The following is a 72,089-nucleotide window of genomic DNA, read 5'->3' on the forward strand; positions in this document are numbered from 1 at the left end:
CACTAAACTTACATGTCTGACAAGACTGGAACTTGCCTGAGGTCGATGTACCAAATAAATTGTAAGTAAATACATTGGCAGCCCTTCATGAACTGAACAAAATGACAATACAGGTGAAATAGGCACAAGTACACAACAGTTCACTGCGGCAGCTACTTTTTGTTTTTTTGTTGGTTTTTTTTGTAGTGTATTGTGTCGAATTCGATAACGCTCCAACTGGAAATTGAACGACATAAACTTCTGGAGAAAATTATGCAGTCCTTAATTATCAACTTCGACATTGTGTTTCTCAATCCTATTTTGAAATATTAGAAAATATAATTTTTTTTATAAAACCTTATCGGACTTTTCCTGAGAGAAACTCTTTCATGTGCAAAATAAAAATGGGGCCAATTAATTCCAGGTTTTGTTGATTTTTTTTTATAGTTTTCTAAGAAATGAAATCACAAACACAAAACAGAACATAGTTTCTTCAATGCAGGAGTGTAAAATGAAATGTTTCCAATGTCAATACATACATAAATAAAGGAACCTAGTAGTCAAAGTATTAGGGCATCATTTTACAAATGGTTGTTAATGTCCTCATCTAGGATATGTTTATGGGTTAAGAGTTGAACAGACATGCTGATTCCATTTTTACAGAAGGCAAAAGAAAAAAATAATCATAATGCTAATGTTGTTGGTAGGCAAGTTGGCAAATTTGAAATGGAACGCAAAGCCTCAGATATGCATCTGTTTATCCGTCAAATATACTATGTTTGTTACCATACAAATACGTTTTTTAGTGTTTTTTAATGAAATAGTAATAACGTCAAATCTTCTTCACTATTGACATGTAATTACTTAGTAAGATATGTCAATGATTGAAAAAATCCCAACAGCACTCACTTTTTATCGAAGGTTATTGGAAAGAATGAAATTCAACAATACGTATTATATTAGTGAAGAGCAGATCAGTTAAGAAGATTTTTAGAAGAACAAAACAGCTTAAAGATGTAGCTTAATTCATTATTTGGCTCTACTGTATCTGATTCTAAAAACATATTAATGCCATTCACTTGGGTGTCTTTTGTATAATATGTTGCAAAGGTTATAAAGATAACTGATCTTTAATACTATCTTCTACTTGCTGGAAAATGATTTAAACAATGGTCAATTCAATTTCAGACTTGAAAAAGATTAAGGGTGAGTTCTGTGAACGAAATTCGTTTAGGTCTATCACAAAGCCTAAATGTCTCATAATTAGTTTCATAATGAAAGCAGCGATGATGGGGAATTAAAACATGAAGAGGGACACAAATATCAAGACTGTTTGATCTTATGATTGATTACCATGTAATATGACAAGGTATTGCCGGGATATATGGCCACGGAGTTTCATTGAAGACTAAAGGGAGAAAAAATCGTTTTCTGAAAACAATTAACAACAAGATAGATGTTTATGAAGACGTAATACATAAATATTAAAGATGTACTTCTCTGATGTTTTGACCAGACCGGAACATAATTTAATACAAAATGATTTTCAACTTAATATTTTGGATTTTTTTTATATACTTTGTAATCTCCAGTTGTCATAATTAGTTGAACAGGAGATATTTATATGACGTTTTGAAAAAAAAATCTCTCACGGACAACACTTTCTGACGGCGTAGTTGACAGAGTGCTTCGGTTAAGAGCATCAACAATTTCAGTGTTTTCTGGTTAATATGGTATTTCTCTTAATAACTTTGTAAGTCTTGGGTAGATTTCAACTAACTTTTGAATCAATTATCAACAGATCACATGTTTCAAATTAGTCAATTCCGATTTGTTGGTCATTTTCTCGGATTTTTAGGAAAATAAATATTTCAGTCAATGTTTGGGTGAAAATTGCAAAAAAAAAAAAAAAAAAAAAAATGTTTTGTTGCAATGCAATTTAAAACGCAATAAATCCAAATGGAACAGTATGAACAGTGACTTACGTGATAACAAAATTGGATAACGCTGTTAATGTATAAAGGGGAATGATCCTTATGGAAAATGAAAATCAAGTCTTGTTATACTGTACACAGACCTACAATACGCCCTGGATTATATCACACTATTATTGAATCAATCAGCATAACTTTATGTACGTTTTGTTAGTAATCTTATGTGATCACTACCCGCTTAGAGTTAGTCTGAATTCCAATCTGTAAAAAAACGTGCTTAAAGAAAATGATTTTGTATTACTATTTTTGGTTAGTATTAGATTGTATAAATACTATAATGACCAATATACCTGCCTACAGGATCTTTGATTATTTATATTGACGCCTAAGTTTTGAAACCTATGACAAAAAAATATCAAATACAAAAATACTCCAATAGTTATGGCTACATAAAACAAGTCTCGTTGGATCAGAAATACGACTTTTCGAAATCAAGTAAGTAATTCAATCCTAAATTCTACAGAAAAAGAATGCTGAAAATGTCAGACTTTGTCAAATCCATCCCATGAGAAATACTCGCATACTTCTAAATTCTGATTTGCAGATTACTCTGTAATTCTTACATATCTGTTAGTCTAACTTTAAACCATATCTATTAGTCTAACTTTAGACCTGTATCTTTCGGTCTATCGTTAGACCTATATCTGGTAGTCTCTTTAGAACCACATTTCATAGGCTGTCTTTTCACCCATATATTTAAGTCTAACTTTAGATATATTTCTGTTGGTCTATATTTAGACCCTTATGTATTTTAGAACCATATCTGTTAAGCTACCTTTATACACACGTCTGTAAGTTGTTACGTTACGTAATTAACGTACAGCAAATGAAACCCAATAGCTAGGTTAAACTTCAACAATTTAATAACAACAAATAAATTATATGCAGTAAAGTTACAAATATTGATGGTGATGGTGTACAGAGCTAGCTACTAATTATCAAAAGTCAGAACTTATCTTTACGTGGAAATTCTCCAACTCCAGAAGAATTCACAATAGATTGTCCATAAAACAGGGTAACGGAAGAATAATCCAAGAATGGTTTCCTCACTGGGTATATATAAGTGCAAGTCCACAAGGCACTATCACTAGATCACTGTAAAAGTCCACACTTCACAGACTGTAGTCTCAAAGTAAAATCACTCAAGGCGTTAATACTTCAAAGAGGCTGCTCAGACTCAGTTCCATCATCTTTATATACACAAAAGGTTTCTAGAAGGTTTCTTCTGTAGATGATTCTAGACTAGCAGGTACCTAGCTTGTTTACATTGGTCTCTAGAAACTTCTGGAAACACCCAGGTAACTCTAATAACCGAGCTTCCTAGATTTAGAAACTTCCGGAAACACACAGGTCATTCTAGTAACCAAGCTTTCTAGAAAAATCTGCCTAGCACTATCTACACATATTGTGCGAAATAATTATAAACAGGTTTTTATGTCAACAATCAATATGATACAATGCATGTAAACACAGCACATCTGAATTTAGATTGATACACAACATTTATACATAACAAAGTAATGTTTTCATTAAAATGATTGAAATTTTTTTTTCAATATATGTTTAACCGCTTTTTACGCCGTTAAATAATTTTAGATAATTGTGTTTTACCTAACAACGCCGTTGTTAATTGTTAATTATCTACAGTGAAATCGTTGAGCACATGGATAAAGGAAATGAAAGCAACTAATACAATATACTCATATGTCAATTCTGTTCTTGACTTTGTTAGTCATGATGGTCTGATAGTTAAGAAATATGATGGTATATGCAAATATATAAGAAAATTGTTTTCTTCGTAACAAATAGACTGGAGCTAAAGGTTGGTTTTAATTAGATGCTCATACAATTGGAAGATTTTTCCCAAAAGAAGCACCATAGGGTTCAGTTTTAGGTCCATGTTCTAGTTCGCAAAGCTATGTAAAAAAAATACCGACGTGTTGAATGAATTTATTTCAAACACAACTTCGATCAAGCAAGGGCAGAATTACAACAAAAGAAAGATTCAAACAAAGATGACTTGAAAAATACAAAAAAAGAGAGAAAAAGACAGGGTGTTCCGAAGGGTGTTTTCTGCCTCAACCATGACACCTGTCATGTAAATCTTGATCAACTCATGTAAAACACTTTCAATTTGTTTTTATTTGTTTTATAACGATATTGTTTCATGAAATCGTAGCACTGTTTCTCTTGGACTGAAAAGTTTATAAGCGATACTAATAAGAATAAGTTTTAACTAACTAACCAAGCAATTATGTATTAATATGACATTTCGGTAATGTGTACATGTCTTGAACATAAACCACTTCATATCTATCTCCTTCAAGTTCTATATATATTCAGCACTTACATTATTATATTGTACAGGTAGCAGGAAACAGCTAATTTGCATTTTTCTTGAAATTACTAGACATGTTTGAAATAAACAGGTATAGCAGTTTGGTAATGAAAAACACATCCTTACATCTATATATACATATATATGTATAAACTACATTAATACTAGAGAAATAAAATTTGTGTAAATCAAAATTTCCTCTGATTTCTGACATGTAATTGCGATTGTTACCAACTCAAAAAAAACTAAAAAAGGAAAAAAAATACTGCTAATTCTAACCTAACACTGCAACTTCATAGAACAAAAATTATCTCTGAACAACTATCTTAAAATCAACAACACTGTCATGGTAACAAACTACTTATATTTCAGCGAATTCCAACTCGGAGCGCCTTCACAACATGATCCTGTGTAAACACTATGGAAATGTCACTGCCTGTAAAGCCAGTTTTTTATGTTCGGACACAGATGCCAGATTGCCCAAATAGTAATTTCCAACAGAATGCAAAAATATTCTTCTGAAAAAACATGAAAAAACCTCACATTGTCCAGTTCACAATAACAATACCAACTTTAGCAACGATTTAAGGAAAACCAACAGGTATTCCGAATGGATCAATATGCCCACCGCGAAAGTTTCCAATCATTTTCATCAACCTGCATATCGTGAAATCTAATGTTGTGACCAAGTTGACATCTCGCACGAAGAAGCCTATGATTTCAACGTGATTAAAACAAAACATAGTTTATAATATATTACGCATATGTAAGAAAGACCGGCCTGTCCTTGATTACTAAATCATATGGATATACATATGCTGGGAAAAGTCAATACATCTCGTATTATTTAGAAACAAGAAATAATGAATACGTTCTAAGAGTGAAGTTGGAGACCTCCCTGGAGCTTTGTCATTTTATATTTTTCCAGTAAATTCAGCTTCGTATGAGAACAAAAGAGAGTCAGACAATGAGTGACACAATTTGTTCTCATAGGTATTCCAATCGCCACTTGGAAAATCGAAGTAGATCCTTCAACCAGAATTTTGATGATTTTGACAATATCTTCTGTATTTTTTATTAGTTGGACGTGTTTTTTCACAACAAACTACTGCGAATACGGAAGTTTCTAATATAGTATAAATTGATTTAATCAAGTTATGAAATGGACTTATATCATTATATAAGTTTGTTTTCAAGTAGTATGAATTAAACATCTGATACAACATGTATCTTCAAAGTTCCAGATCAACTATGAGGAAAGTCCCCAAATATGGTTTAACACTGATCACGTGAACCATGATAAACAACATAACAAATAAAGTCGGACTTATTACCATAAATGCCCTTACAATTAGCATATAACACACCTGTCGCATCTGAAACAAAGATATTCTGAATATTAACATGATACGAAAACATTCAATATTGATAAGTATTAACAGCAGTTGTGAAAACAATATCAAATACAGAAAGCTGAGTGCAAGTTGCCGACGTATGGGTAAGAAGGAAAACACCAATTTTCTGAAATATCTGTTTAGAAGTCAGGGTATGGAAGCCGAAAACAGCTCTATTTCCGGTAATACGGTTCAACAGCAGGATGAAACAATTGATATTGTTACAGATGCCCAAACTGATCATGATCAATCAACGCTGATATATGGGATCACAGATAATCCTCCACTGGGTCTCACTTTCGTATTGGCTTTTCAGGTAAGTCGAATATGCATTCCTATTGAATGGAATAAATTAAGGTGATAATGAATAAAGCATGGGGCAGATATCACTGAATTTGATTAAGTCTTTCCCTATTTTCTTTCAGCATATAGATGGGACAAAGGTCAATTATCAATTGTTTTTTAATTGTACATAACATTTTCCTGTCTTTTTTTATTTTCATACTGTAACTCTCATGATTGTGTTATGCCAGAGAATGGTAGAAACAAGAATATGCTGCGTTGGATTCATTTTCGGAGTGGGTTAAATCCATTCGATCCATCTTTTAAAAAGATGCAGCTTGAAATCTCAAATGAAAACAAAAGCCAAAGCCAGCGTTCCTTCAGACTGATATTAAAACCACACTTTAAGATTCACACAAACAATCTCGTCTTATTAGTATGTTGATAACACAAAATATATACGTTAACCCCAACATGGAAGTCTGACAGCTTTTATTGACACCAAACTAGCATGTACGAAACTTTTATGAAAATTTGCTTTTATTTCAGCAAACTATTTCGTCTATTCCAAAATGCCTCTTCGTTGTTTCACTTCTAGCCGAGGTTGTATGTGCTTCAAACATTGAGAATATTAAGACACAAATGTTTTCGTCAACGATCCTACTGACTGGGTTGTGTACATTCTGTCAGAATACTTTTGGTGTGAGGTAAGCTTTATGAAAGTTAATTATTTAATCAATGTCAGGAAAATCTGTCACAAGGTAGAAACCATATCAGATACAGGGATTGATGAATGGATTAAATGGGATGGATAGATAACACTATCTGATTGTTTAAACTGAATTTTATGTATCATTTTTTGATCATCAAAATGATTTATGATAAGGTGTTTCCAATGAAATGTTCAAACATTTGATGAATTATTTGTTTAAAATAGTTAATTCGATTTTAGATTACCTGTCTATCAGGGACCGATCGCATATTACATCCTACCGCTGCTGGCTCTCTCTGCAATACCAGAATGGCAATGTCCTATTGGTAAGCTTGTAGATACTTTTGTTTGAATTGAAATGAAGATACATATATCTAAACATATCGTAATATACAGGACAGACAGTTGGTGAAATAAGAACACTCAAATACGAAATTAGTGTATCGAATTTGTGAATAATTAAATATCTGCTTAGTCCTAAATTACCTAAATCAATCAACTGTAGCGTAAAATCCCCCCGCTGCACCTGACTTTGGTGTGGAACGTGACAATTGCCAAGATCAGCAGCACCCTCACTCTCTCCAATATATGGTAAAATCCGGCTCTTACAAACACACTCGTGAACCAAAATTCTCACGATCTTTTAATTGGGCAAGCGGATCCTTTTATGAACCCTTGTTATATATATATATATATGTGTGTGTGTGTGTGTGTGTGTGTGTGTGTGTGTGTGTGACTTAAAAATGCTTTGTGTATATTTGAAAAGAATGAAATCAACACATGTTGACCTTCTAATGGGATACCTTGAGCAAAAACTGTGCGATAAATTGGGATCTAGTTACAGCGCATAATTTGTCGAATATGTACGCAAGTGCTGGAAACAATATCTCGACGACTGCTTCATGATATGGACAAAGTCAAGAGAGGAACTATCAGTATTCTATGACACTCTAAACAGTTTGAATATGTCTATTTAATTCACAATGGACACAATGGAATAAAGTGATACGGAACTCGCGTTTCTAGATGTACTAGTAAGGAAAACGGGAAAACGTATCATAACCGATATCTTTTGCAAATCCACAGGCACACACGGTATCTGGATTTTCACTCATGTCATCCGACACATACTAAAAGAAATATACCATTCTGCCTCGCTAGACGAATATCTGCAATTGTAAGTGATGAGAGACGCATACAGAGACTCAGTGAATTACAATAGTTTTTGGCTAAACAGCACTACCCGGACAAGTTAATAACCAACAGCGTAAATCGAGCAAAGACTATCCCAAAAGAAGATTTAAGGAAAACAAAAGTAACATCGGAAAACAGCAACAACATACCATTTGTTATAACACACAATCGTTGCCACAACAAAATAATCCATGCAGCAAAGGACGCTATCCATACAACATAAAAGTGAAAAAATGCGGAATTTGGTACAAGCATCAGAAATTCTACAAAGTAAACGGCAACCAACCAGTCTCAAAAGAATTCTAACTAGGGCCAAATTCGATTATTCTGAAACACTATAACCAAATGTGGAGACTCTAGATGTGGAACATGCGAGTACATACATGTCGGCGATCATCTGACTCTAAAGAATGGAACAACAAAAAAAAACAAACTATACTCTGAACTGCAAAAAAGTAAGAATTTAATATATGTGATAGTCTGTCCAACCTGCCAGGTGCACATAGTGAGAGAGTTCAGGTCCACAAGCAGCAAATACGCACACGTGGGACACGTAAAATATCACTTAGTGAACACCTGGATATATGTGGGAAAGGAACTTTTTAATTTTTTCCTTTTACAAAGTGGTTGATTTGGATGCGACAAAAAGACTGTGTAAAGAGGAAAAGTTTGTCAAAATATTTAAACCAGCTCTCAATATTAATTAATGTTTTGAAAAATCTTTCACACATATTTGATTAATAATAAACGCACATAAATGTAATGTCGATATACTGCGAACGATAACGTTATCTCCCCTTCTCTTATGTATTATGTATGACGTCACAATGTCGTTAGCAAGACGTTATAATAAATGTATCGCCTGAAAATGGCCGTTAGGTCTGAAAACGTTAGCGGAATACATTTCCCGTGTTGAGTTCATTCTTTTCAAATATATATATATATATATATACCTCATTACTTGCATAAGGATACACGTAAATATTTAGAAAACCATAAGTTATTATTTAATGATGACCGTTGGTGATACAGATGGGAAAACAGTAAATACCCCTAACAGTGGTGTAGCATGGAGTGACCGTGAGTTATGTAAGAGGCTAACCTCTTACGGGATAACAACCCCAAAAATTATCATACAAACCAACAGCAACCACGTATCAAAATTAAGATGATTAATACATCGTAAGATAATGGGTAAAACCGACACTCTATCGAATAAACCAGGACAACATGTACATAAGTCAAACATATATAACAACAATGTTGAAAATGAGACTATTACAAATAAAAAAAAGGCGTTTCCTTTATGTAAAGATTAACACATAATTACGGAGACACTCTAATTTGATACCTAAAGGGGACACTCTACATTGATACGTGAAGGGGACACTCTACCTTTATACATAGGGGTGGGCACTTTTCCTTCTTGATACCTAAGGAGTTCACTCCGCCTTTAGACTTAAGAGGGATACTTACCTTAATACTTAAGGGGTTCACTCCGCATAAAGACTTAAGAAGGGCACTTACCTTAATACTTAAGGGGTTCACTCCGCATAAAGACTTAAGAAGGACACTTACCTTAATACTTAAGGGAGATACACTACTTTAATATTTAAGGAGGACAATGTATCTTACTACTTAAGGGGGACACTCTACCTTCATACTTAAGGGGGACACTCTGCCTTCATACTTAAGGGGGGCAATGTATCTTTCTACTGAAGGGAGACACTCTGCCTTCATACTTAATGGGGACACTCTGCCTTCATACTTAAGGGGGGCAATGTATCTTACTACTGAAGGGGGACACTCTTCCTTCATACTTAAGGGGGCAATGTATCTTACTACTGAAGGGGGACACTCTGCCGTCATACTTAAGGGGGACACTCTGCCTTCATACTTAAGGGGGCAATGTATCTTACTACTGAAGGGGACACTGCCTTCATACTTAAGGGGGGCAATATATCTTACTACTGAAGGGGGATACTCTATCTTAACACTTAAGGGAAGCTTTTCCTTAATATTGAAGGGGTTCACTCTGCCTTCAGACTTAGGAGGGGGGCGAACACTTACCTTAATACGTAAGGGGCACTTTTCCTTGGTATTGAAGGGTTCATTCCGCCTTCAGACTTAGTGGGGACACTCTACCTTGATACGTAAGGGGTTCACTCTGTCTAAATACTTAAGGAGACATTCTACCTTACTACTTTATTTATCTTAAATATCATGGAAATAGTACTTCACAACACGACACCATTTTGATATATGTACATTGTATCTATCTTTACAGAAGAGTCAACTCTGATTAACAACACGGATCATTCGAATTTTTCAAGTCTTTTCGAACAGATACACGTATTTCCAAAACTGAAAGTAGTAGGTATTTTTCATATATATTTGTTGATTCATATCTAAGCCAATTTTTATCTGAATTAATTGTAATATCATAAAAAAAAATGTTTTTATTTACTATTGGGAAGAGATATTCGCTCTGAAGCTCGATAATTAATTGCTGCAACGCAAAACTACGAGTTATGGTAATTTTCTCTTATTGTTAAGTGTGTCTGTAGTCTCAGATCCTGGAATGTTATCATCCTATAGACTTGAGATTGATAATTTATATCTGATACCTCACAGTTAGAAGGGAGTCTAATGCTTGCTGGGGCGGTCCACATGTTTGTTGGAATGACAGGAGTTGTCGGTATTCTATTACGATATATCGGTCCACTTACCATCGTCCCCACATTGATACTGGTCACCATCCCTCAGGCATCCTTACTGGTGAAATTCTGCGAACCATCCTGGACAGTTGCGGCCGTGTGAGTGTACTTGGAAGTATATGCATTTATCGAGTTATTGTAAATCTATTTATAAATGATTCCACTATGAACAGCTACATGGCAAGCTAGTTAGACTTGTAAATAAACAACAAAGGCTCAATATGAATTGAAATTGGCCGTTTTTATTAACGACGTATATATATACATAAATGTACATATGTAAACTCTCATGAATGTACATCATATACCACCTAGGGAAAGTTATCTCTGTGGCGTTTTTTGATCCCCATCTTAGACTTGTTAAATAATTTTTCATAACATTGTTAACAGGAACATTTGGTATATGATGTACATTCATGAGAGTTTACATATGTACGTTTATGTATATATATACGTCGTTAATAAAAACGGCCAATTTCAATTCATATTGAGCCTTTGTTGTTTATTTACAAGTCTAACTAGCTTGCCATGCCTTTTCTTTGATTATGATTATTTGCATCTTGGCTTAGTGATGTAATTTGTTCCTCCAATATGACATATGTTGCAATAGTGGGACATAGTTTTGTAAAACGCCTTGACCGCGCGCTCGAGGGTTCATTGTCAAACCTAGGATTTGATAACAATCCAAAGGATATTGATGTGCAGTGTATTGGCAAAAGTGGAGGCAAACGCACAATATCTTATCAGTTACGACTCATACGGCCGGATTTGGTTTTGCTACAAATCGGAGGTAACGATTTAGACTGTGTGCGTTTTAACGATGTCAAGGTCTCCGTAGTTAACGACTTAATGTCGATTGTCGAGTGGCTTTTCAGCGGTCTATCTGTTACAAAAGTTGGTATTATGCAACTTTTCTATCGACGGCGTACTAGACATATACCAGTTCATGTATATAATGACATGGTCGCAATGTCAATAAACTTTGACAGCAAATCATTTAAATGAAAGATGCTACTGACCTTGTTCCTCCATAATGTCCGAAAGGTCTCTGACCAGTGGTGGTCAGTGCCCTTTACTTATATGGCATGCTAAAAATAGCATCAAATTACTGCATCCCTAGACCTATCACCTCCTTCCAAACGGTTAGCATCCGTTCATACATAACATAACCACAACCATGATATAATTCCATCTATAAACTTAGTCAACATAACAAAGAAATAAAATAAATGTGGAACATTCATAAATGACATTAAACCCATGATTTAATAAGTATATATAACATCTGGAATTCGTCAGTTTTATTTTATAGAATTTTTCCGTAGTGCTGATCTTAATTCATCGTTGTTGATACACAAATGTAATATAGTAGAATGCCGCCATGCACTGTCATGTTTTGTGTAACTAGACGGATAACATAAAAACCAAGATTCAAAATGTTAGAACACCATGAAGTATTGAAACATAACATTTCAATTTTCGAAATTATTGGCATGAAGATATACAACTTGAATTCCAACTTTTGATTTTCTACCATATTAACTCTATTTACAGAACAGTGCTGTCCACTTTAGTGTTTTCAATGTACCTAGGCGAAAAGACTATGCCTATACCAATTTGGAGAAAGAATGGTGGCTTTATATTATTGCGTTATCCTATACACAAGGTTCTTTCCGTACGTTTACACAAGTATTCGTTAATCACTTTTCATATATCTGAAATATATTAAATTTTCCATTTAATTGAGTAACCTGATTGGACAAAATTAGTGACAATTAATGAAATAGAAAGGAGACTGCTGAAATGTTACAGACAATATTGCTAATCATAAATGTTAATCAAATGACGTGATAGTATCAACATCATCACAAATGTTAATGCTATCAAAAATATAAATTTACAGTTTCCTGTGCTTATAATCACTTTAACTGTGGATGTATAAACGCCATAAGAAATTTAAGATCTGAGTCAGTTATGTTTTCTTTGTGTATAATAGATTATTTAATCAAGAAACTACATGTGTTAAGAACTGGAATCATGTGACTTTTTTCTTTATGAAAGAGTTGACTAATATACACAAATGTTTACTTGTCAGAATTATTTTTGTTAACTAGGTACTACTTGGTATCGTCGCTGGTTTGTTTATATCCACAATTTTAACACTAACGAATGTCTTCAGTAATGATGTAAATAGTCTAGATTTCCGTGCAAGGATTGATTCTGCCGGTAGTGATATAGTGACTTCTCCGTGGTTCTACCTCCCTTATCCAGGTAAAGTATCAACATGCCTTTCGGTCTAATCAGTGGCGGTATATCGAATTCATATAATTAATATATCTGATAGTAATTAACTTGCATATTATGGCATTTCATTTAAAGATGATATTGCGGCGAAGCATTTGTTGCATCACCTCTAACTTCTTATAACAATGGCAAAGTATATATATCCATTGTCTTTCAATACCCACATCGCTAATTTTATATATTTGTCTAGATAAAAAGATATTTACTCCATGCCTCTATGGTAACCAACTATTTTTTTATATATATATCAGGACAGTTTGGCTCCCCTACAATCAGCGTTGGTATATTCATCACATATTTGATACCGACATTAATTTCAATTTTGGACTCGATTGCGGATTATTATGCATGCGCCAAAGTAGTCAATGCGCCACCTCCACCTTTCCATGCTATTACCAGAGGTCTTGCCACAGAGGGTTTCTTCAGCTTTTTAGCGGGAAGTTTCGGTGTGGGCCATGCAACTACGACATACGGTGGAAACATTGGGATCATTGGAGTGACGAAGGTATATATTTATAGTTTCAGTGCAATAAATGCTTTGAGTATATTTAGATGAATAATATTCTTTCCGAATTTCCACTCTCTAGTAATGCGATATCATCATCAGCCTTTTCACGTTCTACAATTTAGATTTATTCATATTATATATCGTAAAATCATGCATATTATGGTATTTCCTGACTAAATAATTACAAAATCTAACTTTTCTGAAAGAGCAATTTTGACTGATTATCATTTCATTTATAAGTTTGTGGAAGAAGAGTACCACGAAAACAAATTTAACTGTCTCAATACAAATGTAACAAATAGTATTCATTGCTTAAAAATGATTTCTTGGATCCTTGCTGATGTCTTTAATCCAAAAATAAAAGTCAATGATTACAACCCAAAAAAATCACCAATTACGGGGATCAATAAAACTGATCATGATATATGACGACATGAACGTTGGTATGAAATAGTATATATAAACATCCATGTTCTAGTAATGGATTTTGATGAACATTATTAAAAGTAATATTCTTTAAGTAGAGGCTTACAGTGTTTTTTTCACTTTCAAAATAATATGTCGATATGGAATTCGAAATAGACATTTTTTTTTTATTTTTGAAAGACATCAGTGTGGATGAACAAATGGGTATATTTTTCTATGACGTGGGGGCGTAAAACAGGTAATATTACGTGCGTACAAAGTAAAGATAGCGAAATGTGTTCACGTTAAGTGGACATATAATAATGTCCAGTGTGTATATTTTTCTATCCTGTTAACACGTCATAAAAGCTAAATATTTTTACATACGTACGTAATAGAAAAAATATAAATGGATATCCCGTCTGTGTCTCCGTACAAAACTACCATCAGATTGCATTCAGTTTCTTCTGCAAATGATGAGGTGACTATTCAAATGAAATTGTTTTTGCAAGTTTATTTTCAGTATTGCAGATGTACTGTCACTGTCATGCTTCATACTGATCTAATACAATAACCTCCCCTCTATCCGTATATTACTCAGCCTTTTTTATAGCTTATTTTCCTAAAATAGTGTTTCAGGCGAACGATTTGTTTTTTGAAATTACGACATTGCTTATATATTTACTTTCAGTTAATAATGTACTTCTTAGTCACATATTTAAACTCATGGTTTAACGTCTACCACTGCTCAGTTTCTGTAGAAATTCTTATCTATATTACAAACGACCTAGTATAAACATTTTAAAACCTCTGGGCCCCGTTAATGCTGAATCTTGATAAAAACCTGGACCTCTAAGCTTTGTCATAACTATACATTACAGATTAGATATGTCGCCTTTATTGCTACCATGTGTTGTTAGTAGAGAAGATTCACACTTGAAATATACCCCCATAATGCTGGTTGTCGAATCCCTGCATACAAAAAGCATGCGTCCACAACAGCCTAGTCTGACAAACATGAAAGTATAATCCATGTACTGCAAATCTATCAGGTGCATAAAATGATAATGATAAGCATATTATCTTCAACTCATTGAATGAAGTTTTCCTGTATGACTTGAAGAACCTGAATGTATGACTTAATATAAAGAAAGCGAAACAGTGTCCGACTGACCACGTTTGGAAAACGTAGAAAAACAACCAATAATTCGACAGGATGATATATATCTGCTGAAAAGGCGTGGTGATCAAACAATCCCATTTCAAATCAGCGAGATAGGAGAGGTAAACATCAAATGATACACATATTTTATCGAATTGCCTTCAATTATAAGACAATGAATAGTAAGACTTTTTTCCAGGTTGGCAGCCTGCGAGTTTTTCAGATGTTTGGAGTGCAATTGGTGGTGGTGGCCATGATTGCGAAGTTGTCTGCTTGCTTTGTTGCTATTCCATATCCAGTAATTGGTGGCACCACCTTCATAATGACGGGGTCGTTCTTTGGTATCATCTTCTCAAACCTCAGCTTTGTAAATCTTAATTCAACGCGGAACCTTGTCGTTATTGGAATGTCCCTTCTCTGCGGTCTAATGATCCCACTTTGGTCGAAGCAAAACATGGACAAGTTGGAAACAGGTATGATTAAGATAGAATGCACCTCCATTAGTTAATTTAAGTAATGCAAACACTTTAAAATGGTAAACGTTGATATCAGTTGAAACTAGAGTTGAGATACTCTTGCGAGCGAGGGTCCCGCCAGTGGAGACTAGCCTCTCTCCTGCCTAGCCTCCAGGAACCGATACACACTGGCTAGAAAAGTGGTTGTATTTATACTAGCCATTATAATAAACTTATTAAGTACTATTACATATTAACTAACAGGTAACCAAGGATTGAGTAATATTTGAGTTATGGAGTTATGGTCTTACACACATAAATCGCAATAGATTCGGCTGTTTACTACAAGGTAAGGTTACACTGACCTTCCTACAAACTGCTTAGATAGGCTTTAGGTAATGACTTATATATTCAGGGAACGAATTAATACATGAACATGTGTAGTAGATCAACAGCGACAGAATGCCTCTGGCCACTGGTCAATACAAAATTGTTCACAGTAGATGTCAGTGATAAATTAACAAAGGCAGATACATTATGAAGAAATATCTTACTTATGTCTAGCACAATTATGGAATGATTAATCTTACATATTAATTTTTAATGGTTCATTTTATGGTCGACATAGTGATCTCATAGAGAAAAATACCATTTCTTTGTGTGACATGAAGCTGGACGTATTTGACGCTCGTTACTTTGCCAGTTGATTCCGTTGTTGTTTACCTTGTTCTCATTTGAGCTCGTGACATAACTTACTTGGATTGACCGATGAAGCAGAAGACGCGTACTCTTCCAGAACACCTGGTCTTAATTTCCTTGTACTTTTTTCAGGAGTCGCCGCGTAAATCGTTCTTTTGTTCATATCTTGCCCATGTTAAAGTTTGGATGATGATTATATTGACATATTGATATTTTCGTGTTTTTTTCATATGTATAAATGATGTTTCCTCGATATTATACGGGTGACGAAATAGTAAAAATGATCGACTTTCTAGTTGACAACATTTTCATCGAGTTTGGTTGTAAGATATTCAAATGGACGATTGGCATACATATGGGATCCAACTGTGCTCCTCTGTTGGCTGACTTGTTTTTGATCTCACACGAGGCTGAATTTATTGAAGAGCTTATGAAAACAGATTACAAAGACATTGTAAAGTCGTTTAATTTCACTTTTAGATATATTGATGACGTCTTGTCTGTACGTTACAAGAAATGTTTTGACCATGTCAATCGTATATACCCACCTGAAGTGGAAATAAAAAACACGGCAGACTCTTCTACGTCAGCCGCTTATCTCGATCTTTTCCTACAACGAAATCAACATGGACATCTTTCCACCAAGCTGCATAGTAAACATGATGATTTCAATCCCTTTATTATTTGTCCATCTCTGGATAACAACATCCATGCTTATGGTGTTAACAATATTGCAGTTGATTTTTAAATAATGCAGGTTGCTGCAAATTATAGGGACGTTCTATGGTCGTCATAGTTATCTCATGATATTTCTTAGTGCTGTATAAAGCTGTACATACTTAATTCTTGTTCTCATTTGAGAAAGCGACATTACTTACTTGAATTGACCAGGTTTACACGGCGCGTATCGTCGATGAAGCAGAAGACGCTTACTCTACCGAAAGACATGGTCTCCCTATTCTCCTTGTGCTTTCTCAAGAATATTTCTTTTGTTCATATTTTGCCCTAGTTTTATGGAATTGGAGTGTAGGTTTATGTTTTGGGTTGTTTTTTTGTTTTCGTATGGGGTAACAAGTTGGTTTTTATGCATTTACGTATCTAATCGTAAACTTTGGTTTTTAACACTCGACGAACTCGAGTGTACAAATGACGTGTATTCTCTAGAAGATGAATAGAAACTGAAAATCAGAAGTGCATTGGATTTTTAATATTAATAAACGTTTCTCTAATTTTATCACATCCTATCAAATCGTTCATTTCAATCAATAATGACGTTTCGAGGTAGGATTATTGAGTTGTAAGACTTTAAATGTGTCTGTGTGGTTACCTGTCAAAATGCTTATTCATATCAATTACAAGTGTTCATACCTGAAAAGATATAATTCTTCTTTACCGTAGATAAAAGAATTAAACATGATCGAGGAGATTCGGACTTCACAGCAGTTGACAGCACGGTTATTTGAAATGGGATTTATTCATCATTCTTTACAAAACTTTCAGTGAATGTAAGAGAAAATATCATGTGACAGTGTAGGACATTTTTTATGTTTTGGGAAAATTAAACCTCTCATATTTCTTGACATTCTCTCATTATATATGCTTATGTTTAACCTACCTCAAATAGGAGAAACGTGGGACGGATCACTAAGATCGACAGCAAGATTCGGCTATTCGATGTCAGATTATAATGCCATAGACAACGTCGATCATCTGATTAAACAGAGTGATAAGGTGGTTGCCATGTTTTGTTTAGCGTCAAAATAATTGTCATGGCAACCTATTGACGCTTCGTGCATATATCGATGATTTTATCATAAAGGTTTACCAATCAAAAATTAGTTTTATTAGCATCATTTTAGAATCATTAAACATACAGCGCCGAAATATGTACAAAAACTTTTAAGTAATAGACGCAACTCATAAAAAACGCATACTACAATCTTGTTTTGTGAAGGAGAGGAGACTTTTTATTGTTTCCAAACTTATGCCGTGATAATATGCGATGGAAGCGTTTGATTAATGTGCAAGTAAAATAGTTGGGAGTACATATGTATAATGATCGACAAAGTAAAGAAACAAGCAAATGAACAAAGGCAAATCTATATAGATTGCGTTTGATGAACGTAAATGTATTATATGTCATGGCATAAAGTATTTAGTATTATTTATTTAGAAAGTGATATTAAATATCGTTTTGCCTTGTACCCATTGATTACTGATAACTGATTACTGATGGTAACTTGTGTCCTCTTGCCTAGACACTGGTCGTTATAGACTATTACAGAAATAGGTCCTTGGTGGACAATTATAAGCTGAAGAAGTTTAAATTTATAGTTTTACGAAGTTCAAATGTCATTCATAGTGTCATAAATTTCAATGGGTAACAACAGTTTGCTTCTTTGTCATTGATGAATTCCTTAAGTTTAAAACAGTTTTACCGAAGCTTTTAGTCATCTTACTAATTTGCACTAAATTGTTGCTATTTTTGTCAACTTTTGTTTTAATTAGGTATACAACAGTTAACTTATCTAGTGAAAATTCTGATGACAAACGCCAGCTTTATGGGTGGATTGGCAGCATGCCTCCTCGATAACACCTTACCGGGTGAGAGTGTGATAAATATCAAATACATAGCCTATTCAGTCCAAAGTTCATGCTTTAGAAAGCGTATCGTATATATCAAATAAATTGAAATATCAATCTGATTTTATCATCGCAATTGATTTCATTGTATATATAATTATTATCCAACTGTCCCCAGAAACTATCAAGTTTATCGTTGCAACGACATCGGTGAAATTTTGCTGGGTTAACCGCTATACAAATTCCCAGTAATGCCTTATACTAATGACTTTTTATTTTTCAGGAACGCGCGAGGATCGAGGGATACTGGCTTGGAAGAATGATTTAAATGATGAAGAAACCGATACCCCAGACTACCAGGAAAACACAGATGTATATAACATACCAGTTATCACGAGACTGCTCAAAAGGTACAGACTGACAAAGTATATTCCAATCTCTCCAACATTCAAACATTAGATGGAAAATTCTCAGGGATTTATACCAAGATACAGTGATGGAAAATGCACCGATTTTTAGAAACATATCTTGGCTGCGGTCGCTGTTGATTACTGAATACGTTTTAAGCAGTTAAGTTCAGAATTGTTGAATACGTAGATATTACCAATCAGTTATAATGTACTATTCATTACTCTGTATTAAGAGAAATGTGACTTCAACAGATATACATAGGACCTATATCAATTAGTTCTCATGCCTGTCCCAATATTGTATGTTTTAGAACAGTTTTCAGACTACTAGTAATTTCTCAAAGTCAAGTTCATTTTAAAAAGCAATTGTTAATCACTTTCTATAGCTGTCCCTGAATTTCATATATTTTTTAAATGCCTCTTTAAAGATAATTTGAACAGTAATATAGCGTTGCTGTAGCACATCTTTGTTCTGTACGGTTTTCTGAAAATTATTATTAAACGGATTTGCAATCTTAGTTTACATACAGAGCTTTTAACAAATTTCATTTAAACATTATTTACACCAAGGTGCTATATATTCAAATTAGAAAAATCATTAGAAACGATTGAACGCCATAGAGCGTCGATCATGATCAATATTAATACAGTATCATTGTAATAAATAATCGCTTAATACTAAATACAATAAAACAAATGTTTTTCGTTGGGAATGTCTTTCTGTTGAATACGTAGATAACCTATATTCACGAATTTATGCATCCACGAACTGATAAACAGATGCAAGTTGACATGGATGATTTGTTGAGCGAAGTTTATCCGCAAAATCAAGCACCAACGGAAATTGCATATATTTGGAAAGCCACAAAAGTTAAGCATTTCTGAAGATAATTTAACAGTAATTAATATCAGGAACTATTTTATCCGTTGTAATTATGTAATTGTTGTAGTGTTACCAGACAATTCACTTAATTAAAAGTTCTGTTATTGTGGTCATATGTTTGTGATGTTTACATAATATACACTGCAACCACATAGACGACAGAAACTTTACAAAATTGTGATGGACGAATTACTCAACTCATCACTGAAAAATATCCTGATCAAAGATTACTTAACATGGACGTAGATATGAACCCATTTCAACTTCGACACTTAGAATGCCCCAATAGATCTGGTGAATCCAATGCTAATTTGACAGAGAAATAATCAACAAACTTGTTATGCAACAATCATCTACAACTGATAATGATATTTTTCGCATATCAAGCATTATTTTAATTGTATGATATGGCAATACGATGACGTTCGTTAATAAATGTTCTTATTGGTAAGGAAATTATAAAAATACACTTTGACCTTTGTCATGCGATATAGTTATAAATAAAGTCATACTATGAACATATTTGATTCATGGCCATATATCAAATGTTTTCTTTTTATGAATATGCTGTTTAAATATGGTATTGCGTTTATCGACAAAACTATGGGAATAAACAAATTGCAACCGAATACAAAAATTTCCGTTATTTGAGAATCATAGATAGAGTAGTAAATATATAACGCAGGTCTCAATATTACCATAATTAATGCATAAAACATAAAACAGTCACTTAGAAGTCCATTGGCACCGCAACAAACGTCACAGTGAGTACCATCTTCTGTCAAACAGTTCTTGAATATAGCACATTGCTGCCCTGAAAATAGATAACATCATTTGATTAGCTTCTTAAAAATGATGACAATCTAGAAACTAAAATGGGTGTTATCATAGATGACTCGTAAGTCAATATGGCCACTTAGTGACGTCACGTTATTACCTTGTGATCAAGAATATGTCAAGTTAATGCACTTCATGGAAAGCTATCTTGATTAATCTTGATTAAAAATGAGTTAATGGGAGACAGTAATGCAAAATTTTAATATGTCTATTTAGAAAATATACACAATTATCTAGTTATATATATAAGGTAGTTTTCGTAAAGCATAATAAATAAACTACTTGTTGTAAATTTATTGATATATTATATGTAAATTTACAACCAATTCTGTACATCAAATAAACATACAAGTAGATACATAAACAAGATAACTACCTATATACATTGTTTAACACCTTGAGGCCATCTTTAGGCAATAGCATTACTGTCGTCATAACAACATTAGTAGGAGGCCGTGACTATTAACAGGACGAGGTTGATAATGATGATATCGGTACGGCTTAATTAAGTTCCATTTAAACGTTCCACATCAATTCCCGTTTTAGTATATTTCAAGAAATATTATCTGGTAAATAAGTTAAAGAGCCAGACCCACTCCGTTATAGATATTTTTTCATATTTTATTGACTGGAAATGTTGTTGTATACTAATAGATAATATATAAATAAAGACTTGTATAAAGTTTTGAACTTGAAATTGAAAAGGTACCGGAGATATCGGTGCCGGAATTAGTCTCATTTATCAACACCAGGATATGAATATCGATGAGGAAAAGCCACGTGATACGCTCAGACGCGTTCAGAACCAAAACCAAAATGGAGGAGGAGGGGAGTAGTACGTCGATGTGACATCGCTTGTAAAGAGATTTTACCGATAAATGCAATCAATTCTCTATATATGTATGGGAATCATCTGACGTATGTATTGATAACATCTTTCAATGTTTAGATATGACACAAAAACGTGCAGATTACGAGAAAAACTAAGATTCATTGCAAAGAGGCCCTCAAATGGGGGCTACGATACGGTAACGAACATATAGATCATCGCGCAATGGATCTATCTGAATATATTCGATGATAAGAGTATTTATGAATATGATTTAGAGTGATACTACACGAGAGAGCCAAACAGAGAGAGATACTGAGTATGAACCAGCCATCTTCCTTCTTTTCGCCTCAGACTTCGTCAAAACATGTTTTGTTCCCCGCTTCCCTCGGACGCGTTCTGCCATGTTGGAAGACGGCATATTTATTTACAGTTCTTTGCACATGCGTCAGAAGTCAGGACTTCCCGCATAATCATGAATTAGCACTGAGTCGCTTCGAATTATTTTTTAAAACTATTTATTACGTTAGATAGGTAGCGATTTACTTCAAAATTGCGGTATTGCAGGGTTAGTCAGAACTTTTGCTATCCGAGAAAAGTAGAAAATCATGATTTTTTTTCATATAAAATAATATCGGTCGAGGAGTAGGTCTGGCTCTTTCACTAAAGTGTACATATTTTTTTTTTAATATTATGAAGTCGGATATCCTAACAGTAATTGTTATTAAGTCGTTATGCCAGAACAGTTAATTGTTATACTTTTGCGATACGTATAGAAGGTGATACTCTACATATACAAACAAATTCACTTTAAAAACATATATCCTCAACTGGTTTCTGCATATACTAAGAAACAAAATAAAACATTCTGAGTCATGGCGAATTTTTCACTACTTTTGCTTTTTTGTTTTATTTTGGGAAAAAATTATTTAAACATCGGCCTGACATGATATTATTGTAATAGGATACCTTCAAGAAATCAGCGTGTGGATATCCGAGTAAAATAAGGATGATATTTCTTATTATCGTATGTATAACTGTGAACTGAGGCACTCTACGTACAACGGCAAAAAGCTCCCTTGATTTTTAATAGTGTTTATTGTCTGTAATATTTAATTCCATTAATGAAAATACAATTAAGTGAGTAGATATCACTGTGTTTATATATACATTTACTTGATCATTCCCTGTTTATTCTGTTGAAAGACTTCAACATTGAGTACTTTATTAACGTATTCATACATAGAGAGTTCAATTTTCTATAAGAGAAACCTGGACGGCGAATGCTTCATTAATGTGTATGAATGATATCATTGATACATGTATACTGAGTGCTATAAAGCCTTAACTGATTTACAAGCTGGCAATATACTCACATTTTCCATCGGTTAGTGATAATATACATAACGCTGGTACGTATATACCCAATGTTTCCATCAGAACAGGAATAGTCTGTTCCCGCGCCGCTTGTAAACAGGTCGGCAGAGTGACATGATGGAGAGATTCAATGATAGTAGTGAATGATATATCACGGTTTGGTGGCCAATAAACCCAGCCCATGATACAGGTAACAATACAGAAGTATACAATACCTCCACAATACAGCATTTTTCGTTTGTCTGTGAATGAATTGTTTAATGGTGTCTGTCCCATTAAAACAACAAAATGTACTACTGATAGAACGAGGGATAACATACGAAAATCCCCACAATACTCGATATATTCAGCATTGTCTTGGCCTTCTTCATGTTGTTGAATGGAATTGCGTGGCACACAATTGTATATATGCCTTTCGTGAAAAGTATTTCTCCATCCGTCTGTACTATTGAATAGAGCAATAATCAAAACACTTTGCACAGATAGCCCTACTGCGGATATCAATAAAATTGTAAATAAATTCTGACATCTTGACCGAAAAGCTATCATTCCAAATGTGATCTGTATCACAAACAAGACTACAATCGTGACAATAACGGCTGAAGCCTGTAACAAAAACCCTACACCTGTAGGATCCATCATGGCGGCCGCCATATTCATGTCAGACTGTACATGAACGTAGATATTCGAAAGATCAACTACCAATAATTAGAAATCCATTGTTTTGTGGACACGCATCAACAACCACTATCACTGTAGGCTACGGAAACACAGGTGTGTACACTATACATTGATGCTACGTATATATACATACAATGCTCTTGTTATATTACAGTTCATATACCCCATAAACCTAATCGTACATACTTTTATATCCTGGAGAAGTGAACTGTAACATATTGACATCCTTATCTGTTAGGGGAGCTACCTCTATCAACAGGCCTATACATATACAAACACACAAACCTGATCTGTCAACATTTCGCTTGTCGCTACATTAGAGATATCTCCTATATCACGTGGTTTCGTACATAGGTCACTTACACCACGATATAAACCGGTAAGCACATGTTTAGCTCCATCGCCATATTATTTTTAAATATCGCTGTCTGCTTCGCGTGCCTTCATTCTACTGAATTATAACCTTGATATCGCTACGATTGCACAAGCTAGTGTTGTATTAACTTAATCCTGATGGATCATCCTATTCAAGCGTAATGCACTGTAAATGTGAAGCTGTACTATGGTGGATTCAATGCCTTTAGCTACAGTTGTTCTATGTTTCAAATTTCTTTATTTCACTCCAGAGCATATGTGTGCTACTGATCGATATCATCTATAATACCGGGAGTTCTAATACTAGTACATGGAAAATACACTTGTAGCAACAGTGTAACTATCTAATTACGACCGTCTAGACTATGTGCAGGTACAAACAGTTCTGTTATGTGTTTATACTTGAATACTTGAAGTACTGAAGCATGTGTTATTCATGCAGCGTATTATTTTACGTGGATTTGACATGGGAAGAAGTTTCGGTGTCAGCTCGGGTGATGTGTTACAAAGTTCACGGCTGACACCTGAACCTTGATAAACAGTACACGCGTACACTGTTTGTGTGACGGATGTATCGAGAACATATATTACAAACAACACTACTGTTAGCTCACTTAATGGTACCCCGAACTATTCTAAGGCATAGCCATACTAGGAAAAGGAAGAAAATAATAAACAATTTTATAAAAGTATGTAAATTAGCCAACAATACATCCTTAATTAGCGCGTACAGTGTCATCTATACATAGATATGACCGATCTGTCATCCCTAGATTTGCAGTAAACGCATGTCGTTAGTGCAAAGAACATTATGTGAATGTATAGATACATTGTATGTACTATGGGTGTTTATCATCTCCCACATTTCTATGTAAGCATGTAGTTGTTTGGTTCATCAGTCTTTGCTAGTTCTGCCTATCTGACATTTTCTGTAAGATTTATATTCTTGGTGGTTGTCGGTGTTGTGTGTCAATATATTTACCTGTATATGAGATGTCATCGGTGAAATATATCAAAAAATACCAATGTTTGGAAATTTATTTATGCATTCAATATTTTTTTTAACTTTCTACTCGTTTGATTGATTAATGTACAGTCGTGAGTGAAGTCATAAAAGTTTGAAATAGTTACATGCTGTCAGCAAACAGTAAATGCAGTCGATATTACCAAATAACAAAATGTATTGTAACATCTGGACTGGTTGCTCTTTATCAAGAAATAGTGGTTAAATTAAAAAATCATATAAAGATCAATAACATCAATAACTGAAACTTTGATGCAGATCACGTGACAATCGTCTAATATCTACGTTTACCGTTGAACCCACTGAATTTGAACTCGGTTATATTGAAAACCGGTCAGTTTGAAATGAAAATAATCCCCGTCAAAATGTCATAGTATTTTTCACCTTGTTTAACTTGAAATCGGTTGATTTGAAATCCTGCATTATTTGAAAGGTAAATAAATTTGAAGGCCACCCTGGCGCCCGTGAATACTGTCGTCACACTTTGATGCGTCTGTCTCTCTGGTACAATGTTCAGGTAAAAATATAACACGAATGCCATAAATTATGATTATTAATCAATAAGGTGTTTGTTATTTAAATAAATGTTCTGGTGAGTTTAACTTTGTGTGTAAAAGAGAGCGACAGGTGTTTTACAAAGGCTCTATCCAGCAAGACGTGTAAACAACTCACAATTGATGGAAAATATGAACTTAGTCAAGCTGTAGATAGACTACTAAGCTGTTTATAATGAAATTGTAAAAGAACGTATACATATGCCATGTTTCATTATTAACGTGTGATAGGCCTGGGTTCTAGAAAAAGCTAAAAATTATCATTTTGTTTTTTTCTTTAGAAACCATGGATAATAACAACGGAGCTACTAAACCGGAAGTGTTGATGCAGGAAAAGGGGGAAATCATCAAACCTGTGATACCTGAAGGAGCTGTGGAGGATCTTGTACGTAAAGTATATGGCCTAGATGTAAAGAGCTGTAAAGAATTGAATAGCTATGACGACAGGAACTACCACGTTACAGTACATGACAGTTCTAATAATACTCACATACCGGAAGTGTGGAAAGATGGCTATATTTTGAAGATATTAAACAGCATGGATTCCAAACGTCCTGTCATCGTTGGTAAGTTTATGAAAACAAAAGATACACGAGGCAGAGTTTTGAACTTCAGTAATTAAAAGCATGGTGATATAATATTGACTTAAATGCACAGCTCTGCAAAAGAGACTGATTAGCAGAAATATAATGTAAAGAAGAACCTTACTGATGACAATTATGTTAATGTTAAATTATGTAAAGAATTCTACATCGATTTCCCAAGGATCTATTAGACCTGCAGATTTTACCAAGCATTCATGTTTGATTTACAGAAGCACAGAACAGTCTGTTGAGTCATCTCCGCAAACAAAACATGTCAGTGCCAGAAAACGTCCTCACCTTGTCGGGCGAGTCGATGTCTCTACAAAAGGTTTTTGTGGAGAAAGAAGTAAAAGGTATTATAGTGACATTTGTGATCGTCTACTAAAACTTACAAATGTAATAAGATGGTCTCGTATAGCAGGAGGAAATTGATAATCTGTGATTTCAAACATGCAAAAGTACACCACCCGTTGTTGTTTACTTTGTACACATTTGGGAACGCTGAATGTATTACTTGTGTAACCATGATAAATACTACACGCAAGATACCTCTCGATTTGAAAGAACTTCTGTCTAGTAAGCCAGGGGCCCCGGGTTCGAATCTTAGCAGCTCTGATTAAATACTAGCCGCAATATGCCGCGGGATAGAACTTCTATCTAGTAAGCTCGATCGATTGAACGTCAGACAAGTAAGCCAGGGGTCCTGAGTCCCGAATCTTAGCAGAGGCATTGCCATAGATAATGACGTGTGTTACGCTTGGATTAACCCGACTTTCAATCGCGCGTGTGGTCGATGAAGCAGACGATACGTACCATTCCGAAACACTGGTCTTATTCTCCTTTTAGGTTCCAGTGGTTTCCGTCTAGTTTCCCTCTTTTCATAGGTTTTTACCTTAAATTAAAATTCTGTGTACACGTGGGTAATTTCGATGTTGTTTCTATATCCTTAATTATCTATCGTTTGATAAGATATAACTTAATAAACTATAAATAATAATCTTTATAATACATGTATATGAATTTAACAAATAATCTGCTACTTATTCCGTAAATAATATTGCATAACATATCCTAGTCTGTGAATTACTTACCGATAAGCAATGCTTCTTAAATCATATTTGCTAATGTCATTGTTACATGAACTGTTAGATGTAGCCAGTTTTTATTCCAGTCATTTCTTCCTGACGATATCTTACTGGTTGGCCATCAGCGTGTGCATCATCATCTCGAATATTTTTCAGAACCAGACAGTGCCTTGTATGGTACCTATATTGTGCGCATGCTCAAATACATCCCCGGAGACATCCTGTTCAGCAAACCATGTACGCCTGGTTTGTTATACAATGTCGGCAGATTCATTGGTAAATTTTCGAACGCAACGAAGGTAAGTACCGGATCTGCAAAAAGTATTTCACATCTGTATTTAAATAAGAATGCTTCAGAATATTTTTGTCGCTTTTCATTATATCTACAAAACAGTAAGAGATTGCTGTTGTACAGGGTACGATGAATACAAGAGTGGTACACTCATTAAATGTCTCTGGGATAGTCACTTTCATATACACGGATATATTATACATATTGAATGTTGCTTAAATTAAGCTTGCGATGAAAGTTTAAATAAGTCGGAGACGTGAATCGGACTCAGGCGCGCACCTTATGCATGACATTATATAATGGCATCAGTTAAAAATATGACAAGATTGCATTTTGTTGTTAGATATTGACGTTCTATTCCAGGGTTTTCATCATCCGTTTTATGATACACATTCCCTTGTTTGGAGTCTGCTAGAGTTTTCAAAGCTGAAAGAATTTGTATTTGTGGTGAAAGACGAAAATGACAAACGTGTGGTTGATGAGGTCATATCTGCGTTTGAATCCAATGTTCTACCAGTGCTTGGTAAACTCCAAAAAGGTTTGTTGGTACTGATGTGTAGACAACTTCTAATTAATTACATAATGTTGGTCCTCAGCATCATTGACGAGCCCTAGAAGGACGAGACATATCTATGATGCAGTTTAAATCATTGCTTGGTTCTACTATTTCTAACTCTAATTTGCATTGAAAGATGCTATACACTTGTGCGTCTTTAGTACAACCTGGTAAGGTCATTTTGTGTAGATCATCCTGAATGTGAAAAACATTGCGGATTGATGATAACATTTTGAAACATATGTTACAACAAATATTAAGTTTGACATTTATGTAGTTTGTTGTATTTGGTTTTCAATAAAGGTACCCGGTTGCTAGACTAGCGGTGAACAATTGTTAGTGAAAGTTCAACATATTATTCAACCTTTCTAGATATGTTGAGACGGAAAGGATTGATTTCGAAACATGTAATTTTGTCTGAAAACGTTTGAATTGTCCACTTACAACTTGTTATTGTTATCTAATTATGTTTTCTATTTTCGGTGGCTTTTGATTGAAAAATTAACGCAAGTCATTTTTTTCATTTCAGGTGTGATACATGGTGATCTTAACGAGCAGAACATTCTCGTCATAGAGGAGCCCGGGCAGGATGACGTCACAACGGAAGAGCGTGTTTATGACGTCAGTGGATTACTGGATTTTATGGATGTGACCGATTCATACTGTATATTTGATATTGCTATCAACATCGCGTACATGTCAATAATTTGTGATCCCTCAGAGCAGCTCGACGCTGGCGGCCACATATTAGCTGGTCTGGTACCCGTCTTTCCTTTAAATGACGTCGAGTTGGATGTGTTACAGATATCGGTGTGTGCTCGGTTGTGTCAGTCTCTGGTGATGGGAGCTTACTCTAATTATCAGGACCCGTCTAATCTGTACGTGCTCACTACCGCTGAGAAAGGTTGGCCGCTCATACACAAACTATGGAATACACCCAAACATGTGCTGAAGGATAGGTGGCAGCATCTGATTAACCGATATCGGGACACTGTTTGATTATTTTACGGGCTTTTCGTTGCAAATCTGTCATTTTGTGCTAGGTTTATTAAATTTGAGTTTTGATTATGATCATGTTCTCATGTAAGTGTTTTCTTGTTTTTATTTACACAGTAATATACCCAGATAACAGAAATATGGTTGGATTTTGTAGAACTAAACACAACGAAACAGATGGAGATAAACATCGAATTTTTTCCAAGCAAAAAAATACTGTCTTTAAAGCAAACATGATTTGAAATACAGTAGACTTAAATCCACAGTCTGTTCTCTGCCCAACTTTTATCTAGTAGACATTGAAATTATTTGATACGAGAACTATATAGCATATAGTATATATAGTATGCTGAAGTCGTCATACTAATAGTATTAAGGAGGAGAATGAAACTATAATTGAATTTCTGGGATTTTTTTCTGATTCAGTGTCATCAGTAACAAAAATATAAACTAAATAAAAGCACCCGACGCCGATAGACACAATGTCTTTATGTCTTTAGATGGTTTTAACTTACACCGAATTCACTCCTAAAACCCCATAAAACCTAATTTGGTCATATTTTATACGCATCATAGCATTCAAAATGCGAACCTCTTCAAATATACATGGCTGTTGCCTTACCTTTTATGGTTTATGTATGCGGTTATTGCCATGTACGACAGATAAGATTCAAATTCACAACACGTTCCTCCTTTTCTATCAACGACTTCGCTTTACTTGAAGACACATTATCTACGCGGCATATGACTTCTGAATACGGATGGTTAAAGCATGAAAGGTTATGAATCACCAAAGCCACCATCAGGTATTTGCAGTTAATGATAATTCTATCTTCCTAGCCTGAATATATTGACTTTCTCGGAAGTCAAAGGCGTTTGAATAAGTTGGACAGTTCTGAAAGTCATCCGGTATATTTCATCTTCTCGTACTGACAAAAGCTCCATGGTGATATGTTCGTTTACTATATACCTGCTACCTTAAATGAAAGTTTTGATAACCGGGCAAACGACACAACAGCGTATACTTACATACATAGACACGGTGTGTGCACTTCGTACCTTCGTAGAGGAGACTGGTGACTTGGTTTGTATTTTGTAAACTTAATCATTACAAGTATCAAAGTATAAAACATAATCTAGATTTTCTTGAACGGAAAGAAAGTCTAATTGATAAGTGACTATGGTATGTAGAAACTACGTGTAATATTGAAACATTTCCTGAACTTGTCGTAAACAAAATTCCAGATGTGCTTCATAAACAGACACCGCGTTAACACATTCCAGTTCAACAGATGATGTACAGAGTGAAGGATTTTCGTTTTTATCTACAATGTACAGATATTGCAAAGATTAGTTTAGATAAAAATCTTTATTTCATACCTTTCTACTTTCTGCATAGCAGCCGTTTAGCTGAACATTTTTACCGTACATGGGTAAGTAAGAATGCTACATCTTGTCAGGCGTGACACGGTATGCACATTCTCCAGATTTTTCCGCATGCATATACTAATCTTTTGGGAATGAACGCCATAGAATGACACAAGACACTTCTAAATCAGCCTCTAATCCCGGTCATTACCTATAGAGACATCTTTCCACTAAGCTGTATGATGAGCATGATGATTTTAATTATTGTGAATGTTCTATTGCTGAATTTTAATATCTCTACATCCCTAACCTATGGTGTTTACATGTCGCAGTGGATTCGATATTAAATGACTTGATCCCATTACGATTTTTATGCAAGTTGAACTTCTTTGATTCTCGTTAGTATACTATAAGTTTTTCTGTTGCCGTTTACCTTGTTATCATTTGCATGGCGGATGTCATCTACGAGTCAGATGATGTTTACCCGTCTGGAACATTCTCCTTGTACATTTTAAAATAGCTCCGAGTAAAATATTCCTTTTACTTATATTTTGCCTTAATTTCAATTAATTCAAGTTTGAATTAGGATTATGTTAAATCTCTGTATTTTATTTGCTTGTATCTTTATATCCTAAATCTTAAAGATAGGCCTGTTTTGTAAATAAGCAAAACTCAAAAATAAGCAAAGGGTTCTTTTCAGGAAATCATCACTCGAAATTAAGACCAGTGTTACAAATAGGCTGGTAATACCTTGCAGTGGAAAGTATGAACTCAAATTTTTAAATAATATCATGTTAGTGCTTGTATGATACATTTTAATTTTAGTAAAAGGCACATTGAAAATAAAACGTACACGAAATCAATAAGGAATATCTATGCATTATGCCGAAGGAAAAGCGTTCATTGATAACAACAATTCACATAATTAATGCGTTTCTAAGTTGAAGCTGATAATCTTGACTGACCTTGAGATATTATCATATTTGTCTATTTTGATGTTTGATAACTGACAATAAAACATATCTTATTTTTTCAGTTACAGCTGATATGTACTTAAGTAGAATTGGAAAGTCATGCATATACAATTTCTGTCGAGTCGTATTTGTGAATTTCTGTTTAGTCTGTCTGAAGTTAGGCCCAACTTGTATGCCACATCATGACAGATAAGCGGTTATTTTAAATTCTATCCCAGGGCAAATTATTTCAGAAATAATGAACCCTAGCAAGGAAGAGACCGACGGAAAAGAATTGTTGGTAAAAAAGGCAGTATCAATCAGACCAAAGATCCCCACGGGATTTGTGGAGGACATTGTACGTAACAAATATGGCCTAGATGTAGTGGACTATCAGGAACTGAATAGCTATGAAGACCGGAACTACCACGTGACTGTACATGACAGTTCTAATAATCCTTACGAACCGGAAGTGTGGAAACACGGCTATATTTTGAAGATACTGAACGCCGTTGATTCTCAATATCCTGCAATCATAGGTAAGTAGATATAAAAATCCTTACATTTATAATTCAAAGTTCACATATACATTTGCACTTCATACATTGCGGAAATATGTTTAAAGAATGGTCACATTTGTCTCGATATCTATAAAATGAGGTACCTTTTTAGAGTTATATTTGATGTATCAAAGTTATACAGTATGCTGATAGGAAGTGATCCTACGGATTTAGCCATGATAGCAGTGTTCTTACCCTAGAAGGTAAAAGTATCACTTGCTTCGGACCTGAGCCCTAGCACGGCGATACTGCTGTATTATGCAAATTATTTACTTATTTGGCATCAACGCATTTAAATTCAAAAAGAACTATTTAATTGTCTTATTTTCAATCCTTTATATTGTCCGGCAACTTCCACAAACAACTTTGACAGAAAAAAAAGATATATATCTCATATTTGCTAAAAGCTGAGATGAGAAAAACATCGATCAGAATATTTCAGACTTGTATTCCATATCACAGACGATCGATGTTACGCTAATACATATAATTGATAACATGTTTGTGCACTGCCTCTGAGAAGTATATGTGAAGTCATGACAAACCCCAGTCTGGTAAACACGTGATCGGTTAAAAGATATGGTAAAATCAAATCTTTAAGCAATATATCCAAAAAATTACAGAAAATACAGGCAAGAGTGCAACTATGGTATTGTGTTATAATTCAAGACCAACAAGCTTAAGCTGACCATACGATCAACTTTAAACTGAAATGTTGTTGGAACTTCACTACCCACAATACACCTACCGCAGCACGCAATGAGAACTGTCGATCCGATTAATGGATTGAAAAATATTTTGATTGCCAAAACATCTTTAAAAGCTTTCATACTAAAAGTCTTAGATAATACAAATAAACTTACCAAGCATATACGTTAATGGTTTGAAACGCATGTGATCAAAACGTCGTTGAAAATTACAATTTTAACCTGTCAAGATAACAGCACGTTAAATATATGGTGTACCTGATTTCCAGTTTTACATTCGGGAACTTTCGTCTCTTTCCTTGAACGAGAAATACATCGTCTCTTACAAGGAAGCAGTCACAAGGTCCCTATTTGGCGTGAAACCTGTCTCGTCTCCCAACTGCAATAAAACTACAATGTTTGCATATACTAACGATAATGATAATTTTCATCAACCTGCATCTTTTGAAGCCTTGTGTTACGAAAATTAAAATGGGAACAGGTCCTTGAATATCGAATCATCTGTGTCTTGTAAATGCCATAAGTTAGAGATGCGGGAATATTGTTATCCAGAAATGGATAGAAAAGAAAACTGTTCCATCAGCTGGAAAGGTAATGGCCTCGGTTTTCTTGGATACTGATGGTATTCTGATGGTAGATTATCTGCAAAAGGTACAAACAATCAATGGCACATATCATGCATCACTTCTTAAGCATTTAAGAGAAAACATTATACTCAAGTGCCGTGGAAAACTCAGTAAAGATGTGATGATTCACCAGGACAATGCCCCTGTTCACAAGTCTGTCGTTGCCATGGCTGTTAGTTGATTTATCTAAATTGTTATATATAACAGTCTTTTGTATGGTCATTTTGCATCAGCACACATTGACATCTGATATCATATCTACCAGCCATTCCCTCCTTTCATCCTGTTCTTTAATAATTACTCTCTCTCTCTCTCTATCTCTCTCTCTCTCTCTCTCTCTCTCTCTCTCTCTCTCTCTCTCTCTCTCTCTCTCTCTCTCTCTCTCTCTCTCTCGTTTTGTTCTCCTTTGTCTTCATGTTGTATAGTTGTATGCGCATACGTTATTTACATATAGAAATGCAATTAATTTCAATTTGTACTTGTTATTATACTTAATGTAAGTGCGCAAGGGGTCTTACTATGGTAGTAAATCAAAGAAAACTCGTATCCGTTCAGGGAATCGTATCCCGGGCAGGTAGGTGATGGTGGTGGTGGTGCAATTGCGTCTAGACATTGATGCTTGTGGTTGTGTCGGTGTGTGTCTTGTTATTCTGCAGCAATTGCGAAACAATCTTATAATATATTATATTAAATCATTCTTGTGTTCCCGCATTTAAGTGTAAACGTAGACAAACTGCGTTAAAAGATATTGTACATCGAAAAATGATACTAAATACAGTTGTAATGAAAAGGTTCCACATATTGTTTAGGATTAAGACTTATAGAACAAAAGGCAGATAGGCTGATTCCTATATAGTGATATCATTATTACAGATGATTTTTGTTGCTAACCATATAATCTTTAATTGTGTACAAGTGTGATAAAGTCGATGGATCATGCATTTTGACTTGCGTTTATGTAATGCCATTTCATTTGACTTTACAGAAGCACAGAACAGTCTTTTAAGACATATTCGGAAACAAGACATACCCGTGCCAGAAAACGTCCTCACCATTTCAGGCAAGGCGATGTCTCTAGAAAAGGTCTTTGCAGAAAAAGAACTCAAAGGTATATGTTATCCCTCCCTTATTTCCATTAATACTAGGGCACCTTGTCATTTGATATACATGAATGTACCTTAGTTATTTAACCTATAAATAAAGCGATACATGCTACTGAATTTTTGCGTAAATCAATTTGGTAAAGTAATTAAGAATGGCAAATGAGTCGTTGCGTTTTAGCGCTCGACACTAAAATCTATCAACTAGTCACAACAAGCTACGGGCGGGCCTAATTCTTTTTGTTATCAGACCGACCTGCATATCTTATACTTCAGAACACCCCTTCATTGGGCCCTTCACATGTTTTATTAATTAATAGTCGATGGTATTCCAGTCCTTATGAATAGTCAAAACCTACATAATTAATACAGTGATCATGCGAATTTTCCTATTCTTCTTTCAGAACAATACACTGCTTCGTATAGCACCTACATTGTACGCTTGCTTAGATACATCCCTGGTGACGTCTTGCTATCCAAACCATGTACATCTGGTTTGTTATACAATGTCGGCAGATTCATTGGTAAATTTTCGAACGCAACGAAGGTAAGAATCCCAATCGACTAGGGGGAAACTAGCGTTCATACAAGTGGAAATTAGGGAAGTACACAATAGCTGGGCGTTTGAACTCCCATTAAACGTTACGACCTCACTGTTGTATAAACCAACGTTTAAACGTATTTTGATTAAATGAAACAGCAGGTCAGTAGTTCACTATTTTTGATAAAAGTAATTCGATTTCATTGGATTTCTGTTATCTTTTGCTCTGAAGTAATAACCACATTTATACTTTTTTTCATAACGTGTTATGAATAAAAATATTTCAAAATATTTTAAAACTGTCAGTTGTTCACATCAATCAGAGGCATTTCACTTCAGGTACGATATCATAAAAACAAATTGAACGAAGTAGGTCAATTTATCGTCGGAATAACTTTTTCCATGTTATAAAGAGCTTATACAAATTTTTGGTTGTCGTATATATATATATATAATGTTTTTTCACTCTAGATAGTTAACCTTTAAGATAAGCTCGAGTTTTCTGAAAGAATTAGATATATCAACTTTTTCTATGTATTCTTAATTTAATCATGTATTCAAACTACTCACTATCACATTACATGTGGTTTCCCTCGTAATAGCATTGAGATGGCATTATACGTGTTTCACATTAACGAATAAGTATATATCGTTTTACCATAAACACGTATCCCTGTAATACCAAACATATGATAGAGACATGCCCCAGCAATATATCAACCATGTTCTTGAAAACAGTAAGTATGACTGCTATTTCAATGTGATATTAGAACTTAGATGTTATACATTTGTAGGGTTTTCATCACCCTTTCTACAACTCACATTCATTTTTGTGGAATCTTCTGGAGTTCTCAAAACTAAAAGAATTCGTATTTGTGGTGAAAGATGAAAATAGCAGACGTGTGGTTGATGAGGTCCTATCTTCTTTTGAATCCAATGTTCTTCCAATGATTGGTCAATTTCAGAAAGGTAAGTCCAACGAGAGTTAACACGATATTTAATTTCTGCTATTCTCTTCTTCGTTTCATTAGACTGGCTTTTATTTCGTTGGATATTTTGTCTCTGTTCCCTTTAGTTATGTTAGAATTGGCAATGTTAAAACCAAATTACTTGAATATCAGCGATTGTTGTTATGTATGATAAATCATTTTTGTATCATGTTACTTTAAATGAAAGTTCTATATGCAATAATTTAAAAGAATGTAGTCTGATGTGTATTTTCAAATTTGAGATCGAAATAAAACTAATTGAAAATCTTATGCTTTTTTACACGTGTCCGATCTACGTATGCAAAGAAACTATCTATCATTATATTAATTAGCATTGGAAAATTATTTATAATCATTCATTTAAAATCTCATGAATCAATCACGTGATGTTTACAAAATATATTTTTGACAGGTATATTTCAACAAAACTGTAGGAAAATATTAAAAATGTTGGTATTCAGATACCCCATTTCTGATACATTTTTCGAGTGTTTTTGGTTTCCATCCGTAGCAATTTAGAAGTTATGTTCGTGCATTGATGTTTCCCAAATGTTATAGATTTATCCACGGTACGTTATATCTTGACGGATTTATAAAAAAACACATATAAAGTACTAATCAAAAACAATTAATGCCAAAATCTTCCTGTACACATTTTTTTTTTCTTTCTTAATTAGGTGTAATACATGGGGACTTTAACGAACAAAACATTCTCGTCGCAGAGGTTCCGGGGCAAGATGATGTCATACCAGCAGCACGTGTTTATGACGTCATAGGCCTACTGGATTTTATGCACGTGACCGACACCTATCGCATATTTGATATTGCAATTAATATCGCGTACATGTCAATCATTTGTGATCCCTCAGAGCAGCTCGACGCTGGCGGCCACATATTAGCTGGTCTGGTACCCGTCTTTCCTTTAAATGACGTCGAGTTGGATGTGTTACAGACATCAGTGTGTGCTCGGTTGTGTCAGTCACTGGTGATTGGAGCCTTCAATTACTACCAGGACTCGTCCAACATATACGCACTCACCACAGCAAAGAAAGGCTGGCCACTTCTTCACAAACTATGGAATACACCCAAACGGGTGCTGAAGGATAGGTGGCAGTATCTGATTGACAATTATAAGCAGACAGCTTGATCAGTTTCTTTCTTTATTTCAAGCAGGTCATGTATAATTTTGTAACTTAACGTAACGAGGTTGAACATATCTATCTATCTATCTATCTATCTATCTATCTATCTATCTATATATTGACAATATGTTTTGCTTTTGCAGTATTTGAATAAAATCTCTATGTATAAACGTTTTATCAATATATCTGCAGATGTAAATAAACTTGATATTATATTACGGTTCCAACTTAATTGTCCTCCGCACGTCACAACGAGACCTTAATAACGATGTTATATTTAGACCTATGTGAGATACTGAAAATACTTCTGAGGCCCGTGCCATAGCATGAAATCCAACATACAGATGACTTGAAGACATTTCAGAATATGATGGACTATCTCTCAGTTCGATTGACGAGATCAATGCAAGGAGTGTGAATGTCTTCAATATAATGGCAAAGTCACTGGATTCATTTACACATATTTAATAGATCGAAGTAAAAACGTTCTGAACTACTACACGCTCAACAGTAGATGTTTCTTAAAGACATAAACTACTGTTGGTTAAGTGAGATTATGGTTTCACTTTGCAGAAATAGGTTATTCCAGAAAAAAAACCATTTAAAGCAAATAAGAAAATAATGCCAATAAAAATTATTACAACACAACAGTATGTTTGTCCTCTCGACTATATCGGTTTCGTCATATATATTTACACCCAACAAAGACGTATACCGTCTTATCATGTCTACAAATGCACTGTACAACAAGTATCCCTCACTCAATAATAAATCAAAACAACACGTCTTAATCACATTGGGAGATACAGGCTACGGAAATACTCCAAACAGAAACGACATCAAATAATAAGAGGCCCATGGGTCCTGTATCGCTCGCATGGCTTTACTTCATTTTAAATACCCAAGCACACAACACACAGCAAATCCTTTTCCCGTTGGGCCCCATCCATCTGTCTCTCAGGAATTGACCAAATCATTCATGCTTCAGACCAAACAGCGTATGCTTATTTTTTGAATCTCCAAAATGAGCATAATAAATATTGATATTAAAAACAACATAATAAACGTAAACATTGACATTTATCATCTAAGAGACAGAAATGTTCAGTCTACTGCTGTAGATATATCCCTAACATGTGCAGTACAAGGTCTTGCGTTGTCCTGCTGCAATTAATGTTACAATGGGTATCACGGATAAATGGAAGAACGCGATGACGTATAATTTCGGCACGCTAGTGAAAAGCGTGCAAGTAGCCTTCCAACATAACCTTGCAATGTAAAGACACTCCAGACCATAATGATTCCACTGCTGAACTGACGACGCTGAATTACACTAACGTCATTGTATAGTTATCCCAGTCGAAAACGATCGTCAATGCTATCTGTTATATGTGAATAAAAATTCAGACCAGTCCCTGGTGGCAAATCGTAGATGTATCCTTCAAACATTTTATGCAAGATGACTTTCAACGACCAAATTTGAAATTTTGGAATACGTTTTCCATCAAATCAGTGTGCAAAATGTTAAACTCATGGTTCAATTTATAGTTAAAAAATAATAAAATAAAAGGCCCAAAGTGGGGCGTGAGCACATTGCGTAGCTATAGTATTTTGCGAGGCCGCCATAATTGATTGTCGCGATTATCTGGTATGCAAAATTAATAAGCAACTATTTTAATGCAAACTGTCGACATCATCAAAAATCAGGACGAAGTGTTTAAAAACGTGATAGCAGCGAGCAAGGCGGGAAATTAACGATCTGTAAAGAGTGTGACATGTGTTGAACATGGAAAGATGTGTAGATTATATAAAACAATGATTTGAAACACTTTCATCTTTTATTGTTAAGAAATGACAGGAATAATTTTATTCTCTTTCACTTTGCATGACTCATTCCCCATACACCAACTCTGCCAACTTGAAAGGAAGGTGGTTATATAGGGAATCCTTTGAAGCTAAAGTTAGAATCTGTTTCAACTAAGAATGTCAGCTTATTTTGTAAATAGGATACTATCAATAATGAAATAGATAAAGTTTCTATTTGTTTTAATTAATTGTAACACATTTTCAGCATATAAAAGTATCATAAAATAGTTATTTAATATTAATATTTGATATTATTATGCATTGTTTAATGTTTATCATGTAAGATTATGTTTAATTAATAAATAAAATCCATTAAGTTACATTGATATACTGATGTCAGCAATTAAATTGAATTTATATCTATGCATGTCATAGTGAATCAATATGCACACTTTAGCACTAAAATAGACTATTATTTAAAATATACAGTAAACCCCTTAATAAAGCTGAATTAGCAGTGACTCGTTTATCTATGACAATACATTATCCACTTTATCTAGTTATTATGTCCTTTTGCAACCTTTGGTAGTCAAGTACTTGATAAGTCTCTACTAGAAAACAAAAAGCACTCTATCCAAGATGGGGAAGCTAGGATGCTGAATCAGCATAGGTCATCAGGTCGATCGTCCCAGTCTGATAACGGTCCTTCAAGGTGGCCAGGCGTCTGTCAATGTTGGCGTATTTCTTCTTCCATGGTTGTATGGTGCCTACTGCATCTCTCTTAATCCGGCTGATGTCATTCATGTTCTGTATGTCTTTAAGCGACTGTATGATGGTGTAGATGTAAGGGTGGGCATGCAGTACCTTCTTCAGTCTGCCAAGCTTCAAGATGGTTGATAGTCCGTTGTCCATGTGTTGAGAAGTGGTTCCAGATTGTTTTATCTCCCTCTATCCATCACTCTGTGACGTAATCTGTGAATGACAACACGAGATGTGGGATGTCAGCATCATCAGCTTCCTCAAATGTTTGTAACCAGACGTCCTCAATACGATTTAAGGGGATGAGTGGCAGAACAGCAGCTCGGCGTACAAGTAGTTTGACGCCATCGTTGTCATTGTACAGTGTCTGGAGTCCGGTTGACTGGGCATTTCGCCAAATGCACTGGTGTAAAAAACATCCTTTAATGGTGATACCTTGAAATACACCTAGGATGGCATTGTGTGTGGCTACCTCAAAATCGACGAAGGCTGTATTGAGTCGGAATAGAATCTGGAAGTGTGTCATTAGATCCTGTAGTAGCGTGAAGAGACGGTTGTAGATAACCTGGCTCTTTCCAGGAAGTAGTGCATATACAACTGGGGTCATAATGCCTTCAATTTGTACATGGATGCTGTAAATCTGGTGAAGTTGGACAGGTGTAGAATGTGCCATCACAGAAGAATGTGTCAGATGCTGCAAGTTCGGCCAGGTTCTCTGATGTAGCGAATGCGATCATCCTGTTGTTCTGTTCACTGTCATCAAAGAGGAGAAATGGCTCGCCTGTAGATGTTTCTGTCCATCTTCCATCCAAGGTGATGTCGGCCAAAGCCTTTGATAGTGGACCACGGCCTTGGAAGTGACATTCCAGTCGTTGTCTCGGAGTTGGTTGAGCTCCTCCTCAAAGATGGACGGAATGGGTTGGACAGAGCCTACGCATTTGTTGGTGATCTGGTTCATGATATGCTTGGCTACAACACTGGCTGGGTCTGAGGCGTGGTTGTGTGGATTTCTTCCAACGTAAGCTAGTATGTTGTCTACTGTCTAGAGGGATGCTGAACAGCCTGAGGTCGAACACCTCCAGAATGTCCTGTTGCCGTTCCTTCGAATCTGTCTAGATGAATCCATTATGCGAAAGGTTCTGTCCGCCTCTTCTGTTGGTGATAAACTTAACGTTGATATGAGCGTTAGTCATCCTGTACTTGTTATCAAACCACACAGATAATAATATCACTCAAATTAAACACACCTTACACAAAGCTGAAACAAGTACAAGATTAACTAGTATATATAACAAAAGTTATGATAATTTACACTAAACTGAAAAAGGACAAGAGTAACTAATATATGTGTGACAAAAGTTAAGTAATAAATCAAGCAATGAGAAATTGATACTTCAAAGTGCAGATTGAAATATGATAATTTTCCAAAATGTACTGGGCTTTTATACATTTCCCACTGAACAGCTTGGGATCGGAACAGTTTTAACAAATATATTTGATTCCTTTATTTTAAAGTTATTAACAGTTTTTAGACAGTTATCAGAACCTGATTACCTTATTTACCTGTACAAGGTACCTGTACAACAATTCTGCACCAGACTATCACTCGCTATCATTACAACTGCCTATAACCTATGTAATCATGTTGTTATAGGCAGAGTTGGTGTTCAGGGAAGACCCCGTTTGGATGTTAACGGTAACATATTAGTATGCGGAGTCTGAATTAGGTGTTATGACTACGGATCTATTATTTATCAAAATCGACCTCATTGGGGTTTACGAAGCATATCTGTGAATCTTACCATTATATAGCTACTTATCCTATTAAATATGAAGTAAAAGATCGTTACTATTTGACATAAAACACTTTCCTACATTCCGTGTTCCGCGTCCCGATCGCTTGCAATATATTTCAGTTTGTGTCAGCTGGCGTGCGGACGATGTGACAGAGGGTTTTGATAGAAAAAAAATCACTCACAGAGATATTAATTACATGGTTTGTGCACAAGTTGTATGACCAGGAATACAAAGCCAGAGACACGTGTGTGTGTATGAGTTTGATATAGATCTAAGTCTGTGGTTAAACACAATCTCAGAGAAAAATCATACATCGATAATGGGATGACTTATTTCTTATAATTTATTATATTCCCAACAAAATGACGCTGCTCTCTAAATGCGATACGCATTCACAGGTGTAACATCTGCGGTCGAGGAAAATTATTTTTTTTCGCAACACAACCAATTTTACAAGCATCAACATGCCAATAGGGATGTCTGGTGACTCGTTTGAATAATTCCACCAGTCAGATAGCTAGGTTTGGTCAATCAAGCAATCCGTGTTGGCTTCATATTTATTTAGTCTGTATGATGGATCTACAGGTCATTCTTTGTACTCTAACTTTATCTGCGCTACGTATATATATTAAGCCTTTAAAACATCCGTTGACTACTGATGAGTAACGAAAACAGAGAGTAAAAGTTTTTTTTATCAAGCGAACGAACTTTAAATTCTTCAAGTTATAATTGTGGAACTTAATACATCACATATATGACAAGAATCGTGGTGTGTAATGGAGAATGGCGGGTAGATGGTTAACAATCATTACACAAAACACTGCGTATATGTAGTGTACAAACATTATGTGTGCATGTACAGTTGTGGTAACGCAAAATGCACCATGAACTTCAGGCGTACACACGCACTAGAGAGTATCGTACTAACTGTGCGGTTTTGGTTAAATTGGCTGGCTAATATTAAAGGAAAAACTCATTTAATTATGACTTAATAACGAACTGAGGAATATTACAATCGAATATAAGTCATTTTCAACAAAAACCACTTTTTATGAGTATATATGCGACAGGTCCAGATCCTGTTCGTCAGCGAGGAGATACCCGGGTACCGATGGAGTCACAGAGACAGAAAACATGTAAATCAATCAAGCAATCCGTGTTGGCTTCATATTTATTTAGTCTGTATCTGATGGATCTACAGGTGATTTTTTGTACTCTCAGACATTTAGAAAATAAAAAAAACCTATACTGCATTTATCTGTAAATTATTTCTAAAATTATATTAACCTCGATAGAATCACAAATGTGGATAACCCATTTCGTCCAGTTTTCCTATCATGCGCATATCTTGTATACATTGTGCATTCCCAAAACTGTAATAAACAAACATTTGTACATGGACCATACATATGCTGTGTGACCTGTGACCTTTGGTGACCTGTTTAAGTGTGTGACCTATCAATCATTTAACTAGACCAGAACCAGGGCCATGAGGGAGTAGGTTCGCTTCTTGTGCTGAGCAGTATATATATGCCTCTTGTTTTTAGCAAGCGCATGTTACACACAAGAGACGGGTCGGGAAAACTTTGACAAGTACATATACCAAGTAGTATACTGTAATATCATTGTCATTTGGATACAAAGGGAGAAAAAAAAACAATTTCATAATACTTTATTAGACACCTATACATCCACACTCAATATCATTCATATCAGTCAACCCAAGTCCACTTTTCTGTACACAACTTTTTCCACCAATCACATATCAGTTCTCCGATATATTTCTCTATGGTAATGCACCAATACACATTTCACTTCATAAACTTCAAAATACAACAGAAACACAAGAAAAATGTGATTTCCAAAGTAAGTATTAAAGAGTTAATTTTGATATCAAAATTGTTCATTTTCAACTTGTTGACATTTAAGCACATCCTTTAGTTTTGTCCTATTGACTGAGATTTATATGGGCAGCACTCCAACATGAGTCCTTTCATTCACAGTTACATTTCAATAACATCTCAGGGCTTTCTATTTACTCTCCTTGTCTTTATCCTTTTTTCCGTCTTCTTTTTTACCAGAATCTTTTTGCATTATAGAACTCATAGCGTTTTGTATAGTTTCACTATGGGGATCCACACCTGGTAAATTCTCTAGTACATTTTGTAAAAATTCTGGATCATTCATCACTTCGGAGTAATCTTCATCACTCTGGAAAACAAGACATACACATTTAGTTAAAAAGAAATATCGCCACTGATGTAGTCTTTGTGATAGGTATCTAGGGGGAATAACTCTTACAAATTGAAGAAGTCTTTATCATTGAAGTAAATTATTCAATCATTGTCATCATCATATTTACATTATAGACACAATGTTTGTTGAAATCAAAGACAATTTCTTGTGCTTGAACATTAACAAATTTCAATTCACAAAAACAAAGCATACTGGCAGATTGTAAAAATATTTCTTATTTAACTGGTAAGTCTTCTTAAATAATCCATCTAAAGGGAATCTCATTTCATTTCGTGAGATTCATCTGACACTTTAGACACAAATTATGTCTGATAACTTACAGATTTTTTCTCCTCTGGTTCTGCTGTCCCAGCTTTGGCCTCATCATCTACATCCATAGGTGCTGGAGTGTTCTGAGTGGTGTTGGCAGCTAGATAAGTCATAAATCAGAGATATTCAACCTTACTCCAAAAATACAGTAATAGATATTTCAAACAAAAAAAATATAAAGCAAAGTTGTTTAAAAAACAGATTTGTTATGTTAATTGTTTTGTCATTTGGCCTATTAGATTATCAATTCTCTTCATAGTGCAGAGATGGTCCACAATTACCAGACAACTGTTTTAAATGTAGGTTTTAATGATATTTTTCAATAAGTTTAATTGCAAATTAAATTGCTACAAAGAAAACTTTCTTCATGACAGTAGTTGTGTAGTACATGTGTCTCTGATCTTTAGCAAATGTATATTTTCTGCTTTGAAGCATGTTGTGTGTACAACCTGTATCTCTCCTTATTAGCAAATGTATATTTTCTGCTTTGAAGTAGGTTGTGTGTACAAGAATAAAAATTTTAAATCTAGCTGTTATCTCAACTGTTTTGAATTTATGGCCTTGACAAGAAATCATTAGAAGAATCAATGTCGCATTTGAAGAGGTGACAGAATACAGCCCCACTCTCTTGATTTTGAATGTCTAAACATATCTTTGCTCTTGATAATCATTTTTGCCATCAATTATAGATAAAGTATTGAAGTTTGCATAATACCAAAATATTTCAAAGCTTTGATTTCATAAATTATTGTTAAATTGTCCATTATCTTGCTTTAATTATCAATCTGACAATAAGCTAACAAGATTAATTTCAATTATCATATTTCACATATCAATAGAGCAAAAAGTAAAAGTCTTTTTTAAGTAAAGAGATATCATAACCATATTTAATGGATCAAGATCCTAAACTCAAAATCAATATCATAATGGTTGACAATTTTGCTCACATGCCCACAACCAATCATAGACACCTAGTATAATGTAACCCCATTGCTAGGAAGAAAAACCAACCAGAGTTTGCTAATGACATCTGCATAGCGTAAGCTATTTGCTCTTCCTCTGACATGGAGCCAAAATCTGGTACACTGGGTGTAGTGGCCTGTTGCTCCATGGCATCTGGTTGCATGGACATTGCTAGGGCTTGCTCCAGCATCGCCTCATCCGAGTTCCCTGAAGTGACGGTAACAAAGAAATCCAATGTACTTTATCACATAATTGGGCTGTAATCCAGTGCATTTGCTTATTATACTTTGTGGAAATGTCAATAGTATTTATACCCAAAGAGTGTTTGTCAGTCAGCCAGTCAGAAATTTAATGTGATAACATGAAATACACAATGAAGAAGGTCGTGAATTGAACATGGTGCAACAAAACAGCTACCTATGTTTAATTTTGTCCTCAAGATTTTTATTTTAAAACCTGCAAATTGTAACTTTTCTGAGTTATGTGATACATATAATTTTAAAGTTGTCTTCATGTCATATTTGATTTTATTGGAAAGATAAACAATTCTGTGACTTGTTTCATAAAACTTCATATGAAATGTCAACTCACTTAACATCCTATACTTACTCATCTATTCTAAGTCTTTAAGCTTAAATTTTGAACGATAAATCCCTGTTTGGGAGCAATGATGGGAAATATTTAATAAAATCTCCCGAGGCCTGGTTGATAGCAATATAATCAACAGTGAGATGAAATGACAGGAAAATACCACAGGGAGTTTAAAATCAAATAGTTTCTCTACCATAACCAAACATATTCTGATCAGTACCTCCTGTAGTTGTTTCCATGCTCTGCACTTGTCCTTCCTCTGGTGCTGGTACTGTTTTCTTGGCCTCGTCTTCCTGTCGTGCTCTTTGCTCTTCCATGGACACTCTTAGTGCCTAAATAAATAAAAGTTTCAATATGAAAAGTACCAACATGAATGTATAAAGCCTTCATATTCTGCAATGATATAATTTTCAGATGAAATAAACAGTGCTCTTAAAAAACTATCAGCAATAACTATATCAGGAACAGTACATAAGGACCATAAACCAATTTTTTTGTGATTACTCGCTTTCTTGTTAATATGTCCACACTTTTCAAAACATACCAAACTGATCCTTTCAACCATCCCATGAATAGATCATAACTCAAAACCTCAATACTTGTGTAATAAATTACATATCAGATAAACCATGATTTATGGAAGAGTTTACGAAAATTACAAAATGTCATAATGCATATCTTATAGTAGAGGTATAAATGAAATATTCCATTCAAATGGTATTTAACAAACCCAATGTTATGATTAAATACATCAGACTCTATATCAAATAATCTAGTATACATTGTATTGGTTAATTCCTATACTTACAAGTGCTAATTCTGGATCTTCATTAGGATCAACACCAAACTCAAATCCAACTGCTTGCATGGCTGCACCTGATCCGTCCTCACCCACAACTATAGGTGAGTTCATCAAAGCCTCAGATAACATGGGGCCAGGCGGAATGGTCACTAGGTGGGATCTGAGTAAAACAATAAACATGAATGTGAAACGACTGAAGGTATGGTTATAGAGGTTATAACAGCAATGATCTATTAATGTATATATATTACACTTGTTTTTCTTTTATTCCATGAGGATAATCACATACATATTGAATAGTTACTGAGTGATAAATTTCTGATAAGATTTTGCATGTTAAAATGTTATAATAGTAAAGAACACTTTTCAGAATCCTTAAAAGAACAGCAACAATCAGTCATGTTATTTTTAACTGTTTACTGGTAAAATAATCCTCTTAGTTTACATATTTGTATAAGGCTATTCCAGCACAAAATCTTCCTGACCCCCAGGACCTCCAGAATGAATCACTTCAATTCAAGTCAGGGTTTCTGGTAATGTTCTTACCCATTTCTTCTTTGCAAATTAAAAATGAAATTATACGGGAGGTATTCCAAGACAAAAGCTGGAAGATATTTTACTGGTCCAGGAATAGCCCTTACTACTTCCATGATGCAATGAAGTGTTTAAAATTAAACTGACATTAAATTTTTAGCAAGTGTCAGATAACTTCAACTCTGAAATTTTCAAGATACCATATATGCATCATTTGTTTATTCAGAACGAAATTGTGAATCTGGATACCCATTAAGATAGGAAACTAGGAAACATTGTCTTCCATCAGTGTCAACAGTAAGATATTATTTTAAAATCACATATCTCACTGATTACACTTTATCTAATTGTAATATGTTCGCATGCATTCTTATGATTTTGTTTTCTTACATCATGGTGAGACTTGAAAACTTTACTAATATTGTATGGATAATACAAGAAGCTGCCCTAAATAAGATTATTTCTTGTCTCGCATGAGCAAGTAAATGTGTAAGCATGATGGTTAACTTGCCGAACATAATTTTATCACGAACTTGTGACCCAACACAGGTGTTTATTACCTCATTCTAAATTTTACAGAATGGTTGCTTGATGCAATGAAATGAATAATAAAATAATAATAACGATGATATTGTTACAATGGGTTGATTTTATAAGCTCTCCTCAGTTTTAGTCCTACTCTACTGAGATACATTTCAAGTTGGGGCAAATATGTTGAGAATCCAAGTTAAGGTTGGATATTAAAATGTTGGTACCTGGTGCCAAATCCCTTTGACAACTTAACTACATACCCAGTGCCATCCTTTCCATTCAGAGCATTTATCATGGCAGTCAGTTTTTCTGTGTTTAAACCCTTCAAAGAAATCATAAGAGACATCAGACAAAAGTTGCTTTTTACACATACTTAGATTCATTTAAAAAAATTATCATTTATATAATTGTGTAGTTGGTATACAGTATCATTCTGGTATAGTTTATATATATATACTTCAATTGTACAACGTAAAATTTGATAACATCTGTGTGATCGGATATTTAGAGGCCATATTTATATCAATTTATGTGCAAACTACAATATGATACATGATCTATTTTCAAATACATTTTTATATTTGGTCATAATTACCTCTTCACCAAAGTTGATGACGTCCATATTTACTTTTTCTTTTTTGAGTTTTTTGGCCATTTTCACTAACTGTGCATAAACAACAAATATCAAAAATACTTCAAAGTAGATATACCTTATTATAATGCAATCAATTTCTTGGCTCCCAGTGATTAATTTTGACAGAATTTTTGGGTGTGCACATTAAGCAAGTAGAAGCATTTTTTACCAGTTTCAGCCACAAAAAGTACCTGAGCACATTACACAGAGTTTTACTGTACATCAAGCAGAGTCGAAGAAAAAAAATATCAACATATTTCTATCATGGTTACAATCATAGGTTCAAGTGAAATATTGATCTAGACTTAGAATTTAGCAAGCCATCTTCCATAAATGCAAAAATGTTCTACATGTAAATGTTGATTCAAAAATTCAAATATATACCAAGTCTGATTCAGTATTTTTTTTCTTGACTAGGGTCTGGGCTCAAATCATAAAAGAACGTTAGAATGATCTGATATTTTTAGACAACAAATGTAAGATCTGAGGTGTGCAAAATTTCTTCCATCAAGTATGTAGGTCAAAACAGACTGCAGTAATCTATTCATATTCAGCAAATATAGAATTATTTCAAAGCATAGTATTTGAGTCATTTGAAGAAATATCAATGGAAAATTGAAGATTACATTATTCCATCTAGGATAAACTTTCCATCTAGGATAAACTTTAATTTGAGAACTTTCAATGCTGTGTGCATGTGATTATCCAAGGAGTTAACAGTATAAAGAATACAATTTAAAATTGAAATAGAACTTAACGTTACTCTGAAGACAGAAAATCATTATGTAATTAATAACTGTACATTTTTTGTAATTAATTACTGTAAACATTTTGTAATTAATAACTGTAAACATTATGTATGTTATTAATTACTGTACACAATATTATACTCACTTCTTTCTCATCTTCCAAAATTGGACTGCCTACAAACAACACTATCCTCATCTTGTGGTTTCGTCCTTGTCTGTGCTTGAGTGACAGCTGTAAATCAAATTTCAATATCTCACCATGTTACCACTATAATCATGAAATACAGAAAGATAAAATACTGAGACACTTTTCAAATTTTAACATACAGGTACACAACTAAAACATGCATTCTAACCACCAACCTTTGAACTATAGTCAAATATGGTGACAGTAATCTTGGTTAATTGGTAACCGATACATGTAGCTTTGGTACTGTACATCAGAGTAGCAAATCAATGCATTTCCATTAAAGTAAGATATCAAACATAAAACATAAAATGATTTGTGCTCTATTTTGACGCTTTTACTGATTTCTAATCACACTACATCTCACAATTCAAGTTTACTATTTTGAATGAAAACACATTAAAGTAGGAAATTACATGAGCCACTTTGAGAGCTGTTCCAAACTTGATATCTCCTTTGGGCTGGACTTGATGGAGTTTGCTAAGAATTCGACCAACATCAGTTGTAAGTGTAGCCAAAACCTCAACACTGAAAGAAAATCAAACTAAATGTACACACCAAAATAGCAGCTCTTATAAAAGAAGCAGTAGAAGATACATTTATTAGTTGTGTTTTAAGAACTTCTATTCTATTGACATAAGGACCTTAAAGAAAACACTCCCAAATATATGTACTCACATACTGGAAAATCTTAAACCAGCAACACTCGAAAGAAATTAATCTTACATGTTGTCCAGTGAAACTGATGAAATTGTCCATCTTTGTTACATTTGTAATCTTTTTAACTCCCAACAAAGAGCCATTCAAGTATTAAATATTGATTTTTATTGAAAGTTCAATTGATGAAGTAATTACAAAATGTAGATTGAATCAGTTTCATACAAAATTGCTTAGTAATTCTTTAAAGTATCTCTATGTGGGCATCTTCTCAGAGATACTGAAATATTCTATGGTCAGCTTTAGATTTACTTTCTGATCTATCGTGATGAGATATATCTTAGAAATGAAAAACTTGCCTGGTGATATGAACAGGCAGAGTGTGAAAATAAAATTGTTGTTTCAGTATCAGATTCTCAGAATTGTTGGCAGTATAAAGGGCTGATATGTCAAAGACAATCTCTGGGATATATTAGTAGGATGATATTTGGCTTAGTCTTAGTGACTATATCCAAAGAGAGATAGTTCTCAGTGAACTCATCCTTCATACTCCATGGGTTACAATCACTTTCACTCTCTGTGCCCCTGGAACAAATCATGGCAAAACTGAAGGCACAAGCAAAGTAATTGGATTGGTTCCAGGAGAAATAAGCTGACCAGTCTCAGGCTGATATGTTCTGTTTAAAAATTACAAAAGAGAGACACCTAACTTCAAAGCTATTAAAATATATCATTATGCATCCTAAAGATTCATTTGATGCACATCAAAGAATCAAACATGTCTTTTTGTTTTGTCAACAAGGTGTTGCAGATGGAACCTTCAATTTTGCTGTGACATGTTCAATGGATGCACAGAGCGAAAGTGATTGTAACCCCTGGAGTATGGAAAATGCAGTATAATGGATATCAAGAAATCTTATTTTTTAAATTTAGAAAATTGTTCCAAGCATGTCTATAGAACATGCACATTCAAAGTTATAATGATATTAGCTACTCATGATCTTGACTTTGTATTCATTTACTAGTTGGGCAACAAAATGTCTTTAGATTAAAAGAGAGATATATAAATATCTGACTTAAATGATAATAACTACAGTTTGTTTTTTTATAACAATCGCATGTAGTGTCAGCAAATCTAGCAAACATATGCGGCTTCAAACTTATACCTTGACATGGTCAGGAGGCCAACATTGTTCTCTGGGTTTGCTCGTGTCTTAGAATGGCAGACAAGGTTTACTGCATCTTGCTGGGCTTGTAGTCTTGTGGGAACAAAATCTCCATTTCTCATATAGTCACTGTTGTCAACACTGAAAAAATTATCAGTTGTACAGTTTAACATGATAATCATGATCCTATGCTAATCAGAATCTTAAACACTCAATCACTTGTCCATAGGCTATAAATAAGATCTGTCAGTGATTAGACTGTACTGGTTAAGGGCTACATTGTATATTTATGCCAAGTGTTTCTATGTAAGGCTTATCCATTTTGGACTTGCAACACAGCTTGAAAAAAAACCATTATTTCCTCCCAAAAGCCCCGACAGAAATCGAACCTTCGGAGTTTCAAATTCCGACTTAGTTAGATACGGTTTAACATCTCAAAAAATGTATGTGAGGCAATGTCTGGGGTAGAGCTATATTGACAGATCTTGTCGAGGCTGGTACCTGTGGGCCGAGTGGTCTAGTCTGACTTACTAATCCTGAATAAGGCCAAACCTTAATATTAAACAACGGGCGTCCATTTTTAACAATAACATCAATTGAATCTAAATTGACTTAAATGAAAATATCAGACAATGGTAAGAAGAAGAAATTTAACGTATTTTTAGGACCATTCGATTTCGCTTCGTCATTTAGACAAAAAACATAACTGTATGGGGATGCCGTATAAACACTTTGGCAAACTGCGTTAAAAAGAAGACATTCTTCAACAAACGTCAAAATCATCGTTTAAATACTCAGTTTCGTTAATGTTATTCTACACAACGTGACAATTTTAATCTTGCTTACCAGACAATCGTACTTTCAAGCACCATCTTGGAACGGTATGGTCAAATGGCTGTACTCCCAGTTGATTGGTTGTAAAATTTTAATTTGGAAAATTTTTAGTTTAATATACTGATCAGTGTAAGCATTAGTTCTAAATTCATTTAAATATTCAACGACATATTTTATTGAAACCATTTTTTGAAAAATAATAAAAATTCAAAAAGTGCGTTCCTAGTCCTTTGATCAAACTAATCAGTAAAGACGAATAGAAAATATCCGGTTTTCTGTGCTATGGATGTTTGGAGTGCAGGTTTCAATGGTTTCGAACAAATTTTACGACAACAGCGACATGAAAGTGTAATATCAATCCCTACACGTATAAAATCTAGAAGTCGAATATCACAGATCGTTGGTTCGTGGTCACAACTCGCATTCATCTATGGTAATAACAAAACCAACTTTAGACTTGCGCAAGTCCCATTTTATTGCAAGAAGTCTGCTATAATCTTGGACATTAGGGAAAGATCTGGAAAATAAAATGGCCAAGAGTGGCTAGCTTGTTTTTTGACAATGCTGGATTGACCATTCTTAAATTTCATTAGTAGGTTCCTCTTGGTCGTGAGTTGTGCATTGTCTATTCTTTTTATTAGTTTCAAAAACTAAATTGTTGACACTGAAAGTTTGTAAACGCTATATTTTGAGTACTGGATTGATTTTTCTAAAATTTGCAATATATTCTATTCTTCCTCTTGCTCCCTAGATATGCTGGCTTTCAATTTTTAATAGATCAGATCAACAAAATGGCTGACAGATCGCCATCTTGGATTTGATAATCATTATTGCTTTTTCTGAAGAGGAATTATCCATGTTCATACAATTAAGAGCAAGAACAGGGGAAATGTAGAAACGAAGCGAAAAGATAAAACTTACAAAGACCAAACGATAGTGTAAGCGAACAACAGTATTCGCCTGCAGTTTAAGTAATTATGAAAGTTTGTTATACCAATTTCTTTGTAGGTGGATCTTTTTCAGATTTCTGATTTATGTTTGGTCACCTGTGGTTGCCTTTAAATTTTGGGAGATATCAGATAGACAAAATGGTAAATAGGTTGCCAGCTTGGAGTTTGACAACAAAATATTGTTATTGCTATTTCTTGAGAATTAAGTTCGAGATGATCTTTTATTCTAATGAATTATCTTGACCAACTTTCAAGGTAATAAGTTTCAAATGTGTAGTTAAAAATTCTTATTTTGCATTGATATTAGACCCTTGGCCCAGGGTTCTTGTGCATGCCATCTAAATTGATTTCCATGTTTGCAGAAATTTACTTCATTGACGGAAAGCCTCTTTTTAAAGAATACAAGAGGTACATGTATCTAGCAATTCAGGCCCATAATTGGGCCACTGTGTAGTTATCTCACCAGAGGTTAGACAAAACATAAAACTATTAAGGCCTTTATTGTTTCATAAATGTTGAATATTATTTCATGTACACTTTTCATGAAATGGCAACAACATCATATAGTGATGTCAGTTGAACGTATGATTCTGTTTGTTATCTTATATGAACATTCAACAGAGTAAAGAAATTAGAAAAGGGGTTGGAAGGGAAAACTGGCAATGAAGTTTGATCTCTCCATATCTTTATTGAATCCATTATGCCATTGTATATATTATGTCCATCTTAATCACTATATCAATATCATTTTATTGCAGATCATGGCAACATTTTCACTTCTCCATCATTGGAAAAGGATGAGACTGAGAAAGGTAGTAATGGAGAGGGTAAACAAAGTGAAAATTCAAAGCAGTTATGTAAGAGTTTAACATGTTTCAACGACCAAATTGTGGCTATGTTTGATAATGGCTGTATCAAAATATTGACATCTTGTGGCATGAGGGGTGTGAACTGTAGTGATACGGAGGTCATCACTAATAGTGACTTAAACAACAGATCTTTGGACTTTGTCAACCAACAACCACATGGTACCACAGGTACTAAGAGCATCCATGGCACAGACAAGGAATTACTGTTTCTTGAAGGTAGGTGACAATTCATGTTTATGTATTACTTTGAGCCAATTGATATAAATTCAATGATACCTTGAACTGTAGAAAACTGGTGGAGTACACTGCAATCAAGGTTTTCATACTTTCATTACTAGAGGGTTGGATAACAAGGGCTAGAAATATTGGAAAGAAAATACATGCAACAGCACATACATATTGTGTTAACATCTGATTTATTTCCTTATTATTCTTTCCTTCTGCCCACCTTTGTGGTTGGATAGTGTTCCTGCTAAATATATTGTTTATTTCAATGGTTTTAGCAACGACAACTTATGATTGTGTTGTTCAACAGTGCCAAATGCATGCTACAGTTGTTTGATACACATGTGGTCAACCACTTAACATATGAAAGGTGCAGAGGTAGTGTGATGCAAAAAATAAAAAACATTTAACATTCTTCTGTTTATGTTCTGAAACTTAATGTAACAGGCAATCGTAGTTGTGCATATTTTCAGGACTCAGGGAAATACCTATAATGTAGCTGAGTCATAAACACTTTATTATACCAGGATACTCAAAAGCTTAATTGAAGAAAAGATTGTAGATATTCTAGACTCTGTATCAACTAGAGTCTAATTTAAAATCCTTACATGTATTTTTTTTTGGTGCTCCTTTTCCCCCACTTGGTTAGATATATATATATGTTATTTATCAGAATGATACAAAAGACCCTAATTTTATATTTGATCAAAATAAGACTTTATTGTAGTATGATCACACTGTTGATTTCTCTAAAAAGTAAAATATTATACAGTAATTTGGTCCATGCATTGCGTTTCTAGACATAAAATAAATTTTGTGAATATTTGTTGGAATAGTTAATATGATACCAGCAATATATTGTGATATTTTCAAACTGCTTTGTATGTAAATTTACATATCTTACAGAGACTGGAAAACTAAGCTGTTGCACCCTTACAAATCTTGATACCACGGACTGGATTATTTCCACTTCAACACCTGTTTTATGTGCCGAGCCTATAGTGGCTGTTAGCTGTGGAAAGGAACATGTGCTTTTATTAGGCCAGAACAGGCAGATTTACTCCTATGGAGGAGGCAGGTATGAACAACAGAAGTAGGGAAGATAAAAAGTTAGCTATCCATTAGTCTGACGTATTTGTTCTTATTTTAATGTAATGAAATTATTTTGATGCTGGCTCAGAACATTTGACAAATAACAAAAAATAAAAAATGAGATGAAATGCAGGATTTCTTGAAGTGCAGAATCATAGGATTCAACACTAAATGTACGAACATGTCTGATCAGTTGATTTAGGTATACGTTTGTTATAATTAAAATCATGTTGTTTGATAATCTTTCAGTCGTGGTCAATTAGGCCATGGAAATGTTGTGGACCAGAAAGAGCCACAGCTTGTGGAGGCACTCGCAGGTGTGGGCTTTTGCTCAGTGGCATCTGGCGGATGGCATTCTGTGGCATTGTCAGGTAACTATCTTTACTGTGTAATGTACTTAATTATAGGCCACCTTAAAACTTATTTTTATATTTTGGAACATTTTCTTAAGGTTCATAACGTCAACAGAATAGAAATTCTTATAACATTACCAGTAGAAGATTTGAGTGTGATATTTCGTTTTGTCCTTTTCAACACTGGTCATTTGTCTGATGAATGTGACCATGTAGTCACCAAAACGTCACACTCTAATCTTCTACTAGTTGTGATATAAAAACTTCTATTCTATAAGTGATTCTTATGTTTGTACTTCACTTTATTTGAAGACTTTATCCCAAAGTACAACGTAAAACAGTGGAAGATCATTATTATACTGCGGGGTAATTGTGTCATTGGAAACAAACTTAATTTTTAGTTTGTATTTTTGAAATGTTTGTTGAACATGTTTAAGGCTTAATTTACATTTGGACTAACAAAGTCACATTGGAAACAAACTTAATTTTTAGTTTGTATTTTTGAAATGTTTGTTGAACATGTTTAAAGCTTAATTTACATTTGGACTAACAAAGTCACATGTCTATTTATTCCAAGATGATTGGATACTGGGTAATGAAACTTATCCATTATTTATATAAAAATGGCAGGAAAATTTAATTTAATTGTGATAAATTCTTTACCAATGTTTTACCTGTTCCCTTTCCTATTAAGCATTCTTTGTTTCCCCTTCATCTGGATCAGGCACTAGATTAATACCAGGTTATATTGTACAGCTCCGGAAAGGTGGCAATTATCAAATATTTCAGAGTTTTAAATAAAATAATGTAATTTTAAATCAATCTAGAATTTCGAAAATCATAATCATTGTCAAGCAATAATAAAAATTTAATTATCAAAACAATTTTCATTCATTATTATTTTACCTAAAAAATATGGCACATATATCAATGTGACTTTTATTTGAACAAATCAATTCACAGCTATGAACTAAGTCATTGTTATTACAACATCTAGTCTCCTCTCAATGCATGATTAATTGATATTAAGTTTTAACAATCTCGATCAAGTTGTCATTTTTTCGATATTATCCAGTATTTGTACATCAAAGAGATAAAAATATGATCTGTTAAAATTAAGATATTGGTACTTGTAGCATAACAATGAATACTATGATAGTATAGATTGTTTTCATGATTTCCTTGTAGATATTGGAGATGTTTGGGTATGGGGTTGGAATGAGAGTGGACAACTTGGATTGCCATGTAGTAAAAATGACAGTGATAGGAAATCCCGGCATAGCAAATCTCCAGATCATTCCGAGGTAGATGTTCCACATAGCAAATCTCCAGATCATTCCGAGGTAGATGTTCCACATAGCAAATCTCCAGATCACTCCGAGGTAGATGTTCCACATAGCAAATCTCCAGATCACTCCGAGGTAGATGTTCCACATAGCAAATCTCCAGATCATTCCGAGGTAGATGTTCCACATAGCAAATCTCCAGATCACTCCGAGGTAGATGTTCCACATAGCAAATCTCCAGATCACTCCGAGGTAGATGTTCCACATAGCAAATCTCCAGATCACTCCGAGGTAGATGTTCCACATAGCAAATCTCCAGATCATTCCGAGGTAGATGTTCCACATAGCAAATCTCCAGATCACTCCGAGGTAGATGTTCCACATAGCAAATCTCCAGATCACTCCGAGGTAGATGTTCCACAAAAGAAAACCCAAGCTGTCAACAAATTAGGAACAGACAACAAACTTATCAATAATCAAGCTTCATCATCATCATCATCATCATCATCATCATCATCATCATCATCATCATCATCATCAAGTATCACACCAGATTTCATTAGTTCACCTTCTTCCCAGCCAAAGTCACTAGCCAGTATGGAAAGTCATGTGTATATCCAGAATTGTGATGTGTCCCATGTTCAAGTCCAGAATGAACCTTGTGGCCTAGACCTCCAGGATATCACAGTCAGCGTAATCAGTTGTGGAACTCGACATACTGCACTTCTAACAGGTAAAAGAATCCACATACAACTTACAGTTTGTTAACGTCCGATTACGGTAGTATTCTAAAATTGTGTATTTTTTTCTTAATATTGATGATTTCTCTATTTTCATATCTTTGTAAGCTTTAATCACTCTGTCATAATACTTCAGCAATAATGTTAAAATCAATTTACATCAAACATAGATCAACCCACGTTTTGTATCAGACCTACTTTACATCAAACATAAATCAACCCAAGTTTTGTATCAGACCTACTTTACATCAAACATAAATCAACCCAGGTTTTTGTATCAGACCTACTTTACATCAAACATAGATCAACCCAAGTTTTGTATCAGACCTACTTTACATCAAACATAGATCAACCCAAGTTTTGTATCAGACCTACTTTACATCAAACATAGATCAACCCAAGTTTTGTATCAGACCTACTTTACATCAAACATAGATCAACCCAGGTTTTTTCATCAGACCTACTTTACATCAAACATAGATCAACCCAAGTTTTGTATCAGACCTACTTTACATCAAACATAGATCAACCCAAGTTTTGTATCAGACCTACTTTACATCAAACATAGATCAACCCAAGTTTTGTATCAGACCTACTTTACATCAAACATAGATCAACCCAAGTTTTGTATCAGACCTACTTTACATCAAACATAGATCAACCCAAGTTTTGTATCAGACCTACTTTACATCAAACATAGATCAGCCCAAGTTTTGTATCAGACCTACTTTACATCAAACATAGATCAACCCAAGTTTTGTATCAGACCTACTTTACATCAAACATAGATCAACCCAGGTTTTTTATCAGACCTACTTTACATCAAACATAGATCAACCCAAGTTTTTTTTATCAGACCTACGATAGTAATTAGGTAAGTAATACTGTGTAGCAACTCCACATTCATTTTTGACTGGTGATGTGATTTGGCTTAAGTACATGTCACATGACTAGACACTATAAACTGATAGAGCTGTTAGCTGGCTTCAGCATATGTCACATGACTAGACACTATAAAATACTGGAGATGTGACCTGGCTTCAGAATGCGTCACATGACTAGACACTATAAAATACTGAAGATGTGACCTGGCTTCAGCATACATCACATGACTAGACACTACACACAAATAGAGATGTGAGAAGGCTTTAGCATATGTCACATGACTAGACACTGTAAAATAATAGAGATGTGAGCTGGCTTCAGCATACGTCACATGACTAGACACTTTAAACTAATAGAGATTTAAGCTGGCTTCAGCATACGTCACATGACTAGACACTTTAAACTAATAGAGATGTGAGCTGGCTTCAGCATACGTCACGTGACTAGAAACTACACACTTATGGAGATGTGACCTGGCTTCAGCATATGTCACATGACTAGACACTACACACAAACAGAGATGTGAGAAGGCTTTAGCACATGTCTGATGACTAGACACTACAAACTACTAGAGATATATGAGTTGGCTTTAATACATGTCACATGATTAGACACTACAATATAAAACATCACACATTGATCTCTTACAAACAATATACTCACTGAAAATTATTGCACCAATTTTTGTTTTCCTTATATTGAGAATCAGATTAGTTTTTATGTATTTTCAACATTTATGTAATAAATTTCAGATGTAGGAGTTGTGTTAACCTGTGGATGGAACAAGTATGGACAGTTATGTCATGGTGATACAATGAACAGAGACTTTCTTCAATCTGTTGAACTCTTTGTGAAACAGAATTTAAAAGTTACAGGTATTCAGTGTGGCCAATGGAACACTATCATCACAACACAAAGAAATCAAGGACATGATTCTTTGCCAATGAAGGAATACTTGTCACATGGACATTTGTCCTGACAAAAAAAAGAAAATGTAAAATAAAGCAATGAATTCATTACAATAGATTTCTTGTTTTTCTCTCCTGTCTTATTGCTTAATGCAAATTTACAATGTAAATTGCTTACATTTGGTTGTGCTTCTTATATATTTGATGTCAAAATTGTTTATTTTTGACTGGCATCACTTATAGTTTTTCTTATAAATTAATTTCAAGGGACATAATTCTGTAATGCTTAAAGCATAGACTTAAAGCCAATAAACTATCGATGACATTTTTTGTGAATTAGTGAAGGAGATGTTCTGTCATTTAGCCCATTTCATTTTTCAACAAAGTAAAAAAAGCTTTAAATCAGTTTTATTTATGGTGAATTACACATTATTCATTGGTTATACCCAGTAGTATGAAATATCCAAGTAAAGGTGGTCAAAATTATCCTGAGATGCAGTTATTGATAGGAAATTTTGTATTATTTGTTTTTTTGTTTCAAGCTCTGTATGTCACAAAACATATATATTTATTCAAATTTCTATCCTATATCATCTTATCTTCAAAATGAATCCCCCCCCCATACTTTCATGTAAAGGGATATTTTTTAATGTATGGTTAACATAAACTGATTGAAATGGATTTATCCCAGTAATGTTAGTGTCATAGTGAAGGATTTTACTGCTATGTTGTAAGTCTCATCATTCCTGTAATCCAAAACATCTCTCTGGCTCAGATTTGTTTGCTGACCAGCGGCATGGCCATAATAGTGGATGTAGAACCTGTTAGATAGATAAATAAATCTGGTTTAGAATTCATTAAAAGGATGACAGAATATGTACATGAAGACTTACATGGTAAAACCATTAATATAAAAAAAATTCCATTTACATACATTATTGATTATGTTATCCGTTATATAACCTATTTGTAAACTGAAACTTAATGACATGATGATAGCGTGATATATTTGTGAGAGCTGAGGTGTCACTACTTGTTCAGTAAAAAACAAACAGGAAGTTTACACCAGCAAATTAAAATTGTATTGCAGGAAATTACTGGTGCTCTTATATGTTTCTTTATTTAGAGACATTTTAGGTATCAGATACACACATAAAGATTTTAAACCGACCCTTTCCCCTTCCTCTACACACAGCACAGCCAATTTTGAAAATGTTTTTGATATACTGGTACCTGCGTTCGTTTACTAAATTCATATTGAAAAATAACTTCAGGTATGCTTATGTTTTGACCGAACTTTGGTAATAACTGGGTATTATTTTTAGTCCATCTGCTGAATTTGCCTGGTATATCTAAATATTGGCATTCATTCAGAATACACATACCGGATATCATATTGGATCAATGATCTTTGTTATTTTATATTTATTTCAATCAATTTAGACTTTATAACTTTACTTGAATTTCCAAATTTTGACCCCTAGTTCATAATAGGGTTTCAAATGAGTGTACAGAAGAAACACTGGTGATTAATACCTTTCTGTTCAATTTCCTGAACATGCAGGATCCATTGAAACTGCTCAAAACAACTAAAGTTCAACCAGAAAATGCCAACATGTAACCAGAAAATGCCTACACATAATCAGAAAATGACAACCTGTAACCAGAAAATGCCTACACATAATCAGAAAATGACAACCTGTAACCAGAAAATGACAACATGTATCCAGAAAATGACAACATGTATCCAGAAATTGACAACATGTAATCAGGTGGTTAGTAGTTTTGATAAAGGTTAAGTTGAACATCTAGACGATCCAGAAATATAGTGTTGTTTATATGGATTCATGTAACCAGAAAATGACAACATGTAACCAGACATTGGCAACATGTAACCAGAAAATGCCAAAATGTAATCAGAAAATGCTAACATGTAACCTGAAAATGCCAAGATGTAACCTGAAAATGACAACATGTATCCAGAAATTGACAACATGTAATCAGGTGGTTAGTAGTTTTGATAAAGGTTAAGTTGAACATCTAGACGATCCAGAAATATAGTGTTGTTTATATGGATTCATGTAACCAGAAAATGACAACATGTAACCAGACATTGGCAACATGTAACCAGAAAATGACAACATGTAACCAGAAAATGCCAAAATGTAATCAGAAAATGCTAACATGTAAACTGAAAATGCCAAGATGTAACCTGAAAATGACAACATGTATCCAGAAAATGACAACATGTAACCAGACATTGGCAACATGTAACCAGAAAATGACAACATGTAACCAGACATTGGCAACATGTAACCAGAAAATGACAACATGTAACCAGACATTGGCAACATGTAACCAGAAAATGACAACATGTAACCAGACATTGGCAACATGTAACCAGAAAATGACAACATGTAACCAGACATTGGCAACATTGGCAACATGTAACCAGAAAATGACAACATGTAACCAGACATTGGCAACATGTAACCAGAAAATGACAACATGTAACCAGACATTGGCAACATGTAACCAGAAAATGACAACATGTAACCAGACATTGGCAACATGTAACCAGAAAATGACAACATGTAACCAGACATTGGCAACATGTAACCTGACATTGGCAACATGTAACCAGACATTGGCAACATGTAACCAGAAAATGACAACCTGTAACCAGAAATTGACAACATGTAACCTGAAAATGACAACATGTATCCAGAAAATGACAACATGTATCCAGAAATTGACAACATGTAATCAGGTGGTTAGTAGTTTTGATAAAGGTTAAGTTGAACATCAGACGCAACCTGTAACCAGAAATATAGTGTTGTTTATATGGATTCATGTAACCAGAAAATGACAACATGTAACCAGACATTGGCAACATGTAACCTGACATTGGCAACATGTAACCAGAAAATGACAACATGTAACCAGACATTGGCAACATGTAACCTGACATTGGCAACATGTAACCAGAAAATGCCAAGATGTAATCAGAAAATGCCAAGATGTAACCTGAAAATGACAACATGTAACCAGACATTGGCAACCTGTAACCAGAAAATGACAACATGTAACCAGACATTGGCAACATGTAACCTGACATTGGCAACCTGTAACCAGAAAATGACAACATGTAACCAGACATTGGCAACATGTAACCTGACATTGGCAACATGTAACCAGAAAATGCCAAGATGTAATCAGAAAATGCCAACTTGTATCCAGAAAATGACAACATGTAACCAGAAAATGACAACATGTAACCAGAAAATGCCAAGATGTAATCAGAAAATGCCAACTTGTATCCAGAAAATGACAACATGTATCGAGAAAATGACAACATGTAACCAGAAAATGACAACATGTAACCAGAAAATGACAACATGTAACCAGACATTGGCAACCTGTAACCAGAAAATGCCAAGATGTAATCAGAAAATGACAACATGTAACCAGAAAATGACAACATGTAACCAGACATTGGCAACCTGTAACCAGAAAATGCCAAGATGTAATCAGAAAATGACAACATGTAACCAGAAAATGACAACATGTAACCAGAAAATGACAACATGTAACCAGAAAATGCCAAGATGTGAAAATGACAACCTGTAACCAGAAAATGCCAACATGTAACCAGACATTGGCAACATGTAACCTGACATTGACAACATGTAACCAGAAAATGACAACATGTAACCAGAAAATGACAACATGTATCCAGAAAATGACAACATGTAACCAGAAAATGACAACATGTATCCAGAAAATGACAACATGTAACCAGAAAATGACAACATGTATCCAGAAAATGACAACATGTATCCAGAAAATGACAACATGTAACCAGAAAATGACAACCTGTAACCAGAAAATGACAACATGTATCCAGAAAATGCCAAAATGTAATGTATCCAGAAAATGCCAGAAAATGATGTAACCAGAAAATGACAACATGTAATCAGAAAATGCCAAATGTATGAAAATGACAGCATGTATCCAGAAAATGACAACATGTATCCAGAAAATGCCAACTTGTATCCAGAAAATGACAGCATGTATCCAGAAAATGACAACATGTAACCAGAAAATGACAACATGTATCCAGAAAATGACAACATGTATCCAGAAAATGACAACCTGTAACCTGAAAATGACAACATGTAACCAGAAAATGCCAAAATGTAACCTGAAAATGACAACATGTAACCAGAAAATGCCAAAATGTAACCTGAAAATGCCAAGATGTAACCTGAAAATGACAACATGTAACCTGAAAATGACAACATGTATCCAGAAAATGACAACATGTAACCAGAAAATGACAACATGTAACCTGAAAATGACAACATGTATCCAGAAAATGACAACATGTAACCAGAAAATGACAACATGTATCCAGAAAATGACAACATGTAACCAGAAAATGACAACATGTAATCAGAAAATGCTAACATGTAAACTGAAAATGCCAAGATGTAACCTGAAAATGACAACATGTAACCATAAAATGACAACATGTATCCAGAAATTGACAACATGTAACCTGAAAATGTCAACATGTAACCAGAAAATGACAACCTGTATCCAGAAAATGACAACCTGTAACCAGAAAATGACAACCTGTATCCAGAAAATGACAACATGTAACCAGAAAATGACAACATGTATCCAGAAAATGACAACCTGTAACCAGAAAATGACAACCTGTAACCAGAAAATGACAACATGTATCCAGAAAATGACAACATGTATCCAGAAAATGACAACATGTAACCAGAAAATGACAACATGTAACCAGAAAATGCCAAAATGTAACCTGAAAATGCCAAGATGTAACCTGAAAATGACAACATGTAACCATAAAATGACAACATGTATCCAGAAATTGACAACATGTAACCTGAAAATGTCAACATGTAACCTGAAAATGACAACATGTATCCAGAAATTGACAACATGTATCCAGAAATTGACAACATGTAACCTGAAAATGACAACATGTATCCAGAAATTGACAACATGTATCCAGAAATTGACAACATGTATCCAGAAATTGACAACATGTAATCAGGTGGTTAGTAGTTTTGATAAAGGTTAAGTTGAACATCTAGACGATCCAGAAATATAGTGTTGTTTATATGGATTCATATTAAGTTTACAAATCAAATATAAACGGAGAAGTACTTATCCTTATAATTTATAGACAATCTAAATGACTCTAATATTGGAGCATTTAAATACTATTCGCCAGTTATTGTTCTGTTTTGGAAATATTATGGGCAGGTTTTCCTTCGTTACCAAGCAAGTAAAGTTCTTTTGTATTAAAATGTAATAATGTCTGCAGACGAGGATAAAATTATTGTATGCTCTATCGACAGCCACAATCGTGCGGATTTAATGTCAAGATCGTGGAACTCTGGCCAGTGTTTTGTTTTCATTTTAGATTTCAAACTTCTGATTCATTTAAGAATGAATGATGGACCAGATGGACGAGAAAATGAACCAACGCATCATGTTTTCCATTCTCTTGCTTAGATTTCGAAGAGATCCATCAACAGATCGGGTTTCACGACCTTTCATGAAAAGCTCTAGTGGCTTAACATTCCGAAAAAACTTAAATCACCAGCTATATGTGCCCAGGTGGACCATAGTTATAAGCAAATGTAGAACAAAGGGTAAGCTTATAATCTGATGGAAAATGTTGCCACCAAAATCGACGAACGTCATTATCAACCAGAAATCCAATTGTTTTCACTACTTCATCGTACACTTGTAAGGATTTATCTTTTTGACCTTAGATGTACGTTTTGGCTTTCTTTGTAAAGGAGAATGGGGTATGATAGTGAACAGACATGAAAGGGTGTTCAATATTGGTCAAAATCTCATGAGTTGAGTAAAATATACATACAATTAATTCCATTTCTTAAGTACACAGTACCACAATAAGAATATAACCTTTAATATTAAGAAGAAGTAATAAGAATGACTAAGATTTGGTTGAATAACTAGACGAGACAACAACAAATTGTTTCGTTAAGAGATCCAGTATTAACGAAGGAGGTCCGTATCCTTATCATTGACTACCATTAAATTATTCTTGGGATAAGCTTTGATTGGTCAGCTATGCGAGCCAGTAATAAAACGGTGTAAGCATATTGATACCTATGATATTAAGGAATCCAGTATAATTGAGAAAGAATGTCTGTATTCTTATCAATAACCGGTAATGCGGCATATTGTAATACTAAAACATGATTAGTTTGTAGTTTTGTTATAGAATACTGGGCATTATGCCGGTAAACTAATGTTGATTTGAATAAACAAGGTTCATGATGAGGAAATAAAGTTTTGTGTTGAGGAAATATAATAGTATTTACCTGTCAATATGTCATTTATCTAGAATCAGAAGCAATATATAACATTTTATCTGTACTACTCTTGAAATTGTATAAGATATTCTATATAGTTTATGATATCCTATAACAGATCTTATGTGAAATAAACACTCCAATAGGACCTCTTTAAAAACTGACAGATTTAAATTTATTACCAACCGGTTGTATTTTAGTCTTGTATTGTGAATCTAGAACACGTTTGCAGAAAGATGGTTTCGCCGAGTTAATAAGACGATTGGACATAGCTTGTAATGGAACACCGATGATATGCATTTAACACGATAGGTTACAGAAAACGCCCACTGTTCTCAATTCAGTGTATTTGTCCAACACACCTGTAGTTCCCTGTCCATCAAAGGGATAGTTAGGCTTGGCTAATGGCTTACTTTGCACAAAAATATTTTGGTGAAGAGTAAGAAGGATACTTCTGTATACCATGTATATAGGGATTACCAGTAACTTGTTATATCCCCCTACAGACATACATGAACTGTATAAGGAATCTTAAAAATACATTAGTAATCTTCTATATGTCAAACATCTTATTTACAACATGTATATATATATATGCTATCTTTGATCAAATATATACAAACTTTCTTTTACAGTTTACAGTATGTAACTTTTATTTCGCAAATACTAAGTATATTGTAATCTAGAGGATGCTAATGAAAGCATATCATTTCAATGACGGTAGGACTCCAATTTGAGTTGAAATAAAATGTTGGATTTTTTTTATTATTTTGTTGTCAATTTACTTGTGCAATCTTTACTAATAACACGGATGTATGGGAATCCCATTTTATTTTGTTAAAACATGATTGGACAGAGCTCGTGTTATTTACTCCGGTTCGTTAATAGGGACACCGATGATTAACAAAAACACGTTTTTCTGCCATCTACACATTCATTGCTGAAAGGGTGGGGTGATTATAAGGTTTTTAAGATTCTTTATGATTTGCATAGCTATACATTTTAAATTTGATAGAAAAATCAATTATATTTTGTCATGGGTAATGACCCTGTAACTCAAATATTTAAAGATGTATGGATTTGATCGTGTGACTTGAATGTGAAATGTTATCTTCATTCTGTATAGTTGATTTGTCATGACTCATTTAACTAACACTATGTTAGAACACAAGCTCGTACATGTGCATGCAATAACACGAATGTGTACCTGTGTTGTAGATGCTTTACGATTGCGTGCATGTACGATCTCACAATGATAAGATAAATAAAATTGAGATACTTTCCCCAATTTGGTTTTTGTGTGTACCAGGCATTGTACATAATCACCCATGCACGTGCATTGCACGTAAGAACCCCAAAACGTAATTGTCGCATCCATTCCTATATTTTTACTTTAGAAGTTCGTTATGTACATTACACGAACTGAACTATTGAGGCTTATTTTCTTGAACTTCAACGGCCAAAAATGAAATGAATCCTGTCTTTCAAAGTATCTGTTGATAGACAAGTATTGTGTAACCTGGCGGACTTTAAATGTAATAAGTTTATGACAACGGACTTTGATGAACTAAATTATTGATTGACATCTAACACCATGTACCTATCCTTGACTCTTCAGAAACTTGACATTTCTTGGACTTGATACAGATTTACGTATACTGTATATCATTGGTAAAACTAACGATTCTTATTTGCCCTCATGCAATAGTTTAAAAGTATTTTCTTTTGCTAATGTGAGAAAGGATTCATACTTTCAAAATATTGACATCAAACAATCGTCATGTATAAATTTCCATCTTCTTGTATCTATAAATGGGAATTGATTTCAGCATAAAGTTAATGACAAAACTATACGAGAAAAATAGCCCCATTATTTAAGGATATACTAGTATTTCGCCAAGGCGATGACGCATGCTGTCAGATATTCACATGAAAAGGAAAGCATGATGGATTAGCTATGATAACATGGTATTGAGTAGATATTGAAATAGAGATCGGGACCTTCAGTATTTATGCTTATCATATTTATATTTCTCTCATATTTTGCTATGTAATGTCCTTTAAAATAAATTTACCGATTTATATATAGTATCATCAAATAATTATAGCTATTTAATCTTCTAACGGTCCATATGTCAATAAGCCCTACACCGAGAATAGGTGATCTATTTGATTCTTGTTGATAAGGACACTGGGGTATACGTGACTCCTACATGAGTATTGTTGTATTATTTTCTATACCAATATGATGTTACATTGCGCTTTGTACAGTGATCTGCTTATGAGGTCATTGTCCGTAATACGTGCGTCGGGAGAGCATAATATCGGTGTTTAGATATGTTTAAATGTTGATTCACGCGTACAATAATTCCGTTAGTGTATCTTATTGTAAAGTGGATTACAGGTCACGTGATTTAGAGTATATTTGTAAGGTAAGTTAATGAGGGATAACGTTAATGTATAATATGGCATAATATTAGTGATAATCTATATACAGATATAGGCGTTTATCACTAATTTTATCATATAAGACAAGACATGTCCTTATGGTCAAGTTGTCTGGTGAGAACTAGACACTGTCAAATACAAATATCTACTTATCACTAATGAGATCATTACGGTGACTTAAGAACTTATCCATAATCTTCATCAAGTTGCATTCCCCGAAACCAGGTGTTCTTGGTTTATCTATTTGCTGTCGACATGTAACATTGAACTCATGGTGTAAGGGAGTAGCCCTAGAACGTCTAACGAACTTGTGTCAACCCATTTGCTGTAATACAGATGTGAATTGCTTGTAGCAATACATTTATTTCTATCCAACTAAGCACAGTAATAGTAAGCCGAAATATTGACAATGAGAACAAACAGTACGTCAAAAGACCAGAATTATTTTACTATCTTAGTCACACGTCTTGTTTCAGATTTAACCATCAAAGTGTATCGGTAGTTAATCAATACACAAACTATAGCTTTTGGATAAGGGTGTACACTACCAAACAATATTCCGATCAAGATATAGTGACCAGTACTACTTTCTAGTTGTATCGATATATTGAGGTCAAGTTTATACGTAAACAATGTCCATGACAGGCAAATCTCTAAAGGTATACTGTTTAAACTCTATACTGGTTGGTATCACTTTAATATGTAATTTTCAAGTAAGTGTAGGTCCCGCCTGGTCACTTGATTGTTAAACAAGGTCCCCGTTATACCAGCTGTCGTAGTGGTGACACCTAGGTGTAAAGTGAGGGTGTGTGAAGTGTGGCTAAGAGATTAAGGCAAGGGGTTCGAGATGTGTAAATATGTAACGTATACAGCAAAGTTCATTCAACAGTAGTCGAGGACAAAATACAATCGGACAATGTCATCGTGGAAAAGTTCTAAGTAAATGACTTACAATGGCGACTGTGTTTCCAATTACCGACGTGGATTTTGAGTGGCCCACTCTCTATCAGTGTGTTATCGTCAAAGGATTTCACATCTAACGTAATGGATTGAATTTCTAATCAAACGTGAAGATGTTTGATAACGTCCTTGTACATTGTTAATCTCCAGAAATTAATAACCCCTGAGGAACCGCTTAAGAATCCATACATAACCTTCCTAATATACTTTTTGTAAGATAGATAGCATTAGTTGCGATCACAGAAACGTGCTGAAGTGTTGCCTTCCTTTATCAATATTTTTTTCCTTAATCATTTAATTAAATAACCAACCAAATACTGTCGTCAGAGCAAATTGTTACGTCGTGTTTGTTCACGCACAGCGCGTGACGTAATGATTAATGATGATGAGTGGAATAAAGGACAATTGATATGTTATTGCTTATTTATCGAGACTAGGTAACAAACACAGTGTAGATACATTTAAGTTTAAGATGTAAATATTAAGTGGTAAGTGATAGTAACATCTGTTTTACATGTCTAATACGAAGGAGGAACGAAAACACCCTACCACCTCTGGGATTCGAACCAGCGACCCCCTCGGACTCTAGCTGGAGATTCTGCCTTTAGATTAAAGGCAAAGCCAAAGGACAAACATTAGCAGAAGAGGAATTGTAAGGATATTTGCTTGAGCGAGAACACGACAAAATGTTCAATAATGTACCCGTCTTCAACTTTATCGACGACATAAAAGTGTAATGTCCTCAAAATGAGGCTGGGATACTAATGAAGAAGAAATAGAAAGTGAAGGATGCGAATATGAAATAATGTAAACATGTATTTCACCAGGTTAGTTCATATATACTGCATCGCAACCAGTTAGCGAGTAAGTGTGTAACATTTCGACAACTAGACATTACCTTTCATTAAAACGATTCCTACAGGGTACGAGATGGTCATAAAATCGACACGTCCTTTCGGAAAAAAAAAACCAGAATCAGTCTAGGGTCCATTTAATATACTTTATGTATATATCTTTATTGGACTATCTAGACGTTTTTAATGCAAGGGAAGGATAGCCAAAGAAAATGAAAAGACAGGTAATCATTTCTTACATGAAAGATTTATCCAAGATCATCTAAAGGACATGGCATTGCAGCAGTCATTGAACCCCACAAGATCTTTCTGAAATATCTTAATCCAACCTAAAAATAACATTTGAAGAAAGGCTGATATTTAATAAAGATGCAACAATAGCTACTTATCCCGTATCGAAGACGCCGAAAACCCAAGATGGCAGGGAATTAACCAGGTCGGAACGTAAAATATCCTAGTTCCTGATCAATACTTCGGCCTCAACAAATGATGTTAAATAGAAAAGTTATATCATTGGCTGGTTCATTTCAAAAGCATTAGATAAAGAAACAATCTTTTCAAGTAGCTTGTCAAAGAAGCCTTGTAGATACATCGAGGTCGGTCGATTCTAAACAGGGACAAGGGGGCCCATTACCTTTCGCATCTCAATAACAAGATTTTACTCATAGCATAGCCGATTATATTGTTGTTATATTGTTGCAACCCTAAATAAGTATGGAATAACACCAACCAGACCTATTATAGCAACATATTTATGCCATCTCGTACACCGTTCATATTGTTCATATTTTGCCCTAGTTTCACTGAATTTGAATTTGGAATATGTTTATGTTGATACGTTGGAAATATCATGCTATTCTTTGGTAAATACATGTACCTGTGTTCAATACGAAAAGACATGATAAGTTTAAATGGTATTTTTTCCTTGCTGGTTTTCCGTACACTTTTTTTCTTAATCATGTGCAGTCTAAATGGATAAGATCTATACTTTATTATCATTTATCATATTTGCATAAATATCTACTGCGTTCAAGTGGTATAATAATAATTTTTCAAAAATTATGTGCGATCAGAATATGTAAAATCAACGTTAATTTAGACCGTTCATAAAGCCTCACTGTATCTACTGTTTGACATTAGAATATTCACCGACAATACAGGAAACACTGTCATGGTACAATTGTCGTAAATTCTGTAATAAGTTTTCGGTGTCTTAGAATCAAGTTTCCAACACAATCGCTTTAGGCTCGATAATTTCGGAAAATTGACACTATCCGAGGAAAACCCGTGCTTGTTTACTCATCTTATTAAAGTATTTGATGACAATGATATATCTGAACCGACATTGCCTCTAACTCCGATAAAAGAATTAATTTGTGATATTGAATAGAGTATGCGGTTTACAACCGTGACAAACATTTAAAATATCTAAATATAACACATGTTTATCAAACAAACAGGTATGATCACGAATCTTCCTTCAACGTAATTGAAACGTCTGAAAAAGAGAAGAAAACACGGGAGAATTTGTGATAATCATCTAAGCGGGTTTTAAGGGTGGAAGGAGAGGCTCGGCACACGGAGTGTTAGTCCTTACGTTGAAATAGATTTAACGCGAGATCACTTGCTCCATGCATAATTAGATTTACCACCGAGGAACATTTCGTCAGAAATTATCTGTTTTCATGTGTATATAAAACGAACAGGTTAAACCCTTGCAGGTGTGTTTTAAAGTACCGAAATATCAATTGATGTTTTAGGATTTTATTGATTTAAGATAATATATTTTGTCGGTTGTTGACAAAATGATGTCGTAAACAGATGATTTTATCGCCTATATGTGACCCTAAGTGTATTCACAATCAATTTGACACGTACAGATCACAAAAGACCAAACTGAAAGAAACATAGTACACGTCATTTACCTAATTGTCGATCTCTTCTTCCTCCATTCATATTTTTAATTGCTAATATTTCACATTATGACGGGAAACCAGGAGTGCCGTAACTGTTTATGTATGACTGTATTCTGATCATTGTCATACATGTTATCTCCTACAGCTGTGTAATTAATTATCATTCAATACTTAAATGTATGTACTAGGCATGAAAAGCAAATATTTACCTAGCGAAGAAGAAACCAGTTGACAACCGAAACAAAAACATTTAATATCATACAACATGTTACAGTGAACACCGACTACCATCTTCAAATAGGCATAGACTCGACGACCTCGACTCTCAAGTATCTCACGTGGAGTAAGAAATACTTCATTTTTCCACGTGGGTAAACTCCATCATTTTGGATATATGATGTTTTTCTTTTTTTCCTAATGATTTTTTCTTATTTTCCATTTTACTTT

The 72,089-nt window shown here is 34.4% G+C and overlaps 7 protein-coding genes across 7 annotated transcripts; 4 read left to right on the forward strand and 3 right to left on the reverse strand.

The window, feature by feature from the left end:
* Positions 1-11,201: 11,201 nt before the first annotated feature.
* On the forward strand, positions 11,202-20,345 carry LOC132544375 (solute carrier family 23 member 2-like). The gene is made up of 6 exons (XM_060207960.1): positions 11,202-11,400; positions 13,166-13,419; positions 15,189-15,462; positions 18,652-18,747; positions 19,010-19,098; positions 20,175-20,345. The coding sequence occupies exons 1-6, from the start codon at positions 11,202-11,204 to the stop codon at positions 20,343-20,345; spliced, it is 1,083 nt and encodes a 360-aa protein (XP_060063943.1).
* Positions 20,346-20,525: 180 nt separating this feature from the next.
* On the reverse strand, positions 20,526-23,716 carry LOC132544376 (uncharacterized). The gene is made up of 2 exons (XM_060207961.1): positions 23,062-23,716; positions 20,526-20,833 (listed from the first exon to the last, which is right to left on the reverse strand). The coding sequence occupies exons 1-2, from the start codon at positions 23,714-23,716 to the stop codon at positions 20,526-20,528; spliced, it is 963 nt and encodes a 320-aa protein (XP_060063944.1).
* Positions 23,717-25,982: 2,266 nt separating this feature from the next.
* On the forward strand, positions 25,983-29,212 carry LOC132544377 (hydroxylysine kinase-like). Its single transcript, XM_060207962.1, has 5 exons — positions 25,983-26,262; positions 26,511-26,633; positions 27,522-27,664; positions 28,021-28,195; positions 28,743-29,212. The coding sequence occupies exons 1-5, from the start codon at positions 25,983-25,985 to the stop codon at positions 29,210-29,212; spliced, it is 1,191 nt and encodes a 396-aa protein (XP_060063945.1).
* Positions 29,213-31,789: 2,577 nt separating this feature from the next.
* On the forward strand, positions 31,790-37,200 carry LOC132544349 (hydroxylysine kinase-like). The gene is made up of 5 exons (XM_060207934.1): positions 31,790-32,069; positions 34,409-34,531; positions 34,928-35,070; positions 35,859-36,033; positions 36,731-37,200. Exons 1-5 carry the CDS (start codon positions 31,790-31,792, stop codon positions 37,198-37,200), a joined length of 1,191 nt encoding a protein of 396 aa, XP_060063917.1.
* Positions 37,201-39,956: 2,756 nt separating this feature from the next.
* Positions 39,957-40,433, reverse strand: LOC132544378 (uncharacterized). Its single transcript, XM_060207963.1, has one exon. It carries the CDS (start codon positions 40,431-40,433, stop codon positions 39,957-39,959), a length of 477 nt encoding a protein of 158 aa, XP_060063946.1.
* A 2,779-nt stretch (positions 40,434-43,212) lies between these two features.
* LOC132544355 (26S proteasome non-ATPase regulatory subunit 4-like) lies at positions 43,213-51,809 on the reverse strand. The gene is made up of 11 exons (XM_060207940.1): positions 51,783-51,809; positions 50,937-51,077; positions 49,530-49,641; positions 49,072-49,158; positions 48,139-48,207; positions 47,804-47,865; positions 46,485-46,638; positions 45,897-46,008; positions 45,134-45,292; positions 44,134-44,222; positions 43,213-43,768 (listed from the first exon to the last, which is right to left on the reverse strand). Exons 1-11 carry the CDS (start codon positions 51,806-51,808, stop codon positions 43,589-43,591), a joined length of 1,191 nt encoding a protein of 396 aa, XP_060063923.1. The 5' UTR covers position 51,809; the 3' UTR covers positions 43,213-43,588.
* Positions 51,810-52,052: 243 nt separating this feature from the next.
* On the forward strand, positions 52,053-59,170 carry LOC132544359 (uncharacterized). The gene is made up of 6 exons (XM_060207945.1): positions 52,053-52,203; positions 53,479-53,805; positions 54,721-54,892; positions 55,156-55,277; positions 56,448-57,278; positions 58,923-59,170. The coding sequence occupies exons 1-6, from the start codon at positions 52,053-52,055 to the stop codon at positions 59,147-59,149; spliced, it is 1,830 nt and encodes a 609-aa protein (XP_060063928.1). The 3' UTR covers positions 59,150-59,170.
* The last annotated feature ends 12,919 nt before the right edge of the window (positions 59,171-72,089 follow it).

This window comes from Ylistrum balloti, unplaced genomic scaffold, assembly GCF_031769215.1.
Source record: "Ylistrum balloti isolate Yb309-2 unplaced genomic scaffold, AGI_CSIRO_Ybal_v1 Utg369794, whole genome shotgun sequence".
Classification (NCBI taxonomy): Eukaryota; Metazoa; Mollusca; class Bivalvia; order Pectinida; family Pectinidae; genus Ylistrum; species Ylistrum balloti.

What these genes read in the sequence shown, in the direction of transcription:
- LOC132544375 (XM_060207960.1), top strand. Translation starts at nt 11,202, where the DNA reads ATGACATATGTTGCAATAGTGGGACATAGTTTTGTAAAACGCCTTGAC. An exon ending in CATGGACAAGTTGGAAACAG is followed by an intron (nt 15,463 to 18,651) that starts GTATGATTAAGA and finishes TGTTTTAATTAG; the next exon opens with GTATACAACAGTTAACTTAT. An exon ending in CCTCGATAACACCTTACCGG is followed by an intron (nt 18,748 to 19,009) that starts GTGAGAGTGTGA and finishes TTTATTTTTCAG; the next exon opens with GAACGCGCGAGGATCGAGGG.
- LOC132544376 (XM_060207961.1), bottom strand. Translation starts at nt 23,716, where the DNA reads ATGGCGGCCGCCATGATGGATCCTACAGGTGTAGGGTTTTTGTTACAG. An exon ending in ATCACTAACCGATGGAAAAT is followed by an intron (nt 20,834 to 23,061) that starts GTGAGTATATTG and finishes ATCTATTTTCAG; the next exon opens with GGCAGCAATGTGCTATATTC.
- LOC132544377 (XM_060207962.1), top strand. Translation starts at nt 25,983, where the DNA reads ATGGATAATAACAACGGAGCTACTAAACCGGAAGTGTTGATGCAGGAA. An exon ending in AATTTTCGAACGCAACGAAG is followed by an intron (nt 27,665 to 28,020) that starts GTAAGTACCGGA and finishes GTTCTATTCCAG; the next exon opens with GGTTTTCATCATCCGTTTTA. An exon ending in GCTTGGTAAACTCCAAAAAG is followed by an intron (nt 28,196 to 28,742) that starts GTTTGTTGGTAC and finishes TTTTCATTTCAG; the next exon opens with GTGTGATACATGGTGATCTT.
- LOC132544349 (XM_060207934.1), top strand. Translation starts at nt 31,790, where the DNA reads ATGAACCCTAGCAAGGAAGAGACCGACGGAAAAGAATTGTTGGTAAAA. An exon ending in TCAATATCCTGCAATCATAG is followed by an intron (nt 32,070 to 34,408) that starts GTAAGTAGATAT and finishes TTGACTTTACAG; the next exon opens with AAGCACAGAACAGTCTTTTA. An exon ending in GATTGGTCAATTTCAGAAAG is followed by an intron (nt 36,034 to 36,730) that starts GTAAGTCCAACG and finishes TTTCTTAATTAG; the next exon opens with GTGTAATACATGGGGACTTT.
- LOC132544378 (XM_060207963.1), bottom strand. Translation starts at nt 40,433, where the DNA reads ATGGCACATTCTACACCTGTCCAACTTCACCAGATTTACAGCATCCAT.
- LOC132544355 (XM_060207940.1), bottom strand. Translation starts at nt 51,808, where the DNA reads ATGGTGCTTGAAAGTACGATTGTCTG. An exon ending in CAGCTCTCAAAGTGGCTCAT is followed by an intron (nt 49,159 to 49,529) that starts GTAATTTCCTAC and finishes TTTGATTTACAG; the next exon opens with CTGTCACTCAAGCACAGACA. An exon ending in GATGTCATTAGCAAACTCTG is followed by an intron (nt 44,223 to 45,133) that starts GTTGGTTTTTCT and finishes TGACTTATCTAG; the next exon opens with CTGCCAACACCACTCAGAAC.
- LOC132544359 (XM_060207945.1), top strand. Translation starts at nt 52,053, where the DNA reads ATGGATGTTTGGAGTGCAGGTTTCAATGGTTTCGAACAAATTTTACGA. An exon ending in ACAACTCGCATTCATCTATG is followed by an intron (nt 52,204 to 53,478) that starts GTAATAACAAAA and finishes ATTTTATTGCAG; the next exon opens with ATCATGGCAACATTTTCACT. An exon ending in ACATACTGCACTTCTAACAG is followed by an intron (nt 57,279 to 58,922) that starts GTAAAAGAATCC and finishes AATAAATTTCAG; the next exon opens with ATGTAGGAGTTGTGTTAACC.